Here is a 72089-nt window from a genome sequence, read left to right on the forward strand (position 1 = left end):
TAAAGCAAAATGTGGATCGGACGAGTCAAATAGAAACGGAGAGACAACAAAACAACAAATATGAGAGAGGTAAGAAAAAAGAGAACAAAAAGCAGAGCACACGCTGCCATGCGAAGACACAGTAGGAAACATGTTCGGAGAAAACACAACCTACAAAATAAGCAAACCCAATGTAAGATCTGAAGGAGGAGGGGTCCAGAGGGCGAAAAGCAGTTTGGCGGGGACGTGATGGGGAGGCCACCGAGCGCCCACTGGACGCGCAATAAAGAGCTCAGGCGAAGGGGATCAGAAGCAGGTGTCAACAAGGCGGGAGGAGGACAAGAAGGCCGTCCAAGGGAGCCAGATCATGTCATTCTTATATTCTTTACCCCGGGAGATCCTCCATTTGGTAGATAAAGTTGACCCTGGCTATCCACGCGTCAATGGGGGGGGGTCCCTGGGACTTCCAATAACGAGGAATGATAGCCTTAGCTGCCTGGATTAGGTGAATGAGTAAAGACCCCCTATAAGTGGTAATAGGGGAGTCAGTGTGATGAAGCAGGAGGGCGGCGGGAGAGGCTACAAAGTCGGGATCCGCTACTTCCCTTATCACCTTCACCACCGCGGACCAAAAGGGGCGGATATCTCTGCATTCCCACCACAAATGTAGGTAAGAACCAATGGAGACACCACACCTCCAGCATAGAGGGGAGACAAGGGGGAGAAAGTGATGTAGTTCGGATGTGACCTTCTTATACCAGCGCGATAAAAATTTGTAGGAGCACTCCTGTATCTTGCTAGAAATGCTGCCTCTATGGATGAGCAGTATCATCTCGTCCCAATCTGCGTCTGTAAAAGAAGAACGGTTTGGTTGTACACCGCTCTTCCAGCTGCAGGGAATAGAGGTGGGAGAGCAAGTGGGCTGGTTCCCTATCCAAGATACAAAGTCTCTCAAGGTTGCTTAACTCCCTTGTAACCTTGGGATCCAGAAGTAGGGTAGAAGCAAAGTGTTTAATTTGGTGGTGCCAGAAGGACGGGGGGTCTGCCGCATAAGATTGCGGATCGGCCGAAAGGTAGTGCCCTTCAGGATCTGGTGGATCCTGATTGGTCTAGAATGTGGTGGTGGGAACAGGAGGCGCAAACCTCCGCGGATAGTGGGATCAAGCAGGGTTGTGCGTAAGGGGGAACAAAGGGCCCGGAACGGAGGTCAGGAGATGGCGAGAGGCCACTCACCTCAGAACGCCTAGGGATGGTGGGGTGATTAGGAACCAACAACATCCTAAAGTTATTCGGTAGCCATGGGGCGACCGCAATATGATGGGTGAAAAATTAGTTCTCTAGGGGAATCCAAAGCTTGGGCGCATCAACGGACCACTCCACCAGTCGGCGGAGATGGGAATCCATCCAATACTATTCGATATTGGAGACCCCCAGTCCGCCCCTGTGTTTGGGCCTAGTCAGGTGGGAGAGTGAGAGTCTAGGGTTTCGATCGGCCCAAATATAATTTCGGAAAATCTTGTGACACTTTCGGAAATATGATTCGGGGAGGAAAATTGGTAAACACTGTAAGACGTACAGGAACCTAGGGAGGATGTTCATCTTGAGGACCCCTATGCGACCGAACCAGGAGATATGCGGAACGGTCCATCTGTGGAGGTCCGCAAGCACAGAAGAAAGTAGCGAATCAAAATTTAAAGACTGAAGTCGGGAAAGATCCGAAGGGATCCACAGTCCCAGGTATTTAATCGCGGAGTCTGCCCATTTAAAGGGAAAAGAGTGGGTTATAGCCGCTTTAATCGGATCTGGAACATTGAGCCCCAGAATTTCCGACTTTTGTAAATTAATTTTATAATTGGAAAGGCCCGCAGAAATGTCAAGTTCCCTAACTATATGTGAGAGGGAAATGTCCGGCTGGATGACCATGCAGAGCATGTCGTCTGCGTATATGGCGAGTTTGTGAGTATAGTTAGCTACTACTCTTCCAAAGATATTATCGTTCGCTCTAATGGCCTGCGCCAGGGGTTCCATAACCAATATGAATAGGAGTGGGGAAAGAGGGCAGCCCTGCCTCATGCCATTCCTAATGTCGAGACCATCGGAGAGGATACCATTCACTTTGACCCGTGCCGAGGGGTTGGCGTACAGGGCTCCGACTAAGTTGAGGAAGTGGCTCGGCAGGCCGATAGAGTCCAATACCTGGAACAGGAAGGGCCAGGAGACCCTATCAAACGCCTTTTTTTGGCGTCCATGGAGACTAGCGCATATGGTGTCTTGAGCTCACGAGCCTGGGTCAACAGGTTTAACACCCTGATGGTGTTTTCCCTGGCCTCCCTCCCGGGCACAAATCCCACCTGATCCCTGTGGATCAGCGACGGGATGTAGGATTGAAGGCGTAAGGCCATGACTTTCGCTAAGAGTTTGAGGTTGGAGTTAATGAGTTAAATGGGGCGATAATTGGCACAATGTTCGGCGTCCCGACCCGGTTTAGGAATTACTACAATGTGAGCTAAATTAGTATGGGGGTCCGGGATAGCATCGTCAGCTAAAGAGTTGAAAAGGGTGGTTAAGTGAGTGCCTAGGACCGTGAAGAAGCGGTCGTAGTAGCGGCTGGTGAGGCCGTCCGGGCCTGGGCTCTTACCCTTAGGGGTCAATGTGAGGGCTGCTTTTACCTCGTCACATTTAAAGCCGCTCTAGCAGCCTCCGTCAGGCGCTGGGGCAGGTATTTCGCTAAGTATGTGGTCAGGGATGCAGCGTGGTGTGGGTGTCGGTCCGACAGGTGGGTAAATTATAAAGGGAGCGATAGTACTCCCGAAAACACTGGGTGATCGCAGAAGACTCATATAACAGGGTACCTGAGTGGTGCCTAATTTTTGGGATGAACGCGGCGGCCTGTTTGGACCTCAAAGCCCTAGCTAGAAGCTTGCCCAGTCTATCGCCCAATTCGTAAAAAGCTTTTCGTGCCAGGAGGAAGGAGCGCTTCACCCTAGTATCCAGAAGGGAGGCCAGTTGTGTACGAAGAGACTGCAGGCGGGGTAGGATAGTCGGGTCTAAGGAAGCTTTGTGAGGCCACTCCAGTAGGGAAATCTGACTATGAAGCGACAGCACAGCGGCCAGTTTAGCTTTTTTCTGAACCGAGCCTAGTTTAATGAGATGTCCCCTGATCACGGCCTTATGTGCCTCCCATACTGTGGGAAAAGGGACCTCACCCGTGTTGTCTAAAAAATTATTTTTAAGATGTTCAGAAAGATCAGAGAGAGAGAGAGAGGTGGGATTATCAAGGAGATTCTCATTTAGTCTCCAGCTCCAAATCTTACTTCTGGACGGGGATAAGCACAACGTGAGGTGGACCGGAGCGTGGTCGCTGAACGAGCGAATGCCTATGTCTGAGGAGTGTAACTGTAGCAAGTGGTGGTGTGATAAGAATAGCACATCAATCTGGGAGTACCGGTTGTGTGGAGGAGAGAAAAAGGTGTAATCTTTCGTGTCTGGGTGCTGTGATCTCCACACGTCCACTAACTGATTGCCCTCCGTACCTTTCTAATGTGGCGGTAAGGTATATGGGAGAACTGGGAGGAGGTGTCCCTAAGAGGATCTAAAGTCATATTCAGGTCTCCCCCAAAGATAGCCAAACCCTCCTGAAATTCCCCAAAACGGGATAAAACACTCTCGTGGGGAATTTTAGGAGAAATAGTGATTGACCGCGATTGGGTGCATATACATTTCCCAGAGAGACCATTTGGTTGCCTATGTAACCTTTGAGGACATTGGCTCTACCCTCCGCGTCCCTCCAGATATCCAGCAGACGAAAGGGAAGCGACTTGTGCAAGAGGATCGCAACGCCCTTTGTTTTTGAGTCTGCGGAACTAGAGAAGTAGTTGTGGGAGTAGTGGTGATTAGTTAGTTTGAGTTCTTTCGAGGACTTATAATGCGTCTCTTGATGAAACACTATATGAGTTCGAAATGTGCGCAGTATGTGTAACAATGTAGATCGCTGTTGCGGTTTGTTCAAGCCTCTTACATTAAAAGAGGTGAGTTTAATGAGATCAAGTGTCATCCGTAAGGCATCTGGAGGAACATGACGGAGCAAACGGCAGAGCAGCGGCGCAGAAATAAAGAAAAATTAACATAACCTGGAAAACCAGAAACAACAAAAAACTAAAACTGTGGTCTGACGTGTGTGTGAAAAACACAGGAGACCTTGGATGCCAAGGCATCAAATAATGAGCCATTGGACCTAACGTTAGGTCATGAACCAAGGCTTCACCTCAGAGAAGAGACAAAGCAGCCCGGCTCTGGGGGGATATGTGTGTGAGAAACGAGCAATCAACAACAGATGTATTAACAAAAGGTGTATGGAAAATTGGCGAGTAAGCCAAAGGTGAGGACATGAAGAGCTGCTCGGTGCATCTGGTCCTCTAAGTGTTCTATGTGTAGAGGTGATAGCATGTAGCAGTGTGATGGGCTAGGGAGGAAACCTATAAGTCCTGCATTCCCGGTTAGGTGGGAGCAGTTGCAATCAAATTAAATTAAATTGAATTAACGGGAGAAGTAGAGTAGGGGAAGGCGCTACCCCCCAAAAGAAAGAAGGGATGTGATTGGTGAAGGCGTATATTCACACCTCATTGTGTGTGCGTGTATGGAATGTCTGTGAAGGGACGTGGCCGCACAGGGGTAGAAAAGGGTAAATGTAGATGTATGGAAATAAGTGCAGGAGAACATAAGCCCAGTGATAGGCAGGTGTAAAAACTTGGCCGGCCACACACCCCAGGGCCGGAGGACATCCCCAATGAGGCAGGTGCATAACAGAAAACAAATACCTGATAGCATACATATACGGCAGGTTTCAGGGTAAACATAAAGGAGGAACGCCCCTATTTTGGGTTTTTTTTTATTTCCATAATAGTTTTCAGGATGGTAATGGCAGCTACACATGGCAAACGAATGACAAACCCTACTGAAATTTCTGTACTTTTGCAATTCGGTTTCATCAGGAACAGACCTCATTATTGGAGATTCATTCGAATCATCATCAGTCATATTTTCGGTAATATTTATCATCATATATATTGTTAGGAGCCTCCTAAGCATCCTTCAAGTTCCACTTTTCGAGGATGAAGGAGAGGTTCTCTTATTGAGTGGATGTTTACTTTGAGCCATCCTCCAGGCCTTCTCCAGGTGTTTTGTGAATGCAGCAAAAGATAAGGGGTCCTAAGGTAATTGTACAAATGTATCCAGTCCACTCCTTGTTCTCCCAGCAGGGCCCAAAGCAACTACACCTTAATCCTGAATTTTTAACCACACAACCCGAAAAATTTACTCACTGCCACCATCAAGCACTAATAAAAATACCTAAGGAGGCTTCAGTGACCCCCTGAACTACTTAAACCATATCAAAACTCAAGTTAGTCAGAAAAGCTCTCGTGTCCACATCGCCTGAAGCTATGAATTTAAAATTAATCAAATAAAAAGTGGTCAAACTTCTTACATAATTATTGTAAAAGAAAACATAAAAAAGAGAATGCAACATAGTATAAAAATAAACAAGGATCAAACACAGAAAACTTACACTCTACATAGGAAAACAGTTTGAATCTCCTGGAATTTCCTTAACCCATTAAGGACAAAAGGTTGTCTTTAATTAAATCCATTAATGACAATGCATTGTGAGCCCGTACATGTACGTGCTTTGTCAGGAAGGGATTAATTTCCTTCTTACAAGGAACTTTAACATTTAGATATCAAAGTTCCTTGTCAAAAAGACATTCAGAAAATTCCAGGTCATTATAGAAATCACCTTTTTTGTCTCAAGAAGCCAGACCACCATTTTTGGTGACACATGCGAGGGGAGTGTGTAGCCCAGACACTTTAAAACACTAGTAATGAGTTAGGTCTGTCGACAAACTCTGCCTTGATATCTCAAAATCTCATGTTTGGTGATGCCGATACCTTGCATGTTAATAAGTCTGTGTTGGTTGTTACCCCATTAGAACCATTGTATAGGCCAGGGGTGTCCAAGTTTTTTCTGCAGTGGGCCACTTCATCAGAATTGTATACGTGCGCGGGCCGCACTCATTTTTCACTGTGACAAAAAATATGGCCTTTAATAAAATATGCAGATTAAAATAAAGTAAATAACACAAAACCTTTACTCTTCCTCTCACTGATTTCTGGGCCTAGAAAGTTTTGCGACTACAAATTCAGGATTCCCTAGATTTATTCTAGGGATGAACTAAAATGAAAATTCTGGACCAAAACATTCAGGGTTCACTTAGCCAAAACCGAAAATGACCCCCACCTTTAAAAATAATAATAGAAACTCACATTTTTAATAAAAGTAGGTAACACACAATTGGACAAAATTAGCAATATGACTTGGCAACCAGTAAATGCTGGCAACCCAGGCAACCAGTAAATGCTGGTACCTAGGCATGATGGGACTGTGCTCGCTGTGATTGCTGTTAGCAATCACACTCCTATCATGCCAAGTCAGCCAGTACATGCTGGTACAGGGTGGCTGTAAGTGATGTGCAGACCCCATACTGCTGGCAGCATCACTACACAAGGGGGGCAGCTAGCTAGGTTTCAGCATGTACTGGCTGACTTGGCATGATAGGAGTGTGATTGCTAACAGTAATCACAGTCCCATCATGCCTAGGTTCCAGCACTTACACATCCATCCAGTAAATACTGGAACCTAGGCATTATGGGACTGTGATTGCTGTTAGCAATCACACTCCTATCATGCCAAGTCAGCCAGTACATGCTGGTACAGGGTGGCTGTAAGTGCAGACCCCATACTGCTGGCAGCATCAACACACAAGGGGGGCAGCTGGCCAGGTTTCAGCATGTACTGGCTGACTTGGCATGATAGGTGTGTGATTGCTAACAGCAATCACAGTCCCATCATGCCTAGGTTCCAGCACTTACACATCCATGCTATCACACACACACACACACACTCATTAGTCATATAATCATTCATTCACAGATTCATTCCCTCAATCACACACACATTCAAACACCCTCCCCACCTCCTTACCTGCAAGCCAGCTCCTCGATGCCGCTTACAGACTTCAGCAGGGGGCGCGGCCTCCCTCTGCCTTCTCTGCTAAAGCACAGAGGAAGTAGGATGTCACGTGAACTCCGCTTCCTCTGTGTGCAGTCCAGAAGACCCTCCCACAAGTAAGTAGCAGGGCTTGAGGTGCGGCTCGCGTAAGATCGGTTGCCCTGGCTGCCGATCTTACGCGGGCCGCACCTCGAGGTCTCGCGGGCCGCATTTGGCCCGCGGGCCGCATGTTGGACGCCCCTGGTATAGGCACTGTGACACTGTACAGCCCCAGGGAAATGCGGCAATGATGTTTAAATTGTGTGTATGGTCCCTGGGGTGGAGCATTTGGAGAGCAGGGCAGGTCAATGCTCCAACTCAGTGTTGCAACAGACTGGCAGTCCTTAACACTGGCAGTTCAAGACTTGAATTAACCCCTTAAGGAGCAGGCTGTTTTTTGCCTTTTGTACCCTTTGGGACCAAGGCTGTTTTAACACTTTTGCAGTGCTCGTGTTTAGATGTAATTTTCTCCTCACTCATTTAGTGTACCCACACAAGTTAAATACTGTTTTTTTTCAGGACAAGAAGGGCTTGACCATTTTGATCATATCATCTAATTTCCCATTTTCTGACTCTTACCAAAAAAATATTTTACTCATCCAAAAAAGCTAATGAAAAAACTTGCTAAATAGATTCTACTATTTGTCCTGAGATTAGAAATACCCAATGTTTTTTGCTTTTTTCAGCAATAATTATTGTTATTGGGCAATTTTTTTTGGGCAATAAGTACAAGCAGCGTTTTGCTATTTTAAAACCCTTTTTTTTCCCCAAAGCTGGTCATTCTGCCCCATGTGCTATTTCGGGTATCTTTGAAGCCAGCTAATTCAGTTAACCCCATCAAACCATATATTTTTGAAAACTAGAAACTCCAGGGTATTTCAAATGCTAGTATTTTAACCCTTTCCATATATGAAATTCTACCACCTGCCTTTGCCAAAGTTTGTGGTAGAATTTTTTTTGTAATTTTTTAACACAAATTTATAGCTCCAGGTATACATCACTATCAAACAACACCCCAATGTGTGTTCAGCAACATCTCCCGAGTGCAGTGATACCACCCATGCATGGGTTTGTCTGGTGTTTGGGGTTAAAAGGCCAAATTTGGGAAGTGCACTTTTTTTCCCCATTTTGGTCAGTCTGTGCCTATGCCCTATCTTTGAGCCCGGCCACTCCAATTTACCCCACCAAACCATTCATTTTTTTAAAAATCAGACACCCCTTCTGTATATGAAATGCTTTTACTTTAACTCTTTCCATGTCAAGATTTTTGGGAAGATACAGTGCTAATTTTAGCACTTGCTCATAATAATACACTTTATTTTTTAATTTAATTTATTTTATTCTTTTTGGACTTTTTTACATTTTGCTAGAACTGGATGGTTCCTCTCTTGCATAATCCTGGGGTGAGTGTTCGGTGTGAGCTTATCTATTCATATAGCCAAAACCTCTCATTTATATTATGTTTATATATTTGTTGCCAACTTTATTAGGGTGAGAAGCGCAGTTTTTGGTTTTTCTCTTTAAGAGGGGCCCATTCTTATTGCTCAGACCCCATTTAACCCCCCTCCTGAAATGTTTCCTAACATTCTGGATAATGTCAGCACACAGAATATATTCATATTACAAGTTTACTATAAAAACCCAACCTTACTTCTAACATTTTAACTATGAAATGCCATGTCACCTGCAGTGATCCCAGTGCCTGGTCCCTAAAGAGTTCTATGGCACCCAGGATAAAATACCTAGCACCCTTTAAAGATATCTTGCTTGGATGCACTTCACTTTATGATGTTTCCCTTCTTTTCTGAAGCGTCATCTGGGAATGGTCTGAATAGATCTGAGGCCTGTGTTTATTCATGTAGGTAGGTTATTCATGTTTCTAACCTTTCTGAAATATTTTTTTCATGTGACAAAGAAAAATCATATAATGACATCACTTCTGCCTTCTATTTAAGGAATTTCAAAAAGACAGGAAAATAGACAGGAAAACAGTGTGCCCTGTCTAAGACATTTTCTTTCTTCTGGAGAATTTTTTTAAAAACAAGTCATATTAGGTGATCTGTTCAGCTAATTCTGATTATTTTGAGGGGCTGTGAGGGGGATCTAGTCATATTTGAACCAAATGCTTTTGTTCACATCTGCCTAAAACTTTTGCACAGTACTATATATATATATATATATATATATATATATATATATATATATATATATATATATATATATAATCTTGTGGCAGAGTGGCCCGGTTCTTGACAAGAAACTTCAAATACAAACATACCTTTTCCTTAGAGTCTAAGGGCCTCAGGCTTAACTGCCTATTCCCCTGTTGTCAGACTCCTAATGCCCCCAGAAGTTGACCTTTAAACAATGCAGCAAAGGTTACTTAAATTCACCTGAAAGGGCTGACTTCCATTTGTTAAACCTTTCATGCTGGGAACAGAGAGCACTCCAACCTGCTACTGACATAGAAAGCCTCTCTAACTTTGCCACAATGTATATATTACACATGTGTAAATGGGCCAAAAACTATTTGGACAAACTTAACGTTCATTCCTTATTCGCTTCAACCAAAATTTTTATTCAGGAACAAAATGTGTTACCCACATTCACTCAACTCCAACTCCAACTAAGGGCAATATGGAGATGCTTGTGGTGACTTCCTCTCTTTGATCCTCCAATCGCGAACTCACCGACTCACACCTTTACACATAATCAGCTAGCTCACTTTGTATCTTCCTCAGAGTGGCCAAGGATAGTAGCGAGGCAACCTACACAATTTGAGTCGCTGTGCCTTTCTGGGGAAGCCCCATGCAGGTTTACCTCCAAGATTAATTGTTTATTACTGGATATCAGGCCTTTCAGAAAACCTTACTATATGTTGCTATGGGAGAGGGATTCTGGGGTGGCCTTGACCGACCAGAAGCGGGGGAAAAGCAGAGCTACCACATTAAAACTTGCTGTCCACCAATATACAAGAAATCACATTCAAAATCTTAACCAGATGGTACAAGGTAGAGCCCTGTGCAGGACTGTTTTTTTAGTAGAGTAGAGTAGTAGAGTACTGGGCCTGGACAGGCAGACACTGTCACATCTTAGGCACATGCAGCCCCATGGAGCAGGACTGGATTTGCCCAGTATTATAGAAATCTAAAAAAAAAATGTTTTCCCCAGAGTAACGACCATCAAAGAGGTGCAGCAGTAGTAGTAGTAGTAGTAGAGTACTGGGCCTGAGCAGGCAGACACTGGCACATGGTAGGCACATGCAGCCCCGTGGAGCAGGACTGAATTTCCCAATGTTATAGAACTCTTTTTAAAAAAGGTTCCCCCAGAGTTAGCATGGACCATGATGCTTGGGTGGGGCTAATACAGATGCTCTGCATGGGTGCAAAGGATTGGAAATGGGACATCTGGCTGGCACTACTGCCACTGCTGCTGGGAATTCCTATTTCCAACTTCTGCATTTCTCCTTCTTTTAGCATCCCCCTTTTGTGATGCATGTCACTCACCCTACGGACAAGCATTTTTACAATTATTGTAAATTGTAAATGCAAACTTTCCATTAACCCTTGGGTCACATAGGGTGGCAAGCATATACTCCGTGGTGTCCATAATGGCTTGCATGCAACCTTTCAGCTCCTCTATCAGCCTACTGATCAGCTTTGCAACCTCCACTTGTAATCTTTCACCTGGAAGACCTCATTTTGTTCCAGCAAGTCATGCATGTGTTGTTCAAGGTAGGGGATGACCTGGCCCAAAGTAGCAGTGCTCTGGTTCAGTCACAGGTAGGAAATGCCAGAAAATGTGTACAGCACCTGCAAAATCCTGTATATGCGAGTGGAAAGAGGTAATGGCAATATAAGAGACACATAGGTCATTAGAGGAATGACGAGGGCAATTAGGGGTGCATTTGGATAACAGGGTAGAGATGTAGGGGGTAGAGAGTTGTACTCTCTCAGTCAGGGTCAGAATTTTGGATTTAATTCTTGAGTGTATGGGGAGCCAATGGAACGATTAGCACTGTGGAGCAGCAGATAAGGAACAGTGACAGAAAAAGATTAGTCTAGCTGTGGACGGGAGACAAGAATTGAGGAACACCAGCACACAGTGGTAGGGGAGATGAACAAGTTACAGTGAAGGAGACACACTAAAGGTATGGTGTAATTTTCCCAGCTGCCTTACCTCTGTCAACGGCGAAGAAATGTGAGCCCTGGTGGGCTCCTAAGCCTGAAAAGGTGAACTTGCCAATATGCAAGATGGCGGGCCCAACCTCACTCTGGAAACACACCCACAGTATGCAGGACATCATTTCCCTATGTTTCCACACTCAGGTTGCCCTAGGGGGCGCAGCCTGGCACCTACCTCCATACAGGGTATTAGCATTGCTATAGAGACACCGCAGCAACAAATCAATGAAATAGATCTTCTTCAGGCGTATGGTACCGACCCTGATGCTTATATATATAGCCACTTCTCCTTTCTTTCTTAGGTATCACTAATGCGGTTACTATATTTGTGCTTTGATCTTCAGCCTGTTTCCTCGACCTAGTACCTTAGCTGTCAGTCCTTACCTCTCCAACAATTTGACAACTTATGCTATTCCGTTTTGTACTACACCTTTGGATGTATTGCCTTTGTGGACCCATTCACTGCCTGCACAGTTGTTTCCATCTCCAACTGCTTGGAACAGTGTTTTTGTTTGCATGTGTGTGTGGCTACCTCCCCTACTTCTGGACTCCATCAGATGTGATAAGAGACTCTACCCTTACAAAGAGTCATAGAGGTAGGATTCGAGCTAGGAAAGAGCTCTATCATGGATGCCATGAGCATGAAACATTTGTAGAAGGAGTGGGTGGTAAACTGTGTCAAAGGCTGCTGAGAGGTCCAGGAGTATAATGTTTTAGCGGTGATGAGGTTGTTAGTAATTTTAGCGAGTGCAGTCTTGGTGGAATGCTGTAGACAGAAACCAGATTGGAGAAGGTCAAGCAGAGAGTTTGTGGAGAGAAACATAGTTACATTATTATAAGTCTATATAGTCAAGGGGGCAGGTGGAAGGATAAGAGGACCTCAGAAACTTCAGTAGGGATGACTAGACTGAAGCAGTTGAGGGTAGTCAAACAGAGAGAAGGGAACCATGTGGGAACTATGTGGCAAAGTCATCACAGAATTGGGAAGTAGGACCAGGAGGTCGAAAGATCACAGCTTTGAGTACAGATCTTGAGTACTGGCAGACATAGTTAATAAAACAGCCATGTCCCAGAAGCAATAGCTAATATGCTGATGCTATGCCATAGTTGTATCACACAACATCCAGTAAATTACAATTGAAACAATTACAAAACCTGTGACATGTTCCAGATATAGAAACATAGAAACATAGAAACATAGAAACATAGAAAGTGACGGCAGATAAGAGCCAGGAGGCCCATCCAGTCTGCCCAACCTCTGAGTGCTCTCCTTTAGTACTTGCCCTTATCCTATATCTAGCTTGGCATTATGCCTATCCCATGCTTGCTTAAATGACTTTACTGTATTAACATCTACCACTTCCACTGGGAGGCTATTCCATGCGTCCACTACCCTTTCCGTAAAGTAATATTTTCTGATGTTACCATTAAACCTTTGCCCCTCTTGTTTATGCTTGTGTCCTCTTGTTGCGGTTTTATTTCTTCTTTTAAATAAACTTTCTTCCTTTACTTTGTTGATTCCCTTTAAGTATTTAAATGTTTCTATCATATCCCCCCTGTCCCGTCTTTTTTCCAGGCTATATAGGTTAAGATCCTTTAACCTGTCCTGGTAAGGTTTATTTTGTAATCCATAAACCATTTTAGTAGCCCTTCTCTGCACTTTCTCCAACATATCTATATCCTTCTGGAGATATGGTCTCCAGTACTGTACACAATACTCCAAGTGAGGTCTCACCAGTGATCTGTACAGCGGCATGAGCACTTCCCTCTTCCTACTGCTAATACCTCTCCCTATACAACCAAGCATTCTGCTAGCATTACCTGCTGCTCTACTGCATTGTCTACCTACCTTTAAATCCTCAGAAATAATTACCCCTAAATCCCTTTCCTCACACGTTGAGGTTAGGACAGTACCAAATAGTCTATACTCTGCCCTTGGGTTTTTATGCCCCAGGTGCATTACTTTGCATTTATCCACGTTAAATGCCAATTGCCACAGCTCTGACCATTTTTCCAGCTTACCTAGATCGTTTGGCATTTGGCTTCTTCCTCCAGGAACATCAACCCTGTTGCAAATTTTTGTGTCGTCGGCAAATAAACATACCTTTCCATCAACACCATCTGCAATATCACTAATGAAAATATTAAAGAGAATGGGTCCAAGTACAGATCCCTGAGGTATCCCACTGGTAACAAGACCTTGTTCTGAATATACGCCATTGACTACAACCCTCTGTTTTCTGTCACTCAGCCACTCCTTAATCCATTCAACAACATTGGGATCTAAACCCAGAGATTGCAGTTTATTTATAAGTCTTCTATGTGGGACAGTGTCAAAGGCCTTACTGAAATCCAGATACGCAATGTCTACTGCACCACCTTGATCAATTACTTTAGTCACCCAATCAAAAAAATCAATAAGATTTGTTTGGCAAGATCTTCCTGAGGAAAACCCATGTTGTTTTTGATCTTGAAAGCCATGTGACTTCAGATGTTCAACAATCCTTTCCTTTAACATGGTTTCCATTAATTTTCCCACTACAGATGTAAGACTAACTGGCCTGTAGTTGCCCGACTCCTCCCTACTGCCTTTTTTGTGTATAGGCACAACATTCGCTACTTTCCAATCCCCAGGGACAACTCCCGTTACCAATGATTCGTTAAATATATCAGTTAACGGTTTTGCTAGTACACCCCCAAGCTCTTTTAATAACTTGGGGTGTATCCCATCAGGCCCCATCGACTTATTTGTCTTTACCTTAGACAACTGAAGTAAAACCTCCGCCTCGATAAACTCACATATTTCAAATGATTCAGTCTTTTTTTCCAACTGAGGTCCCATTCCATTATTCTCATCTGTAAAAACTGAACAGAAATATTCATTGAGGCAGTCAGCTAAACCTTTATCCTCTTCTACATATATGCCTTTTGTTTTTAGTCTAACTAATCCTTGTTTAACTTTCCTTTTCTCATTTATATATCTAAAAAATGTTTTATCTCCATTTTTTACTGATAGGGCAATTCGCTCTTCTGCCTGTGATTTGGCAGTTTTTATAACTTTCTTTGCCTCTTTCTGCCTAATTTTATAGATCTGTCTATCTTCCTCACTTTGGGTATTTTTGTATCTACTAAAGGCTAACTTCTTGTCTTTCACAATTTTGGCCACTTCTGCAGAGTACCACAGCGGTTTCCTTAATTTTTTACTCTTACTGACCAACCTAATACAAATTTCTGTTATCTTCGATAAAACAGCTTTTACAAAATCCCATTTCTCCTGAACACCATTTAAATTGTGCCAGTCTGATAATGACTCCTCTATACATTTTCTCATTTTAGAAAAGTCAGCTTTTCTAAAATCTAAAACTTTTGTTTTTGTGTGGTGTGACTCAGTCACTGTTCGTATATTAAACCACACAGACTGATGATCACTAGATCCCAAACTTTCACCTACAGAAATATCTGTTAACAAATCTGCATTTGTGAACACTAAATCCAATGTGACCTCCTTACGAGTTGGTTCCTCAACCACCTGTTTTAAAGACAATCCCAATAAGGAGTTTAGAATATCCGCACTCCTGGTACAACCAGCTACTTTCGTTTTCCAGTTCACATCAGGGAGATTAAAGTCACCCATGATTATAACATCCCCCTTCACTGTCATTTTAGCTATTTCCTCCACTAGTAGATTATCGAGTTCTTCTACTTGTCCTGGGGGTCTATAAATCACACCTATGCGATATCTGTGTAAGGATTATTGCTTCAGTTTTCTGTGTGCACTTTGCTCTTGCATATGATTGTAAGCTTGCAAGCAGGACTCTCTCCACCTAATGTCCGGTTTGTCTTAGTCTGTCAATTCTTGTCTTGTTATACCCATTGAATATATGTATTGTATTAAGAGCTGTGTAAATTGTTGGCGCTATATAAATAAAATATAATAATAATGATAGATGAGAGGTTCCTTTAAAGTTTTATGGTGTGGGGGGATTCTGCAGAATTTACCCATATGTAGATACATATGGATACATATGTAGATATATATGCCTCCTAGCTATTTGTTGTAAACTAATTTGAGCATGGCCCTCCTCACCTGTTGTTTCTGTCAATTTGTACTTTGTACATAATTTAAAAATATACAATACCACAATTTAGGTTGTTTCAACCTTCAATTCGGGAAAAGTGAAAATTCTTTTTTTCATTTACCATTTTTTCACCTGCTTTGAGAGTTGGGTTTGCATTGTTTCCCTGCTCGTCCCCTCATGGTTTCTGTGTGAAGACTGCCACCGCCATCATCTGCAACATCCCCCTGTGTGATCTGAGTCGCTGCCCCCTCCATTATCAGCCTTTTGAACCAGCAGGGAAATGCACAATGCTTTTATACCAATAAAGTGTAAGCTATTGCAATAGCACAACGGATGATACTAGCACTCTCTAAATTAGTGTAACATAATAAACATCACCACATTATTATTATTATACTTTATTTATAAAGCACCGACAGATTTCGCAGCGCTGTACAAAGATGAAAATGTTACAGATAACTACAAGTACAATACAGCAATTGACATACAGATATGTGTAACAGGTAATATCACCCACTGTAGCCAGTGTTCTTGACACTTTTTCCCATGACCCAGTGAAGTAACATCAGATACACTCATGACCCTATGTGTGTGTTTGCAGAAAATGGCTTTTGACTTAACAAACGGAGGTTTATACTCTCAAAAGCTTGTCCTTAAAATGCAATGTTAGTCCAATAAAAAGGTATTATTTTATATTGCAATGCTCATTTCTTTTGTTAAATTTACAGAAGAGGATGGGTAACTTTCGGCCCAACTTATAGAAGACTGTAATTACCGTATTTGTTCGATTATAAGACGACCCCCCAAAATCTGAATATTAACTTAGGAAAAAAAGAAAAAGCCTGAATATAAGACGGCCCTAAAGGAAAAAAGTTTTACCAGTAAATGTTAATTCATGTAAACTATTTTTTTTAATAAAAGCTATGATTGAGAAAAATATTTTTTTTTGTTTTTATTTCCTTGTATTTTCCAACCTGACCCCCAGTTACGCACATCTGCCCCCAGGCTTGCCACACCAATATGGCACTGTGGCCCATGATATGCCTTTTAACCCTCTATATGCCACTGTGCCCCATGGTATGCCTTTTGACCCCCTATGTGCCACTCTGCCTCCAGAAATGCCTTATACCCCTATATCCCATTCTGGCATTTAGGGGGTTAAAATGCATATTATGGGGCAGAGTGGTATATAGGGAGGTATAAGGCATTCCAGGGTGCAGAGTGGCATTAAGGGAGTTAAAAGGCATTATATAGAACACTCTGCCTCCAGAAATGCCTCATTCCCCTATATGCCACTCTGGCATTTAGGGGGTTAAAAGGCATATTATGGGGCAGAGTGGCATATAGGGGCATAAGGCATTCCAGAAATGCCCTATGCCCCCATTTAACACACTAACACACACACACTTACCGGTGCTTCCAATTTCCTGCTGTTTTGCCGGGGCAGCGGGTTGACGTCTCCTTCCGCTGCAGCCAGAAGGAGGTGGAGTTGGCAGCTCCGGTGCGGCGAACTCTGATCTCTGACAGTCGGGGAAGGTATGCGCGACGGACGCAGACAACCCACGGTGCTAGCCACACCTCCTTCCGGCTGCAGCGGACGTTGTCTACGCGGATCGCTGCCCCGGCAATACAGCAGGAAGCACCGGTAAGTGTGTGTATGGGGGGGGAGACAGGAGGATCCAGGTCCCCTGCAGCGGTGCGGGGGATCTGGATCTTAGTCTCATAATCAGACCTCTATTTGAGGTCTGATTAGAAGACGACCCCGATTAGAAGACGAGGAGTATTTTTCAGAGCATTTGCTCTGAAAAAAACCTCGTCTTATAATCGAGCAAATACGGTAATCAAAGGAATATGATCCTTATTTTATTTCATTACCTCACAAATGTTTTGTAAAAGTAAAAGGTAACATTTACAGATGGTTAAGAACATCCATGAATAGAGGATATAATTAGTGATATAATCGAGAGGAAAATGTGAGAAAATATTGACTCAGAAAAAAAGGGCAATCGTTGTTCTAATATTTCTGTTGTGGTAAGCTGTAATTTTCTTTAGATGCCATTAGTAGTACTTTTTGTTCAGCAACATCTCCTGAGTACAGGGATAACACCCATGCATTGGTTTGTCTGGTTGTTTAGGGGAAAAAAGTCCACTTTTGGGACATGTGCAACTAAGATTTTCAACTTGGAACTTTGACATGTTGTCATCCTGTACCTGTGTCCTATTTGGGACAAATTTGAAGCCAGCCAATTCAATTTACCCCAGGAATTATTTTTGAAGACTAGACACCCTAGGGTATTTCACAAATACATCTCATGATTTAATTCTACCATCGGCCTTTTCAGAATTTGCGCTTGTACGTTTTTTGCCCCCCCCCCCCGAAAAACAGCCAAACAACAATATGTGATACCGCAATGATAAGTTTGCCTGGTTGTTTGGGGGCTAAAGGAGCATGTTTGGGAGGTGCACATTTGTAGAATTTTGACATTTGGTCATCCTGTGCCCATGCCCAGTTTGGGACATCTATGAAGAGATAAAAATGCACAGGTTTGGCTGTGCTTCGCACTATTAAAAAATGCACACCTGACTAGCGTCACAGCAAAATGGCTAAATAAAAAAAACCTAAACCAATCCAACACTGTCAAATCCTTTCTACTAGTTTACACATGGACATGTACATTACCATATGGCCAAGTTAGAACAACACATTATGCCCACATGCCCCTTTCTTACCATTATGTCCTTTTTGTAACCTTATTAAAAAGCATTCTTGATTTAAATTACTTAGAAAAAGAACGGTGAAATAATAAATTAACCTAAATACAGCTGTCGGTAGGTTGTGAGCTCATTTCGATTTTTCCCCGTTGCCACACCCATGAATTATGTCTCGCTTTGGACGCCTGAAATATGTTTAGGTAAGGACACATCATCACTCCACGTCCATAAACGTTAAGTTACTTTGTTTAAATCCGGAGGGAAGGGCGACACGAAGGTATTAGCCGAATTTCAGTGTATTTAAAGTCTACTCCAGTATCTTATATTACAAGCTTTCAGCCTCCATCCCCGTCAGTTTGTGTTATTTTACCTGGGACAACCATTTCCCCGGATATGGGCGACCAAGAGCTTAACTATTGACGCTGTAATAATTGTGGTTTATCGTAACTAATCAGGATAATTCCGCGACGGTAACTCACTTTAGTCAAAATATATTTATTGCGGTAATAACCCGTCCTATGAACTAACGCAGTCGCAAGCAACACGACGCATTAAACCATTCTACCGTTTTACTGGTTAAGACTCACAAGGGCGCAAAATCTTGCATCGTTCTTGTGGCACTGATTGGTCAATGAATGCACCCATCTCTTCGCTACGCCCCACCTCCTTCAAAAGACCTTCCCATTTTGTGGGTGTGATCTACTGGCCACCACCCTAGTTCAAACGTCTGCAGCTGACCGGTATTAGTCGGTGCTCGGCATTATTTGAGGTGTCTGCGGTTTAGAGCACTTATACTTCCTTGCTCTGTACTAGCTGCATCTGCAGCGGTAGTCTATCTGCAGTGGGCGTCCTGTCTTCAGGTAGAGTTGTTACCTACCCTGTCTGCTTCCTCTTTATGTGGGTTATTCACTGGGCTTCTGTTTATTTAGAACTTTATGGGTCGGAATTCAGCGATACCGTCTTCTGCCGTGTGATCTGTTTTTGCGATGTCTCTTGCTTGTGGATAAATACGGTTTCCTCTTCCTTTTACGCTTTCTCTTGCGACTACCTTTTTAAAGTGCATTTCTACATGCGTGCATGTATGTTAGAACAAAAAAAAAACATTACTAAAATGTTGGCGTGCGTGGCTTTCAAGAGTTCTTTAAGTAGCGTGTTGTAGCTTGCTTCCGCGAGGACTGGCCACTCCTAGGAGTCGGTCTGTGACAAGGGAAGGTGTGTTAACGCAGGCGAATACTGCAAAGGAGAAACTAAGGGATGGTCTCTGGCGCTTGGTCGTATGTACGCTCTGTAACCTTTTTTCACAGTTCACGTCACAACGATATGTATACATTTTCAATAAAATAATCGTGTTACTCATATTTTACACTCTTGGTGTCTTTGCATCTCCTATCAGCTTTTTTATACGAGGCTTGTGTTTTTAATTGTTTTATGTTACATTGGTGCCGAGGGCACATTTACTAAGTCGAGCTCGTCATTGCCCTTGAAAATCTGTATTGTAGGAAGCGCTATGCTAAGACAATACAATATAATAACGAACAGTCTAACTTCAGTCTGTCCTTCAGGGGCTTGGTTTCCACCCTGTTCACCACTTCCTCTCTCTTCTCCCCCCCCCCCCCCGTAATATAATTCTCTTGCATAGCTTTCACAAGTGAGAGAATATGGCAACTAGCCATAGGTGTGAATGCCAATTTAGTGTCTGTGTCTGGGCACACTCCCTCTTCTCTTTTACCTTTTGTGTATGAAGTTGTAATGTCTTTACAAGAAACATGGGTATATTCTGTAAAACCTGTCATTCTAATTACTTTTGTATAGCTTATTATTATTATTATTATTATTATTATTATTTTTTGTGGAAACTTTCGTTTTCACCAATTTTTGTCATGTGTGTGTTTTTGTTTTCTTGGGTTTATTTAACCTTCTACTGTGTCTATATAATATGGGAAACCTATAGCCATATGCCTTTCTTACCTGTGTTAACCACTTCCTCAGTAAAGCTTCATGCTGGAACCACACCCAGTTCCCATCTAGAAAAAAAAACTTTAGCTAGTATTACACGCAATATTATTTGTAAACTAGTTAATAACAAATCGCATTTTCTGCGTATTAGAACCACTCCCCAAATTTATTTTCAATTTTACTATATATATGTATATTGTCTGGGGTTTTTTTGATCTTGTTATACAAAGACCTCCGTTATTTGTGTTGCATTTCACTGGTGTTTGTAGGTGAGCACGTTCTTAAAATAACAGATTTCTTTTTACTCTAAACAAACTGTCTTAGAGCTCTTCCAGATATTAGCTCGCTTTCATTTTAAAAACATAGCTCCTGTTTGGAAGACAGACTGGGGGGATGGTATCTGTAGAGGTATGTGTACTTGTATGTTCAGGGATGCTCTGTAATATTTAGCATGGCTTATAGGAGGTGCTTGGTTAGGAATTTCACTTCAGGGTATAGTAAAAGGAATTTAGAACGGGGGATCGTTTCATGTCTGCACTTGAGTCCCTGTAATTTTTTGCTGTGGTAGATACATTCTAAGCAAAACTTCTCTGTTCCATGCCATTTGAAGGTGTTTGTTTTAAAAAGACAAATATTTGAGAAATCACTGTATAACCAGTCTATGTAATTGCATAGTTTTGCAAAAGGTCTTGTAGCATCCTCAAATACGGATAAAGCATTTGTTTCTGATCTGCAAGGTAGTTACGCAACTAGCTTTAGAAGGATAACTGTTGGGGGGATGGAATCTCTCTATTCATTCCAGGTGGAGAGAATTTTTTTGGTCTGATTCATCCTGAGTAATGTGGCTGTAATCTGTGCCTTGTCATTGTTCAAAGTCCTATGGCAACTCTGGCCTAATTTTCCTTTGGAAGGTCATTAACACCTTTTTCCTATTAAAAGCTCTCTCTATTTTGGTGTAGCCAGGCCTATACAACATTTTTTTTTCTCTTCTTCTTCTCCCTCTCCCTCTCCCCCTCCTTGCTTGGGCTGATCAGTGTGATCAGCAAGCAGGGCTCCTTAAGTTCAATACACCAGTAAAAGGAATAAAGGGAGAGCCCAGGATGGTCTAGAAAGACCCAGTTGACAAACTCCCATCCTCAAGTGAGCTTCTAGTGGGTGTCAGCCGTGACAGTTACCAGAAGGTAATGACTTACCCGCTCTAGGGGGAATGTAAGGGTTAAAGTACATATGATGGCTGGAGTGCGTTTTATTTTTTTTACTGGTAAATGCTAATTGCAGGTAATCCATTTATTAAATTCCTTTTGTTTAATCTTCGCCTTAAGCAGATACTCCATCATATGTGTTTGAATGCATATGATGGCTGCATGATGCCATATGGATTTTAAAGTTACCCATTTTGTAAATGATGGGTGCTTCTATTAAATGCTGTGCTGAAGATGTTTGGATCTATTTGGCTCATCCTATCAGGTCCAGTACTGGCTCGGGCTAGAAATGTTAGTGGCGGTTTTTTTCAGACCCACATTCACATGTGTGGAAAGGTCTCCTATTGGTTCCAATGGGAGATTCTTCTTGCCACTGATTAGCTGCTTAAAGCGGCCATGCAATAACTTATAGATTAAAAAGGAATGTCATGAAGATATGTGAGGAATGCAGGATAATGTGGTCTTAATAAGAGATCAAACAGTGCCTAGTAAAGGCAAGGCATGTTTTACTGGAACAAATTATTTATACTTTAGGATCAGAATCTTGTTGTATATTCCCAAAAGCTTTATATTTGTTTTGTATTGAATATTTTTTTTGAAATATATGCCCAAATTGTGTTAGCCTGGTTTTGGGACTGCCTCAAGCCTATGATTTTGTTTCAAAATGTTACATATACCGTATTTGCTCGGTTATAAGACAACCCCCCCCCCAATCTGAATATTTAGGAAAAAAAGAGAAAAAGGTTTTACCAGTAAATGTTAATTGATGTAAACTATTTTTTTTAATAAAAGCTATGATTGAGAAAAATTATTTTGGTTTTATTTCCTTCTATTTTCCAACCTGCCCCCCCAGTTATGCACTTCTGCCCCAGAAATGCCTTATACCCCCTATATGCCACTGTGCCCCATGATATGCCTTTTGACCCCCTATGTGCCACTGGCATTAAGGGGGTTAAAGGCATATTATGGGGCAGAGTGGCATATAGGGAGTTAAAAAGGCATTTCTGGAGGCAGAGTGGCATTAAGGGGTTAAAAGGCATTTCATAGAACACTCTGCCTCCAGAAATGCCTTATGCCCCCCCCCCCCACTTACCGGTGCTTCTGACTCCCCTGTCATGCAGCCGGGGGAGCGTGTAGATGTCTACGCGATTCGCGTAGACAACTTCTGCTGCAGCCGGAAGGAGGTGTGGCTAGCAGTGGGGGTTGTCTGCGTCCATCGCGCAGACCTTCCCCGGCTGTCAAAGAATTCCCCATGCCGGTGCGGGGAACTCTGATCTCTGACAGCCGGGGAAGGTCTGCGCGATGGACACAGACAACCCCCGCTGCTAGCCACACCTCCTTCCGGCTGCAGCGGAAGTTGTCTACGCGCTGGGGACTCAGAAGCACCGGTAAGGGGGTAGTAACAGGAGGATCCAGGTCCCCTGCAGCTGTGGGGGATCTGGATCTTAGTCGTCTCATAGTCAGACCTATTTGAGGTCTGATTATAAGACGAGGAGTATTTTTCAGAGCAAATATGGTAGTTTTGAATGTAAAGAATACATGCCTCAGTAAGATATTAGTGACTGGTATGGTCTGTTGTGGACATTGCCAAAAAAGGCAATTCCAGCTACAGCTGGCTCTTATACAGATACAGGAAATCCTGTAACAGTTTACATGTGAGCAAGAGTCAAAGATATTTCATGTTTGTGTACAGCTTGTCCATCTGTTTCATGTCTGGTATTTGCACAATATAGCATGACTAACATGTGATTTCTTACCTCTAATATACAATAGTTTAGAAAAACGATATGGTCTTGTGGGTTTAACTCCTCCTCCTAATGCTTTTACCTCTGCATGCTTCAAAAAGCCACAGTTGGAAAGCTTTCTAATACTGCTCAGTTTGCAAGCTAAAACTATATGTTCCCCAGACAATGTATGGATTTCAGATTATTATTCATGCCGGGTTTTCCCATGCGCTGGCCTATTAAGGATTTTTCTCTTTTGCTACCGTTGAATCAGTATCTTGCTATGCCCTTGAGTCAATTTTGTCATTTACTATGTTGGTATGTTTTCTATTTCAGGTCTCTTTACCCTGACAAAACATGGCGCAAAAAGATGCGGACAAATATCTCTTCGTGGATCGGAACTATATCAATAACCCGTTGGCTCAAGCTGATTGGGCAGCCAAAAAACTAGTATGGGTTCCTTCAGAAAAGCATGGCTTTGAGGCAGCCAGCTTGAAGGAAGAAGTGGGAGATGAGGCCATAGTTGAACTAGCTGAAAATGGCAAGAAGGTAAAAGTCAATAAGGATGACATTCAGAAGATGAACCCACCAAAGTTCTCCAAAGTAGAAGATATGGCTGAGCTAACTTGTCTAAATGAGGCGTCTGTCCTGCACAATTTGAAAGAGCGCTACTACTCTGGTTTAATTTATGTAAGTAAAACAGCTGTGTGTTTCATATGAAGGGCAAAGGCCATCACAAATGGTAGCCAATGTACTTAGTCAACCTGCTTTGCACTGTGAATAAGCTGTAAAATATTTTAAAAATATGCCACAGTAATGGCTTGTATGCATAAATTGCATAGCTCAGATTTATCCTCTCTAAACCTTGCTATAATGGGTTAAATTGGAATTTTACAAACCAAGGTGCAATTCAAGATCTTCCTCAAGTTCAACATAACTATGACACTATGTCCTATTGATAGTTACGTGCCCCTTTTTTATTGTTTGTTTAATTACTTTTGTAGCTAGATGCTTGCCTTTTATGTAAGCCTGCATGCAGTGATAGTTTTAACAGTTGTAATTTCATATTTTTAATGTTTTGCTTTTAAGGACAAAGTCTGTCTTGCTGTTACTTTTGGCAAATGCCAAACACTAAGTTCTCTAGATTTTTAAACAATCTCCATGACAGCTGCTAATTGTCACGCAGTGAAACGTTTTAATTGATTTTACCTTCACTTCTGCATATTAATGTTCATTTTTTGTGAAAGTACTCTTTGTAACAATTTTAATTTTTGTTCCCTATCATTTGATTACAGACTTACTCTGGGCTTTTTTGCGTAGTTATAAATCCTTACAAGAATCTGCCTATTTATTCTGAAGATATAGTGGATATGTACAAAGGCAAAAAAAGACACGAGATGCCGCCTCATATTTATGCTATTACAGACACTGCTTACCGAAGTATGATGCAAGGTAGGTTGGCTGCAATACTTCTGTATGGCAAAAGTCACTTTCTCCAAGGATGTGATGGAATTGGTGAGCTGCATTCTTATCTGAATCGGAAGAAGAGTTAAAATGGTGCTGATTCATTTGATTATTTTTTTTTTTTGTTTCCCTCCCAACACTAAGAACTAAGTGCGTTTTTAAATAGTTACTGATGTTTTGCGTAGGCTTTGACAAGATCATCTTTATATGAAGCAGCACTTGCCTGCTGATATTTTGTCTTGTCTTAGCTAAAAATCTACAGTTTAATCTGTGGAACAAGTGTTTTTTTTGAATTTAGGTATGAAAAATGTATTAACATATATTTATATCCCAAACCCAGTGAAACAAGAAAATGACCTGTGTGTGTATACCATTGATTCCTTAAATACAATTGATGCGATTCCTCCATTTTGCCCATACGTGACATTAGTCATATTGATATGTGTTCCACTTGCTTAAAAATTGAAGCAAAGTGGAAGGAAAAACAAAACAAAGTGGTTTCTGTGATCTTTTAAAGGTGCTGAACTAAATGTCTGTTTTTTTTGTGTATCACGGTTATTTTTGCTTAAAGCAGATTGAAGGCTGTTACTGCTGCAAGGAAAATCTGCCTTTGTATTTCTGAGATCTGGCATCCAGGAAGTGGTGTGTTTAGAATGAGTCAGCCCCTCAGCTTGCATCATTCTCTTGCTGTTGAGCTTTCTTCCTTTTATGGAGCACGCAGTGAAGAGGGGAGGGCTAGAGATGGAATGAGTGATCTATAGCTGATAAGCTTTTTTTTTTTTTTTTTTTTTTTTTTTCTCCCCTCTCTCTCCTCGATTGCTTCAAAGAATTACACTATTGAGGAGAAATATACTGCTGTTTACAGGATAATTACCACACGTTTTTAATGATTACATTAAGATTTCAGGATAGAAAACAAATCTCTAATGTTGTAAAATATGCACTTGCTCTGAAAATCAATTATGCCAAAAGAAGTGCCAATTTATTATGCTTTATGCAGGTCCAGTTCAACCTTCAATGTATGGGCAAATTATGTTGGGTTTTAGGTACAATCGCATAAAGATGAATACATAAAAAAATGCAAGAGCTATGTAATGGCTAACCACCACCCTCTGTAATACCGTATTGGCTCGGATATAGGCCGCACCATAAAAGTTTGGTGTCTTTTTCTTTAAAAAAGCACCAAAAAAAACATGCTGCCACTCTGCCTCCCCCCCCCCCCCCGAGATATGCTGCCACTGTCCTCCCTCCCCGGGATATGCTGCCACTGTCCTCCTCCTCCCCTCCCCCCCCCCGACTTACCAGAGCAGACATGTCCCCCGCCAGCCCCGGGAAGTGCTGGAAGGGGAGGCTGTCTGAGTGTATCGGGGGAGTAGGATGCAGGTCCCCTGCACCGCTGCGGGGGATCTGTATCCTAACCCCGCTGCATGTCCCAGGCGTCGGGCGCTAGACCCCGAATATAGGCCGCACCCCCCACTCTAAAGACTTAAAGTGGGGGGGGAAGTGCGGCCTATATTCGAGCCAATACGGTATTTGTAAGAAGCAATCACCTGTACTACCTGGCATGCTTTTGATATCCCCTGTTATGATTCACCTATTTAAGTGTAGCTTATTTTATTTTCAGATCGAGAAGACCAGTCTGTTCTTTGCACGTAAGTATATTATACACGCGTGTTATCAAATTCCTCATTTAATGCATAACCTGCTACTAACCACGGTGATGTATCCATTGAGTGTATTCCTGCATGTGCAAAATTGCTCCGTTGCTAATCACTAACATTTTAGACACTTATAGTAATGTAACTGACATTCAAGTTAAGGAGGTAAATGTTTGATACGGAAATGCAGCACACCATGTAAAATGGCAGCAGACTATGAACAATGTAGCCTCTGAAAAAGTCTATCCCATTTCATCTCTTACATTTATAACTTATCTTTAAATGCCTACATGAAATAAAGCATTAAAAACCAATATCTGTTCCAGAGGAGAATCTGGAGCTGGCAAAACAGAAAACACGAAAAAGGTTATACAATACCTGGCTTACGTTGCATCTTCACACAAAACAAAAAAGGACCAGGTGTGTATACTGTGCATTATAATGCTAAAATCTCCTTAATTACAGTTGTATGGAAACTTTTTACAGGAAAGTACTTAAATATGTAAATATAAAGATAGTTGTGCATTTTATTTATTTTTTTCCCTCTTTGCCCTTAAATCCTGTTATCTGCATTAAGAAATTTTCCTCTAGCATTCTCTCACTCTCAATACCTTTTTACGTTTAGAAAGCTATACAGACTATTGAGTGATCAAACTGCTAAAATGTCAAATTTACAAGACTAAAACTGGCATTGGCAACACGCATACAATTGCTGGTCTGCGTTTGTTCTTTGGGGAGCAAGCGGCAGTGGATACGTTTGTGGCGTTCAATGAAAAAAGAGGGTGTAATATTACATCCTCTGCCTTGAATGTTAGCTTGCTGAAATTGATTATGTCCTTAAGGGGTTAAACCTACCCAGCAGTCAAGAAATTTTCTTTTAAGACCCAACCCCAAGACCTAGGAGAACTAATGCAGTAATGTCTTCAATTTACTGGTCAAAGTAAAATGTTTCCCTCTTGAGTACCATTTGAATGTGATTTTTCAGTCCATAGAATGTTAATGCTGTGCCTGACCTGTGGACTTGTCTTTCTGCTGTTTAGGGTGAGCTTGAAAGGCAGTTACTACAAGCTAACCCAATTCTTGAGGCCTTTGGAAATGCCAAAACAGTTAAAAATGATAACTCGTCAAGATTTGTAAGTAATGTTGTGCTTTTGTTGTATGGCCTACGTTTTTGTTCTGTATTATTCCATTTGAATTAAACCAACTTTTTAGTGTCAATCTATATTTAATGGAGCCAGGTAATGTCCCTTTTGTCCCTGTTAATTTTATTGCATGCATAATTTTTTTTGGAGTTGGAAAAGGAGACTGAAATTAATGAATTCATGCATCTTATAAAATAGTTACTGTATTCTCTGTGCAGAGCCTTAACCCCCCCTATACCTGTTGCTAATTCAGAGATCCAGAAACCTGACCCACCTGCATTATCTTTTCATGCTTGTTCTAAGGAGGGAGAGGTCATGGCTATTGTAATTTGAAAAGACAACATTCTAAAGAAGAAAAAGAAATATGCTTAAGATTAACTTCATTCAATCTCTAGCTGTATTTCCCCAAAGTGGAACAATACTTTATTTTTTATTAGCAATGGCATCTCTGACTGGTTCACATGTTCCATTTCCCATGGCTTTTATTTGGGTTCCATTAGTTCAGTGACCAATGATCAAAGTTAAGACAATGCTACATTATTTCTCTGCTTTACAGGCACTAATGGATTGTCTTTCTTCTTGCAGGGCAAATTTATTCGGATTAATTTTGATGTCAATGGCTACATTGTTGGTGCCAATATAGAAACTTGTATCCTTTTTTGTTTTTAGATTATCTGTAATTTTTTTTCCTGACAAAATACTGGCACTATCTAAAGGAGTTGGAATAAGCTATATTAAGGGTGTCCAACCTGTGGTCTTCCAGCTGCTGCAGGTCTAAATCTCTCATACTCCTTAGTCAGCCCCTTAGCTGAAAGAGCATTATGGGAGATGTCCTCCTGCAGTAGCTGGAGGGCTGCAGGTTGGACACCCTTGAGCTATAGGTTTGGTGTTTGACCAGTCTGGAAGAACCTTCTTGTTTTCAGTGAACACTGTGGAATTAAAAGTTGAATGAAAGTGGAAATAACTGTCTAGTGAGTAAACTCTGCTGTAAGTGTCAAGTCATGTGTAACTCTTGAAGTGGCTCTGTGAGTTTTCACAAATACAACACTTTAATGTAATCCATGTTTTGTGTGTTTTTTTTTTTTTTTTTTTTAGTCATAAGTTAGCTTACATAGTAGATGTCTTTAAATATGTATATATTACTATAGTGAGGGAGGTAGTCGTGCCAGAAAGGTGAGAACTTCAGGACTGGAAATTGATCAGTTAGTGCTAACCTTGCCACAGGCTGCCACTAATACACCACCCTTGTTACAAATGGCATAACAGAACTTTATACACCTGCAGGCATTGGCTTCTATCTGTGTGATCCTATTTTTATAAAGTGCAAGCACATTTTGGAATGCCAATATTTGACAATCTTAGTGCTCAATAGTTTCTCTGTATCTTAAATTGAAAGAATAAATAGAAATGTATGTGTGTGCACATGTGGCAGGGTCACAGTGGAAATCCCCGAGCAGGATTTATTTTTTTTTTTTAATTGTACATCAAGTATATTTCTTATGCCTGTGTGGGTTTTTCCTTTCCAATTTCTAGCTGGAGGCACCATTTATTTTACTGTTGAGTTTCTGCAATTTTGGTACTATCTTAAGCCATGTTCCTGTAGTAAGGGGGATCTTCCTGTTATAAGATACTGACATTGTACAAGTTTTACCTTTACTTCTTGCAAGACCTTTTGGAGAAATCGCGTGCTATTCGCCAGGCGAAAGAGGAACGAACGTTCCATGTATTCTACTACCTTTTATCCGGGTCTGGTGAACACTTAAAAAGTGAGTTGTGAAATGTTTGGTTATAGAATGCTCGTTAAATGTATTCCTTAAGGCATTAACAAAACTGTATAAGACTTTTGCTGTGTGTGTATGTATACTTTTTTTTTTTTTTTTTTTTTTTATTATAGGTGACCTCTTGTTGGAAGCCTACAACAAGTATCGATTCCTTTCCAATGGACATGTCACTATCCCAGGGCAGCAGGACAAGGATCTTTTCCAAGAAACTATGGAGGCAATGAAGATCATGGGCATCCCAGATGAAGAACAACTTGGTATTTACTTCTGAATGCTTTAGTTTTTATTTGTAAAATAGCTTATTGCTCACCTGCGTTTCTGTATACTGTATATTGGACTTCTGCCGTAATGGAAGCAATGCACAGGAGAAGCCAGTCGGCCTTGCGTACCCAGAATGTAGTTCTGCACTTGTGAATGTAGTTCTGCACTCATGCTCAGGTTTCAAGGGAACTTTACATCAATGTGACATTTTATATAGGTGTGTAATATACACCTTTTCTGCAATATTGTGTTATGAGGTTTTACAGCACTAGCAAAATTGCACAGATTTTGGAATCTAATATCGAGTGAGTGGGTCTGCAGTTCTGTCATGTAGAAAATCTAGTGTAATTGTTCTGTGTGACCCTTCCTCCTAAACCAATGCTTTTGTGGGGTTTCTTCTGAAGGTATACCTCCATTTCAGTTTGATGTTTGTTTGCAGGTCTTTTAAAAGTAGTTTCGGGTGTTCTGCAATTGGGCAACATTGCATTCAAGAAGGAGCGCAACACGGATCAAGCATCTATGCCAGATAACACAGGTAAAAATTGGTTAGAGCTTTTGTTTTGAATTAGAGTTTAGAGATGTTGGCCTTATGTAGAAAAAAAAATGTTGAAGAAAAATGCATTAACACTTGTCCTAAGGTTATTGTAGAAGAAGAGACTAACATGTACTAACTGCAACAAGACCATTTTCGACACTTCTACAATGTCCTTCAACCATATTTTCCTTTCTCATTTAGTGTGCCCATACATATTATATATTATTCAGGACAAGTAGGGCTTTCATTTTGAATCATAATTTAAGTAATCCAGAATTGTAGTATGAAAAGGCCTAGTGTGTCTTGCATTTGGCCACGCTTCATATGCCTTTTATTTTCTTGGATGGCTAAATTGTAAAATGTTGAGAATTTTTGTTTCTGAAGAGTAGACCATTCAGCTTAATATTTTCGAGTATACATGAAACTACAAAACACCTGGATTGTGGCATATGTTTGGGAAAGCTACAGGCCACAATTGGAACATAAGCATTTTTAAAAACTTGTTGGGCACTTTTTCCTCTCTCCCCCTTTTCGGAGTGATCGGTAGCAGGGAAATGCATGGTAAGAGTGAGGGCATCCCTGACAGAGGTTCAGGCATATAAATCTATGGAATGTGACAGTGCATGTTTTGAAGTACCCATATTTAAATACACATTGTTTGATCCTGGTTAGATGGGGAATACCAGGCTGTCAGTTGACAGCCTGATCTCCCGTACACTGGCTGGGATTTAGCCCTGCCAATGCACAAGCATCCAGATGTAAGATCTCAGACGTCCACTGCAAACTTGGGATGTACTATAACTAGGGCTGCAACTAACGATTATTTTAATAATCGATTAGTTGGCCGATTATTTTTTCGATTAATCGATTAATCGGATAAAAAAAAACAATATGCAAATTTTTCGTTTATTTAAAATAATTTAATGAACTGGATGTTAAAAAACAACTTAAAATTTACATTAACATTCTTATTTTGTTATGATGTAATAAAAAACAATATTTTCAAAGTACAAGAACCCAAACACAATATTTATGAAACAAAATAACCCCAAACATTCTGAAAAGAGGTGGACTATTACTGTTCAAGAAACTTTGCCCCAGCCCTGGCACTTTGCACCCAGCACTTTGCACCCAGCACTTTGCACCCAGCACTTTGCCCCAGCCCTGGCACTTTGCACCCAGCCCTGGCACTTTGCACCCAGCACTTTGCCCCAGCCCTGGCACTTTGCACCCAGCACTTTGCCCCAGCCCTGGCACTTTGCACCCAGCACTTTGCCCCAGCCCTGGCACTTTGCACCCAGCAAGCACTTTGTACACAGCACTCAGCACTTTGCACCAGCACTTTGCACTTTGCACCCAGCCCTGGCACTTTGCAGCCAGCCCTGGCACTTTGTACCCAGCACTGGCACTTTGCACCCAGCACTTTGCACTGTGCCCCTGCACCCAGTCTCCAACTCTGCCCTGCACCCAGCCCTGCCCCCACATTCTGCCCTGCCCCCACACTCACACTCTGCCCTGCACCCACTCTGCCCTGCACCCACACTCACACCCTGCCCTGCATCCCCACCCCCACTCTGCCCTGCACCCAGTCTCCCACTCTGCCCTGCACCCACACTCACACCCTGCATCCCCACCCCCACTCTGCCCTGCACCCAGTCTCCTGCCCTGCACCCCCCACCCCCACTCTGCCCTGCACCCCCACCCACACTCACACCCTGCATCCCCTGAAACCCCACCCCCACCCCACCGTGGACCCCCACCCCCGCGAACCGCTCTGTGCGAATGGCTCCATTCGCACAGAGCGGTTCGCTCTGTGCGAATGGAGCCACTTGCACAGAGCGAACCGCTCTGTGCGAATGGAGCCACTCGCACAGAGCGAACCGCTCTGTGCGAATGGAGCCACTCGCACAGAGCGAACCGCTCTGTGCGAATGGAGCCACTCGCACAGAGCGAACCGCTCTGTGCGAATGGAGCCACTCGCACAGAGCGAACCGCTCTGTGCGAATGGAGCCACTCGCACAGAGCGAACCGCTCTGTGCGAATGGAGCCACTCGCACAGAGCGAACCGCTCTGTGCGAATGGAGCCACTCGCACAGAGCGAACCGCTCTGTGCGAATGGAGCCACTCGCACAGAGCGAACCGCTCTGTGCGAATGGAGCCACTCGCACAGAGCGAACCGCTCTGTGCGAATGGAGCCACTCGCACAGAGCGAACCGCTCTGTGCGAATGGAGCCACTCGCACAGAGCGAACCGCTCTGTGCGAATGGAGCCACTCGCACAGAGCGAACCGCTCTGTGCGAATGGAGCCACTCGCACAGAGCGAACCGCTCTGTGCGAATGGAGCCACTCGCACAGAGCGAACCGCTCTGTGCGAATGGAGCCACTCGCACAGAGCGAACCGCTCTGTGCGAATGGAGCCACTCGCACAGAGCGAACCGCTCTGTGCGAATGGAGCCACTCGCACAGAGCGAACCGCTCTGTGCGAATGGAGCCACTCGCACAGAGCGAACCGCTCTGTGCGAATGGAGCCACTCGCACAGAGCGAACCGCTCTGTGCGAATGGAGCCACTCGCACAGAGCGAACCGCTCTGTGCGAATGGAGCCACTCGCACAGAGCGAACCGCTCTGTGCGAATGGAGCCACTCGCACAGAGCGAACCGCTCTGTGCGAATGGAGCCACTCGCACAGAGCGAACCGCTCTGTGCGAATGGAGCCACTCGCACAGAGCGAACCGCTCTGTGCGAATGGAGCCACTCGCACAGAGCGAACCGCTCTGTGCGAATGGAGCCACTCGCACAGAGCGAACCGCTCTGTGCGAATGGAGCCACTCGCACAGAGCGAACCGCTCTGTGCGAATGGAGCCACTCGCACAGAGCGAACCGCTCTGTGCGAATGGAGCCACTCGCACAGAGCGAACCGCTCTGTGCGAATGGAGCCACTCGCACAGAGCGAACCGCTCTGTGCGAATGGAGCCACTCGCACAGAGCGAACCGCTCTGTGCGAATGGAGCCACTCGCACAGAGCGAACCGCTCTGTGCGAATGGAGCCACTCGCACAGAGCGAACCGCTCTGTGCGAATGGAGCCACTCGCACAGAGCGAACCGCTCTGTGCGAATGGAGCCACTCGCACAGAGCGAACCGCTCTGTGCGAGTGGCTCTGTGCGATCTGTGCACATAGACATGAAGAATACTTACCTCCGGAACGCGTCACATCCGTCACGTAGCTAGAAGGCGGAGACTGCAGAGCGTGTAGCAGAAGCGGGGAACGCTCGCGGAGGTAAGTAAAAGGAGCCGAGTGCTCAAACAACGAATCGATCACTCGATTAATTGATAACGGAAATCGTCGACAACGATTTCCGTTATCGATTATCGATTTTATCGATTCGTTGTTTCAGCACTAACTATAACCTTCATTGTCTCAAAGGGGTTAAAGAGGCCGGTATCTGATAGTGCTGCTTATTTATACTACTATTTAGATTTAGATCTATGATCTCTTAACAGAAACCCTAAGTGTCATTTCTGTAGTGTCTTAGAAATGGTTAGCAAATTGCCAATTTCCTAGAACCTAAATATTGCATATTGTGGATAAGTGTGTAAAATGCACAGAATTGTGAGTCTTGTCAATGAATAGGTGCTATAGATTATAAGCTTGTTTGAGCAGGGCCCTCACCTGTTGTCTCCAAGTCAATTTGTTATGTTACATACTACTTGTTGTGTCCTGTCTACCCATTGTACAGCGCTACAGAATTTGATGGCGCTATATAAAACAAATAAATATAGCAAAGGGTTTAATATGCATTGGAAGTCAGTATTCCTATCTGGTCTTTATAAAGATGTACAAATAACCTTTGAATTTGCATTTTGAACACGATCTCCATTTTATTTCTGCTGTAGCTGCCCAGAAAGTTTGCCATCTTCTTGGTGTGAACGTCAATGACTTCACCAGAGCCATCCTCCTACCTAGAATTAAAGTTGGCCGTGATTATGTGCAGAAAGCTCAGACCAAAGAACAGGTAAAAAGCGATAGTGTTTGTGGCTTTTGTTGCGTCCTGACAGAACTTTATAGTTATCTTCTTAATGATTTTCCATTTGCAGGCAGATTTTGCTATTGAGGCTCTAGCTAAAGCCACTTACGAGAGGATGTTCCGTTGGTTGGTAATGCGCATTAACAAGGCGTTGGACAAGACAAAACGGCAAGGGGCTTCTTTCATTGGGATCCTTGATATTGCTGGCTTTGAAATCTTTGAGGTAAATGCCAGTCTTATCTTAACATAGCTACATAATTGCTATTCTAAGCCTTGTTTGCAAAAATGTAATGCACTCCAACACTGTGATGACATCTGGATCAACTTGGCCAAACATCGCATTACTAGGCAGTTTATGTTCTTCAACACGTATATTAAATTATTTAGGTATGCTAAGTCTTTAAATCTATACATGTTTTAGTGTTACCAGATTCACTGATTTGAGTGCTGGTTCTTTCATTCTTTAGTTGAATTCATTTGAGCAGCTTTGCATAAACTACACCAATGAAAAACTGCAGCAGCTCTTCAACCACACAATGTTCATCCTCGAGCAAGAAGAGTATCAGCGTGAAGGAATCGAATGGAACTTTATTGACTTTGGCCTGGATCTTCAACCATGCATTGACTTAATAGAGAAGCCTGTGAGTTTTTGTTGCAAACACTTTGTGGGTTAGAACTCCTGTTAGAACATGGTGTAGTTCATAATGTCTGTTTCTTTAGGCTGGTCCACCTGGTATTCTCGCACTACTAGATGAAGAATGCTGGTTCCCGAAGGCTACAGATAAAAGTTTTGTAGAGAAAGTTGTACAAGAACAGGGCACACACTCAAAATTCCAGAAACCAAAGCAGCTGAAGGATAAAGCAGATTTCTGTGTAATGCATTATGCTGGCAAGGTATGTTTAAACAAAGTGCAATCAAACTGAACAAACATTAAGGTAATAATAATTTTTTAAATGTTTGTATTTCCCTCCTTCTCTGTAGGTGGATTACAAGGCAGACGAATGGCTCATGAAAAATATGGATCCCCTTAATGACAATGTTGCTACACTTTTAAATCAGTCATCTGACAAATTTGTGTCAGATTTGTGGAAAGATGGTAAGAATTTAGACTTGATGATTTTGTTTTTCATCAATGTATGAAGACTGGCAAATTACCAAAATGATGTTGCAAACCACCATCGCTAGTTTTGCACCAAACACCATCTGTACCATACTCGAGACAAAACCTCTCCTTCCTGTTAGCTCTACAGATATCTCAACTGTCCATCTAGCGATGATTTGAAACGCTCAGGTATTGTAGTGCATGGTGTGTCCATTCACATGCCTGAATTTTGTTCTGACACTGCTTAAATAGCTTCACTTTACCACTCCTAGGATAAGACTACTTTACAGCTAGTGCAGTATGGGTCGTACTTGCCGCCAACAAATGTGCCTTTGGTGCTGACCCAGGGCAGCTCCCCTGCTGCCCGCTCCCTCCTGTCTTCCCTTCATGTTTGTGTGTTGCCCTGTGCAGGAATGTTTTAATGTTCACGTCGCATGGTTTTGTATTCTACATAGGAACTGGCTATTTACCAGTTTTGCCTTTTTGTAACCATTCAGTACTACAAAAGTACAACTTACCTGTCTGTAGGCCTTAGCACAGTGTGTGCATGCAGATGATTCAATTAGATCGATGGCTTTTGAGTGGACTTGTTTCAAAGAACTGTCTGCAATATTGTTTAACTGTTCTGTTTACAGCATATGCATAGCCTCATAAGCACACATGTTGGGCTCAGCTGAAACTGTATGTACAACAGACTAGGAGGGCAGGCTTTTATTTTAAACTGTATGTATTATGTAACGTTAGAAAATCCTCATCTTCAACGCATATCAAAGACTAATTTTTCACTCTTTAGTGGATCGCATTGTTGGCTTGGATCAGGTTGCTGGTATGTCTGATACAGCACTCCCTGGAGCATTCAAGACCAGAAAAGGAATGTTTCGGACAGTAGGTCAACTTTACAAAGAACAACTTTCAAAGCTGATGGCAACCCTCAGGAACACAAACCCTAACTTTGTGCGCTGCATTATTCCTAATCATGAGAAAAAGGTATGATTGGCAACGTAAAGCATTGCTAAATTAAAAACTTGCTTATTCGTATTTGGAGAACATTATCAGAAAATACTAAGGGACCTCTATGTATAGCTCAGAGAAGGGAAGTGATTTCCATACATGAATGGATTTAACATGCTATTGGGGTTGGGTTATTTCAAAGGAGGGGACATATAACAAGGTCATAATCTAAAACGTCTGTACAGCAGAAGTTGTAGACTACTTCTGTAAGTGAATTTATGCATGGGATTGGTATAAAGCTATCCTGAATTAGACTTTGTGTCTGAGCCTTTACATCAGGAAATTTTATTTTTTAAACCTTTTTATTTTTTATTTTAGTCTGGTAAGCTAGATGCCCATTTAGTGCTTGAACAGCTGCGCTGCAATGGTGTGCTGGAAGGAATCCGTATCTGCAGACAAGGCTTTCCAAACAGAGTTGTCTTTCAAGAGTTCAGGCAAAGGTAAATGTTGCTGTGGCCTGGACACAAAGATGCGGAAGAGTGGATACATGTAATTTGAACGGAGTTCAAGTTAAATGGGATTCTGTGCCTGTTGAACTAAAAGTATTTGCTTCCTCTCAAAGGTACGAAATTCTCACGCCCAATTCGATCCCTAAAGCCTTTATGGATGGAAAACAAGCATGTGTTCTTATGGTAAGCACATACTATCTGTGAGTACTTCATTCATGCGTTATTAGTTTTACTACACATTTGCATAGTTTTGGTTACCATAGCAGAAAATGGAAGAGGAGCTCTGTGGCCTGGTACAGTTCGAGCCAGACTTTTGGAGAGTCCTGATGAGAACCAAAGTATTCGTGTCTGGGCTTGTTTGCACTCCTTTACTCTTGGGATGCTTTATGTTAGCGACACTTTGGCCAGATATACAGCAGCTGAACAGAATGAATCCTTTTTATTTAGATCAGAGCTTTGGAGCTCGATTCCAACCTCTATCGTATTGGGCAAAGCAAAGTGTTCTTTAGAGCTGGTGTCTTGGCTCATCTAGAGGAAGAAAGAGATCTGAAGATTACAGATGTCATAATAAGCTTCCAGGCCTGGTGCAGAGGTTATATTGCCAGAAAGTAAGTGTGTGTGTGTGTGCTCCTATCCTCTCCCCACCCCTGAATTCAAATACATCATAGACATTTTTATATTTTTCAGAGCCTTTGCCAAAAGACAACAGCAGCTTACTGCTATGAAGGTGATTCAAAGGAACTGTGCAGCATACTTGAAACTTAGAAATTGGCAGTGGTGGAGGCTCTTTACAAAGGTGAGACTATAACTGTAAAGCTTGGAGCGCTTGTATTTCAAATCTTTAATACATTATGTATTTAATCTTACTAAACCTTTACGTAAGCATAACTCCCAAACACATTTTTAAGTAACAAGAAGGAACAATCACAGGAAATGCTTTTGCTCTTCAGGTTAAGCCTTTACTCCAAGCAAACAGATTTGATGAAGAGTTGCAATCAAAGGAGGTTGAACTTCAGAAGGTGAAAGAACTCTTCACTTTTTCAGAACAAAAACTTACAGAGATGGAGCATAATCAAATACAGGTGCGTGATGAACTTTGCATATGAATATTCTTGGTAAAAGCTGATACACAAGCTTTTTTGTGAATTTATAGTTCTGACTATGTAAATTGAATGCATGTTTATGAAATGGCAAGCTATTTGTTACAGCTTCAGCAAGAGAAAATGCAGCTCCAGGAACAGCTGCAGGCAGAGACAGAGCTCTGTGCTGAAGCAGAGGAAATGAGGGCCCGTCTTGCGGCAAAGAAGCAGGAGCTAGAGGAGATCTTACACGACTTAGAATCCAGGGTAGAAGAAGAAGAGGAACGTTGCCAAATACTGCAGACTGAAAAGAAGAAAATGCAGCAGAATATTGGGGTATGTCCATACTGATGCAGAAGAAAAATCTTAAAACGTGTGAAATCTGATTGGGGGGGTGGTTTGCTGCATATGTAGAACAATTTATATGTATACCCCCCCCACACACACACTGCCTGTATGTAGAAGGTGCGAGGATTTGTTTTGTGACACTCTGACAACTGGAATAAGGGGTAACTTAGTATCACCATAAAGGATCTGCAGTGAAAGTCATCCAGAATATCGTGTAACTGACCACAATGGCAGCCTTCAATCTGCAGATAAATATTGCGATCAAAGATTTTCATTTTAGAACTCATGATTTGCATGAACTCTTAAACTCCTGTTCTGTAGCCATTTTTACCATATGTTAAGTAGATTCTCCATGTTTTGCAACACATTTAATATCGTTGCAGGAACTAGAAGAACAACTTGAAGAGGAGGAAGCGGCCAGACAAAAGCTTCAGCTGGAAAAAGTCACTCTGGATGCTAAGCTAAAGAAAATTGAAGAAGATGTCCTTGTCCTAGAGGATCAGAATGCAAAGTTTATCAAGGTGTGATTTCTGGAAGTTTTTTTTTGTTTTTGTGATGTATGGCGAGTTAAATAGATGACAAATGGGTTTTTGTCAGGTAATATGTAAACTCTTCCTACAATTAATCCTATTCTGTGTAGGAGAAGAAACTCCTTGAAGATCGCATTGCAGAATTCACCACAAATCTTGCTGAGGAGGAAGAGAAGTCGAAGAGTCTTGCCAAACTCAAGAACAAACATGAGACAATGATCTCTGACTTGGAAGGTATGTTCTGGATGCAATACAGGATGGAAGAATGCATGCTGTCTTTTTGCTGCATAAAATGTGTATGCAAATATTATGCATGCACACTGCTGTGTGCATAGTGTCTGTTTCTACATGGATACATTCTATATATCACTTTGTGGACAATCCACGTTATAGATATTTTGTTCCACCTGTAGAGCGTCTGCGCCGGGAGGAGAAGCAGCGTCAGGAGCTTGAGAAGACACGGCGAAAATTGGAAGGAGATTCCACAGACTTGCACGATCAGATAGCTGAACTGCAAGCCCAAGTTGCTGAGCTGAAGTTGCAGCTTGCCAAAAAGGAGGAAGAACTGCAGGCTGCACTAGCAAGGTATATTTATCAAGCCTACAAGTGGTACACAGGAAGTGAGGATCGCCATTTCTATATAACCTCTTAAGCCGAGAATGGTGTGTAATGCTTGGATGCAAGAACATTCAGCATTTTTTCCATCTGTTAACCCTAATTTTAACTTTAGTGTAGCTACACATGCTTTTCATGGTAAATGAAACTTTCTTTTGAAACTTTATGCATAGAACACAGTAGGCTTGCATCAATGCTGGAGGATACTGCCAAGTAATAAAATCATTACATAGGGGGTGGATAAAATGCATATTGGCCCAGATTGGAAGAAAATGTATGTATCCGAGCCAGCAGGGAGAAGTGTTCGTCCAAACAGCACACAAATTAGCTTGGGTGTGTGAAATGCATATTGTCGTTCCGCAGCATCCCCCAATGTGTCGGCTAAATGGTGACAACACAAACTTTAAAGGGGCCAGCTATTGTTTGAATTCATGTTTATATGGTGACTGGTGTGTCCCTTTTTTTTAAAGGCAAAAATTCAGTACAAAACCTACAAATTCAGTTGGCCAAAGTTCCCTTCCCAGGCCAGATCTCTGATGCTGCATGTATGCAACCCAAATTAACATCTGTAACAAGTAGATATAATGGCTTTAGTTAACACTACCTCTCCAGTAAGAAATCAAGAATGAAGTTTTATATTATCGGCTGTGTGCCATCTCTTGGAACTGCGTAGGGCTTTATTTTTTTTTTTTTTTTTATTAAACCTTTTTTTTGCTTACATTGTGAATACTCTTTGCATAAACTTGTAGAGTGGAGGAAGAGGCTGCCCATAAAAATATGGCTTTGAAGAAAATCCGTGAGCTAGAGTCCCAGATTGGTGAGCTGCAGGAGGACCTTGAAGCTGAACGAGCTGCGCGTAATAAGGCAGAAAAACAAAAGCGTGATCTTGGGGAGGAACTTGAAGCTCTGAAGACTGAGCTGGAGGATACTTTAGACTCTACTGCTGCGCAGCAGGAGCTTAGGTACACTTTGAGAAACTCCCGATTATTTTGTAATGTTACTTATTGGGAGGATTGTTTTAAAATGGTGCCACTTCTCTCTCCCCCACCCCAGAACAAAACGCGAGCAGGAGGTTACACATCTGAAGAAGACCCTAGATGAAGAAGCTCGTGCACATGAAGTCCAAATACAGGAGCTGAGACAAAAACATTCACAAGCTGCAGAAGAATTATCAGAACAGCTGGAGCAGACCAAACGGGTATGAGGCTAGGGTGGGGAGTAAAGTATTGGTCCATAGAGGCTACCTGTTTCAAGATTTATATATTTTTTTCTTAATGGCCAGGGATTTTACGCTCAAGTGTCTTTAAACTGTAATGTGATGAGATTCTGGGAATGTTTTACATTAACGTTTTCAGTGGTGTTATGACTGATAACTGTAGAGAATACCCATACTTTAGAGCATTCCATGCTATTCACGAATCTTGGCCCCTGCTGCCGTTATGTCTGAAAGTCCTTCATGGTGTCTTAATCTTGCATATGTTGCACTAAATAGCAAAATGTAATATTTGGGAGGCGTGACCAACAAACTTAAGATGTACAGATGTGAAGAATGCAACTTTTTGTTCTAGCTGAAAGCTAACTTAGAGAAGGCCAAACAGTCTTTGGAGAGTGAACGGAACGAGTTGGCAAATGAAGTGAAGACTCTTCTTCAGAGCAAAGGTGACTCTGAGCACAAAAGAAAGAAGATGGAGTCTCAGCTTCAGGAACTGCAAGTCAAGGTGACAGAGGGAGACAGAGCTCGCGTTGAGCTGACTGAAAAAGCAAACAGACTTCAGGTAATAGTTACTTGCATACACACTGAAACACAAGGATATGGGGAACTGTTCCTTTGAATAACCTTTTTTACTGCTTTAGGTTGAATTGGACAATGTTACTGCTCTCCTTTCCCAAGCTGACAGCAAATCCATAAAGCTTGCCAAGGACTTCTCAACTTTAGAGTCACAGCTTCAGGATACTCAGGTAAGGATCCCACCGGTTTAATATTTTCCCTTTTTATAAGGCTATTTAGAGGAAAAACCTGATAGTTATAAGGGGAAAGTGATAAAAAGCAACTTGGTACAAAATCGAAAACACGAGTCTTACAGATGGCTGTAATCCACAGAGCAGACCCAGTCCAAAGGAGGGTCTAGATCAATCTGTCATGGGTGGGGGAGCTTTTAGCTCTTTGCTTTGTCCAACCTTAGCTTCTCGTGCAGTAAGAGCTTGGTGCTGTATGATGTTTAGTTAAGATATTTCTCAAAGTATAGCCATATTGGCCTATGAGAAAATGGTCTTCAGCCAAAGATTGTGAGAAATATGTGAATATATAACTTTTTGTATGGTATGTAATGCATCTTTATTATGTATTAGGAACTTCTGCAAGAAGAGACTCGTCAGAAGCTGAGCCTTAGTACTAAACTTAAGCAAATGGATGATGATAAAAATGGCTTTCTGGAGCAGCTTGAGGAAGAGGAGGAGTCTAAGAAGAATTTATTAAAACAGATAAATACACTGCAAACTCAGGTATGAGTGCATATTATCCCCTTAAGGACAATGGGCAGTTCCTAAACCCATTGAAAACAATGCATTTTGAGCCCGTACATGTATGGGCTTTGTCATTAAGGGGGTTAAAGCAGGCCTCTGAACTAGGGTAACAATCGGTTCCAGTGTGTCCACACTTCCCTAGTTTTAATCTGGGATGGTGTGAACACCACATTTTAAGATTGACAAAGCTTCACTCAAGCTCCCTGACCAAGTGCCCATGACTAGAGAGGGCTTTTTTGGATATCTTAACTTTATAAATATGTATTTGTTAATATAATTCCAAAAGTGGCTAAGGGGTTTATAAAAGGGGCATGGAGGAATAGTGTCCATCTACCACCAGTGCTTTCGGTTTGCTTATGTCGGTGTGAGATGATGCAGCCTCAGTAGTGTGGATAAATTGCTAGAGCATCATGAGAAGTGCAGGAGACTTCAAGGACTCTGGGCGGAAGAGAATATGCAGGCGGTTACTGTGTTTGAAGTTGACAACTTCGAAGTGGGGTTCTTCCACTTGAGGACAAACTGACCAAAGGGAAAAGCTAATTCACCCAGTATTTCAATCTCTAAGGTGGGGTGTCCTGAACATGGCTTTTCTGGACCCCTGCCAGAACCACATGCTTTCAAGGGTTTGGCTTTATAACCTGGATTTGCCAACAGTGTTCATCAATGACTAACATGACCTTGAATTTTGTCTTTTTCAAAACCTATATTTCCTCCTGCCAATGTTTTCTGCCGTTTAGGTCTAAATAAAGTTCTGGTTGTCCCATATTTAGCTATTCTGGACATGACCGCACAGCCACAAATAATCCTCCCTCATAGACTTATCAAAATGTTGTCTGCTCTTTCGTCCTAATCAGAAAGGTTTGATTTTACTGCCTGACTCTTGAAACCCACATGCTTAAGAGCAGACTATTCTTGGCACTCTTGTCGCTTTGCTACACATAGGAGAACCATTTAATGTTCCAGGTACAATTATCGGTGAGTGTCTAACCCAGCTGGTGTGTTCAGTCGTGGGTGGCCTGGAGTTTGTTCTGTCACCAAGGTCCGTTAACTTCTACAGTGAGGATTTGCTAAGGGCATGAAATAGCCGTTCTTGAAGCCTCAGGTTTTGACCCTGTGTCCTCCCCACGCATCAGCTGGCTTTCCCATATCCATTTGACAACATTGAGATTCATACTTGTTAGCCATTTTTTAATTGAATGTGGCTCAGTGTTTCAATTAAACTTCATCATTCTGAGGTCTGGCAGGCATCTAAATGCCATTCTTTGAAGAAATTAAAGGGTATTTTTCATTAAATCCTTTTCTCAATCACTAGTAACTTGTGCTCCATCCAGTGATCACAGAATATGACCACTTTACTGGCACTGACTATGAGCATATAAGAAAAGGTGATAAGCAAGAAATCAATTTATTGTGCCCAATCACTCAATTTAATAAGTGAATATATTTGATTCTAAAAACTGATATGGACTGTAAACATTGTCCACTATTTATATGTATGTACTCTCAGATGACAGATATGAAGAAGAAGATGGAGGAGAGCATTGGTTCACTGGAGAGTGTGGAAGAATTGAAGAAGAAGCTACAGAAAGATTTAGAAGCAGCAAATCAACGCTTTGAGGAAAAGGCAGCAGCCTATGACAAGCTGGAGAAAACAAAGACCAGGCTTCAGCAGGAGTTGGATGACCTTGCTGTGGATCTTGACCATCAGAGGCAGACTGTTTCCAACCTGGAGAAAAAGCAGAAGAAATTTGATCAGGTGTGGGGTTTCTCCTTTTGAAATTGGGGTGCAATGTACTGCTGCTGCTTTAGCGTCACTCATATTTTGCGCCTGTTTTTTTAAATATGCCATTTTTGTCAGTCTTGTAAAGTTGTAGAAGTTGTTTTTTTTTATTTTTTTTTTTTTTTTTTTTCCTCATATACCCAAGCTTCTCAATGCCTTCATATGTGTATATGCTTTTGTGTTAAAAAATTTTTTTGGGTTTCATTTTAGCTTCTTTTAGAGGAGAAAAATATATCTGCGAAGTATGCAGAAGAGCGTGATCGTGCAGAAGCAGAGGCTCGTGAAAAAGAGACTAAGGCATTGGCCTTGACCCGCTCCCTTGAAGAGGCACTTGAGTTTAAGGCAGAGTTAGAAAGACTCAATAAGCAGTTGCGCACAGAGATGGAAGACTTGGTCAGCTCAAAGGATGATGTTGGCAAGAGTGTAAGATTATACATGTTTCTTTTGAAATGTAACTAATCCAAAAATCAATCATGTACACTTACACTATGGTGGGGGCTTCTTTTTTTTTTTTGAGGGGGGTTTAATGTCCACAATTATGTAGTGTATTTACTGCCATAAGACATCAAGAAAACAGCAGTGCTAAATATAAAATGTGTACTCTGACACATGATCAAAGAACCCCCTTTGTTGTATAAATTGGAAGAGGGCGGCAAGGAACTTAAGCAATTGTTACTTGTACATCTATCTTTTGAAAAGTGACTCATTTCAGCTGTTTTGCTGAAGTCCCAGAGCATCTAACAAAACTGCCTTCAGCTGGCCATCTCGGCAGGAAACTTTAAAACGTGCTTTTTTTTTTTTTTCTTTTTTTTTTTTTTTTTTTTCTTTTGTATAAGTATAACTTTAAAAGGATCTTTTCTGTCAAATTAGGTACATGAGCTTGAAAAGTCTAAGCGTGCTTTAGAGCAACAAGTAGAAGAAATGAAAACCCAGCTTGAAGAACTTGAAGATGAGCTGCAAGCCACAGAGGATGCCAAGCTCAGGCTGGAAGTAAACTTACAGGCTATGAAAGCTCAATTTGAGAGAGACCTCCAGGGGCGTGATGAGCAGAGTGAGGATAAAAAGAAGCAGCTGGTCAGGCAGGTAAGATGGTAATTGTGTGTGTGTGTGTGTGTGTATATATGTGTGTGTGTGTATTTGCTCTATAATGGTGTGTTTTTTTTTTTGTTAGGTGAAAGAGATGGAAGCAGAACTTGAAGATGAAAGAAAGCAGCGTTCCATTGCTGTGGCTGCGAGAAAGAAGCTGGAGATGGATCTAAAGGATTTTGAAGGACAAATAGACACTGCAAATAAGAACAAAGAGGAGGCAATCAAGCAGCTGCGCAAACTTCAGGTACTAGAGCTGATGCATGTGTTAGCTGTAGCATTATGCTTTCAGGTGATTCCTAAACAACGCCATCATATTCAGCTGCGATGTACAATGGGGATGCTAGCTCTTGTATCAGCACACTAGATATTTGTAATGAAATTCTTGCATGTACTGTTAAATGTCCAGTTGGCGGAGGAAGATGGATGCGTCAAACCCTACATTAAAGAAAATGAGTGCTAGTGAACCCTGCAAATATGACAAGGGGGGGGTACCTGGCACCGTTTGGACTCTCCTTTCACCATCCCAAGGTTAAGGAAGGGCTCCACACTGTACTGAATGACCTCCAGTAGCACTACACTATTGGAAACACGCATCCAGCAGCATGCTATGGGATGCCTAGTTTTGTCACCAGTAATTACCAATGAAGAAAGATATTTTGCCCTAAAATAAACTGGTAAATGTCTGATGCAGTCCTTTTATGTGGTATATAAACTATATGCATACCCTACATATTCTCCAATCCCCATTAGTACATTTTCTGCACAAAAATAAACTCAACCTTGCAGTATGGTAGGTGAGCATGAGCATCAATCTCTGCCTCTGCTAAGATGTCAATCTCACTCAAACTGTGGCTGCTGACAAGTTAAAATGTGCACCTGGATATCTAATGCTTGTCCCTTGCCATTGTAAATGCTGATTGGCCAGAGTGGGGGAAAAAGGAAACTCCCACAGGTTTAGACCCACCAATCACACTCAAAACCATCGGATTGCTTTTTTCCTTTCTACTGATCAGTGAAACGTACTAGAGGACTGCATTGGGAGGCGTTCCCACTGGACCTGCCAAAAAACTTGCAGGCGGTCTTGCTGGGGCTGCGGGCGGTCAGGCACTGTACCTGCGGGTCCAGGTAATCCTGCGCAGTCCAGCAAGGCTGCCTTCTCACTGCTCCCTTACAATGTTTCCTATCTTGCTCCACCCAGGAACAAAACAGATTCACGTGACTTACATCACTTCATGTGACTCTGCCTTGTTCCTGGGCAGAGCAAGAGAAGAGACGCTGTGAGGGAACAGCTCGAGGGCAGCCTTGTGGGACTGCGTGGGAAATCGGTTAAGGAGGCGGGCGGGATTGGCCACAAATGTGGTGGGAGCGGAACACCCACATTGCGGGAGCGGGATTAAAAAAAGCTGTCCCGCGCAGGGCTCTAATACGTACCCTCCTACACACAGTCCGTTCCCAGTTTGCCTCAAAGTAGCACCAAAATGGCTTGTAATGGCGGCTACATCTGGCAACAAATCCTAACAACATTTCATCACTTCTGCAATTTTCTTTTTTTTTGGCATCCTCGACAGAGCACTCATTTTGAGAGCCTCTGAATGTCAATATTTCTCAAAAAATATGCATATTTTGAGCAGCTGCTTCTGTGTAAGACAGGATTTAAAGCCACTGAAATGGTCATCTATGGTCTCTATAAATGGATACAAATTCTCTAGCTCGGTACTATAAAACCAAATTAGATATTGTATATTATAAAACAAAATTTCCCCCTAATAGGGTCAGTTGAAGGATTATCAGCGAGAACTTGAAGACACTAGAGCTTCCAGGGATGACATCTTAACTCAGGCTAAGGAAAATGAAAAGAAATTTAAGAGTATGGAAGCAGAGGTGATCCACTTGCATGAGGTAACATCAGACTGGTCAATTTTTGTTCTATAATTTTTCTACTCATAATGGACTTTCCACAAGGTATATATTTGCAGAATTAATGCATATTTATTTTTCTCAGGAACTTGCTGCTGCTGAGCGTGCGAAGCGCCAAGCTCAGCAGGAAAGAGATGAACTTGCTGATGAAATTGCAAACAGTAGTGGCAAGGGGTGAGTGTGTGGTTTGGGGCTGTAGTTTGTGTACATCGACGGCTGACATAGCAGATCAGAATAAACGTTCAACTTTAAAGGTATTGACCTTTTTGCTACCAGTTTTGATTGGCTTACTAGCTTTAATTAAAGGTTCTACTTTTTTTTTTTGTTTTGTTTTTTAAAGTGCTCTGGCTCTTGAAGAGAAACGGCGCCTGGAATCCCGGATTGCGCAGCTAGAGGAAGAGCTTGAGGAGGAACAGGGCAACACAGAACTGGTTAATGACCGGCTTAGGAAAGCAACTCTTCAGGTACTTGAAAACAAAAGTTATGTTTTTCTGAAAGTATTAAATTGAATGGTACATGTAAACTGTTTCACATGAAATGAATAGTAAAATTCTCCTTGAGCATTAAATATAGTGGCCTATGCAGTAATATTGATTAGCATTGACAAACCTTGTTTGCCAATTGTTGGTCAAGTAATATGCTTGGGGCGACTTCCTTTGCTCAAAGCACTGATTCAGGACGATGTTCGTGAAGTCTGCTCCTGCATAGATTTCACTAGTCTATATCAGCGTGAGTGATTAAGGCAATATTTTCCACAGACAGTATGATTAGAAGTTGAAACACGGCTAATATGCAGCACACTTAAAATATTTTAATGCGAACCCAGGTCAAGCAGACATGGCTTTTTTTTTTTTGGTTCAACCTTCTAAAGTATCTAATTTCTAAATACATACCCAAATAAGGAATATCAGTGTAACGATTGCTTTTAGTCCAGATATTTTGCAGTTTACCACTTACCTTTTATTTTAGATTGACCAGCTGAATGCTGACTTGAATGCAGAGCGTAGCAGTGCTCAAAAGAATGAAAATGCACGCCAACAAATGGATCGCCAAAATAAAGAATTGAAGACAAAGCTACAAGAGCTGGAAGGGACTGTCAAGTCAAAGTTCAAGGCTTCAATCGCAGCTCTTGAATCTAAGATCTCACAACTGGAAGAACAGCTTGATTCAGAGACTAAGTAGGTTTAAAAAAAATTTGTTTGGCTTCTCCTGTAGTTGTACAACATTGTAAACACACTCCCCACACTAAACTCTTATCAAGGAAAACGGGGGTTTCATCTTCCTACGTTTATTTTAAACTTTAAAACATTATCTTTCTCTTGTATATGAAAAACATCCCAGGAGCAAAATTAACAAACTACGGGATAATCCTATCAGAGAGACTATAGTACCTGAAATAATCTGAACTAGGAGTTAATGGTAATGGAGATAGATACTTGAGACAATCCCAACTTTTCAAGGATTAGGTGCATAGTTACGTGGCCCCACCTGTGAAAAAGAATGAACTGCTTATTCAGTCTAAAGTGCCTTTTTTTTTTTTAATGGAGTACATTTGCATGCATGATTTGATGAGTGATGTGGCTGAAAATAGGAGTGCTCGTTGTTCTTTGCTCAATCAAATGTTACTGTTTTCCAACTGTAAAAAATAAAAAGAAGCTAATATATGTTGCATTACCACGGCATATTGCTTGAAAGTTTGTACCTTCACATTCACAACCCAATTGTTCTTTAAACAGAGAGCGTCAAAATGCCAGCAAGCAGGTGCGTCGAACAGAAAAAAGACTAAAAGATGTCCTAATGCAGGTAGAAGATGAACGACGCAATGCTGAGCAGTATAAAGAGCAGGTGATCAGAGTCCTCCCCATTTACTGTGTGAAATACGATCTTTTCACTTATTTAGTATTTAACTTTTTTTTTTTTTCCCTGAAAAGGCTGAGAAGAGTAATGTCCGTATGAAACAGCTCAAGAGACAGGTGGAGGAAGCAGAGGAAGAGGCCCAACGTGCTAATGCTATGAGACGCAAGCTGCAGCGTGAGCTTGAAGATGCGACTGAGACTGCTGATGCTATGAACCGTGAAGTGAATACCCTTAAGAGCAAGCTCAGGTGTGTGTCTGTATAATGTAAAGGTTTCTTCAAATAAAAAAAGTAATTGAATCCAGCACTGATGGTCATTATATAAGGCCTACCCTGCTTGCTGGAGGAACTATTATTTTGTTATAATGTATTGTTAAGCTGGTATGTTTAGAATTTGTGCACATAATTCCTATGTAAAACGCTGATTTATAAATGTGATTGGTATTTGGAAGAAACATGAATTTGGGTAGATGTATTCTACAGGAAACTTGCTATGTGAAGTTTTTTTTTTTCCCTTTGGGTTTGATATATTTCATATACACTACAAGATTTACTCTATATCCCATCAAGAATTAGACGCAAAAAGCACAATTGTGGTAGACTATAAAAATATATACACGTACAGAGTGTCTACAACAGCTTTGATCTGTTTGAAGTGCTAATATCTTCACATTAAAACCTTTTAAAATCATTTATACATATCTTTGTATGTTTCTACATATTTTAACACAGGCGGGGTGATGTGCCATTTGTCACAAGACGTGTTGCAAGAAAGGGGATTGATGAGGCTTCTGATGAAGACTTGGATGGAAAAGCAGATTCTGGTGATGGCAAATCAACAGATTAGTGTGCAACTACTTTTTCACCATTAAGTCATCAAGATACTGCAAACATCTAAAGGACAACTTTTGTTTCCTATCTCAAATGTTCCACTGCCTCTTCCCCAAAAGCACCAGAGCCATTAATTGATCAGATGTGGTTCCGTATACAGGAATTAAATGTCTAGTGGATGTTTCTCTAAAATGTTAAAGGCAATATGATCTTGCACTTTCTATAGTGATATGATTGAATGACAGCTGTTTTATAGCATTGTCATATTCTAGTACCCCCTCCCAAAAGCAGTCCACACATGGGACAAAAATACCTACTAATGACCTTTTGTCAATGTGTTTGTCCTTATGTTTTTCAGCCACTTGTCATTTATTTTTTTTTTTGTGTACTCAAACTATGTAAGGGACAAACTAAATGAAAATGTAACTGGATAAGTAGCTGTACTGCACCAAATATATGAACTGCTACTCTGCTCGTGCACACATTGTAATGACTATTTTTGAAATAAATTGTCACTTTATATTTTTTACCACTTTATAACTGTCCTGGACATTCAAACCAAAGAGGGCCTGGCTAAAAGTAAAGACTTTACTGGAGTTTAATTCTGCCTAACACTTGACTGCTAAGTGCCTTTTATCCTGCAGCCTGTAAGTTAGGGCTTCTTCAGTTTGCTTCAAAATAAACTTGGTCAGTGCTGCAAAAAATGTCTGTTACTTTGTTTTGATACTGAATACTGGTGGTTAAACTTTAATGCATACTATGGCTGCATGGCTTTTTATTTTTTATTTGTGTTCTCAAATTTGCACATGTATGGGAGAATTCTGCATACTTCCCCCAATATGAATTTGTCCCTCCTCCCCGGTAAATGGCTTGCAGGAGCTGAACACATCTCCCTGCACATGGTATCTTTGCCTTACAATGGGACTACTTTCATTTCACTGATTGAAGCTGCCAGTCAGCGGCAAAGTCTCCCCATGGAGGGAGGGCAACAGCACTGCTTATTTATTTCTGTTTTGGACGAATGCTTTTGTAATTTTAGGAAGCATTACATCCTGTAAAACATCATAAAGATGACCAAGAATGTGTGGGTTTTTGCACTGGTAGGGACATTTCCTGCCCATACGCAACAATAGTTCAGGCTGCCATTAGACGTACTAGAGTCCTTACTGTCAACAGGACTGATCTGATGCAACTCTGCTCAACAGAAGTGCTGCTTAAATCAGAATATGCTTATAGAAGTTCAGGCATTCCCTGCTGGCAGTGTCACTATGGCCAATCCAGGCTCTCCTGAGCCACCCTTGCAGTTTTATAACCACCAGTTGTTTGCTGCAGGCACATAAGGATCTCACCCAAGACCATTCCTCAGTCTTCCCCAATCTGGAATATATTGGCATGGTGGACACGCATTGCCCATCCTATGGCAGCCTGTTCTCTTCCAGTCCAGTAGACGGTCCTGTCAATGGACACTAACCTTCAGGGCTTGGCAGTCCTTTCATCCTCTCTCATTGCAAGGGGGTGCCCAAGCAAACAGAAGATCTGCCTATAAATATTCTGGAGCTCCAGCCTATATTAACAGAAAACCTGCTCATTAAGAGACTATGAGGTCCCCTGACAATGCCATATTAGTGCCTTAAATCAACCACCAGGGATGCACAAGAATCTGACACCCAGAAAATGTTTTGTATCTGGTATAAGATTGGCCCCTAGCAAATGGTCTCTACACATAGGGGCAGGCCTGGACTGGCCATCGGGCACACCGGGCGTTTGCCCGGTGGGCCGGGCCGTGGCAGGTCCGGGTTGACTTAAGGGCTGATGGAGCTGCAGCCTATGCGGCCTCTATGGCTGCATTAACGCAGGGCATAAGGGGCACCTGCCCCTTAAACCCGCCGCAACTGCGACTGGGTCCGCCACTCTAAGGTGCCGGGAAGCCCCTACCAGGGCCGGCCTTACCGGTGTGCGGCCGCACAGGGTTTAAATTAAAACATTGGGGGCTGTTTTTGTTAAAGTTTTTAACCCCTTAAGGACAATAGGGGTTATTACTCGTAGTATATTGTGGGACAATGGCTATTTTAACATTTTTCGGTGTTCCTGTTTAGCTGTGATTTTCTTCTTTCTCATTTCATGCTCCCACACATATTATATATTGTTTTTTTCAGGACAAACAGGGCTTTCTTTAGATACCATTAATTTTATCATATCATCTAATTTACTATAAAAAAAATGATAAAATATGGGGATTTTTTGTTAAAAAATTACTTTTTCTCACTTTTTAAACAAAAAACTTTTACTCATCTGCAAAAACGAATGAAAAAACCTGCTAAATAGATTCTACTATTTGTCCTGAGTTTAGAAATACCCAATGTTTTTATGTTTTTTTGCTTTTTTCTACACATTATGGGGCAATAAGTACAGGTAGAGTTTTGCTATTTCAAAGCCATTTTTTCCAAATCTGGTAATTCTTCCCCCCATGTGCCATTTTGGGTATCTTTGAAGCCGGCCAAAAAAAAATAATATTGCACTTGAAATGAGATAAAATATTTACGTTTTTTTTTTTTCTTTTTTTTTTTTTTTTTTTTCCTCACTCTATTAATTAGGGACACAAATAAATAATTACACTTACATTTACACATAATACGGTATAATACGACACATTTTTTTATATATAAGATTTTTTTTTTGTTAGTACACAGGACCTTAGATTTTAAAGAATCTTACATTTTCACTAAAAGGACGTAGTTTCCTTGGTTTCTCTTTTGTTACTCTTTTTAATAGGGATTACAATTCTCACTTACAATTACACTCTACATGCCACACATATTATACATTTACTTATATAAGAGATTAGATCTCTTTCACATTTATAATTACACCTCTATTTTTCGTTTTCTTTTTTTTTTTTTTTTTTTTTTTTTTTTTTATTAAGAATTTTTTACACACTAATGGATTGATATGACTCTCACTACTATTTACACTATCACTAAGAATGACACAAGATCCAGGTAGGAATGTAAATTCCGAATATTAACCTGGAATTACACTTATTGTTATTATTTTTTTTTTTTTTTTTTTTTTTAATACGTAAATTTGTATATATATAACAAAGATAACAAATTTAAAATTTGCTTGTGAGATTGGTATTTGATGAAATGTCTCGTTCTTTATAAAAATGGAATTTAAAATCTATGCTATAAATGATGTAATAAGTAGCAATGTATATAGCATGTATATAGAAAATAATGAAAAGAAAGGGGAAAAGGAAAGGCAAGAGGATAGAGAATTTTTTTTTTTTTTTTTGATTGTAAAAATACATAAATTTGCATGCATATAACAAAGATAATAAATCTAAAATTTAGTTGTGAGATTGCGATACTCTACCCAAATATAAAATTTGACGAAATGTCTCTTTCTTTATAAAAATGGAATCAAAAATCTATGATATAAATGATGTAATAAGTAGCAATGTACATAGCATGTTTATAGATAACAATGAAAAGAAAGGGGAAAAAGAAAGACAAGAGGGTAGAGGTTTTTTTTTTTTTTTTTTTTTTATCTTTTTTATTTTTTCTCTCTCGCTTGCCCGCGAACTTGATTTATAAACCCCTAGTATTGATAACCACAGATGGATTTGATTCCTAAGTGGTTCAGTGTTATGAGGTCCAGGATAAAGGGAAGGACCTACTGGATTTATTCTATGTATGTACAGCACGAAGTGAAGGAGCAGTACTACATAGTGTATGTCCTTTTGTGTTTAAATAATTTTCCATATTACATTATATGTATATGGATATTATGTTTTATTTTCTTCTGTATATGTAAGCTTTACTTTTTTTTACTTTATGTGTGGAATGTGATTAATAATTTTCTATGCCTTAGCCGGGTTTATATGATGTTGAAAATAAGATTTAAAGTTAGATGGTACGTTTTTTATCATTAAACGTACAAGGATTAAACAGTCCTCAAAAGCGATTTACATTAGTTAATTTATTAAAAAAAGAAAAAATAGATATCTGTCTACTTCAAGAGACTCATTGGCTCAATTCAATGGATAATCAAATTAAAAATAAATTTATAACTAAAGTTCTATCTGCCTCAATGTTAGGGAAAAAGAAAAGAGGCGTAGCCATGATATTTACTAATAAAATAAAAGTTGATATACTATATCAAGAAATGGACCCAGAGGCCAGATTTATAATAGTAATTTGTAAAATACAAAATGACATACATACTATAGTTAATTTATACGCACCAAATATTAATTCAATAAAGTTTATAGAAAATTTATTCAACAAGGTTGAACGATTTGCTAAGGGAAGATTGATAATGGCGGGAGATTTCAATTGCATACCAGATGTTATAATGGATAAGATGTTAAAAAGAGGTGAATTGCCTGGGAAAGAAATAATTAGATCTGCCAGATTGCTGACAAATTTTATTAAAAAAAACAAACTTTTTGATATTTGGAGAGTCTTTAATCCCTGTGTTAAGGAATATACACATTTTTCAGCCCCGCATGTGTCATATGCAAGAATAGATCTAATTATGGGAAATAAACTTTTTGTGGATCGAGTTAAGAAAGTGTTAATTAAAAATATAATATGGTCTGATCACAACGCTAATATTTGGGAAACTTATTCAAAAACTAACCAAAACACACATAGGGAATGGAGACTGAACCTTAATTTACTGAAACAAAAAACACATTTAGAAAACTTAGAAATTAATACTAATTTATATTTCCAAGAAAATGATAACGAAAATGTATCTCGGTCTACATTGTGGTGTGCATACAAGAGTGTAATAAGAGGCCATTTAATTAAATTAGGTAGCATAGAAAACAGAAAAAGAGGCTCGGACCTTTCTACATTATATATAAATTTATACGAAATAGATAGGATAAACAAAAAATCTCCAACCAAAATTAGATCTAATAAAATAATTTTAATTAAAAAAAGAATAAATGAGTTGGAAACAGATAAAATAAACAAAAATTTAGAAAGATTAAAACAGTATTGGTATCACAAAAATAATAGAGTCGATAAAATACTAACTGATAGACTTAAAAAAAAACAAGTAAAAGACCGAATATATAAAATAGTGGAAAATAATAAGGTATACATGACTCCAGAAGGAATCGGAAGCATATTTAATAAATATTACGCATCTCTTTACAATCTAAAAAACGATATATCTCCAGACGAAATTAAACTTTTCTTTTCTGATATACCTATTCCTAAGATATCTATAGAACAACTAAAGGAATTAAATAGACCAATTGAGGAAAAAGAAGTGATAAAGGCAATTGAAAATCTTAAAAATCAGAAAAGCCCAGGTCCTGACGGGTTTTCTGGAGAATTCTATAAAATATTTAAAAAGAATATAACTAAAGCCCTAACAGCAATGTTTAATGAAATAAGTAGGAAGGGAGAAGCTCCGGAAGAGCTTTTAAGGGCAAATATATTACCAATCCTTAAACCTAAGAAAAACTCTGAAGAGATAAGGAACTACAGACCCATTTCTCTTATTAATGAGGATATTAAAATTTACGCGACAACATTAGCAAATCGGTTGAAGCAAGTAATATCGGAGATAATTCATATAGATCAAATAGGCTTTATTCCGGATAGACAAACATATAATAATTTTAGAAGAATTATTGATATACTTGATGTAACAAATATACAAAAAAAATCACTTTGTCTTCTGGCGTTAGACGCCGAGAAAGCCTTCGACCGGGTAAACTGGGACTTTATGTTTTATGCTATTAGGGCTTTCGGAATTGATGGCTTATTTACCTCAGCAATTAAATCTTTATATTCCAATTCTACGGCGAGGACAATTGGCCAAAATATTAAAGCAGATTGGTTCCACTTGGCAAATGGAACTCGACAGGGTTGCCCCCTCTCCCCTCTACTATACATAATGACCATGGAGATTTTAGCAATATCTATACGTAAAAATGATGAGATAAAAGGCTTTCACTTTTTACAGGAAGAATTTAAAATATGCTTATATGCAGACGATATTCTGATAACTATAGAAGATCCTGAGAAATCGATCAGAGCCTTGATGGAAACGATTAAGAAATACTCAAATATTTCAAATTATAAGTTGAATATAGAAAAATCGGAAATTCTTCCAATAAATATACCACTTCATTCTAAACAAGTAATACAACAAGAATTTAAATTTAGCTGGAAACAGCAAGACCTGAACTATTTGGGGTTAAAAATAACATCAAAAGTAGAAGATATAATTGAAAGGAATTTTTTGCCTCTATTAAAAGAAACAAATTACCTTTTGAAAGAATGGCGAAACACAGAACTATCCTGGATAGGTAGAATAAATGTGATTAACGCATACATTCTCCCAAAATGGATCTATTTTTTTAGACATATCCCATTAAAAATACCAAGCTCCTGGATTTATATGCTACAAACTAGTTTTAATAAATTTATTAATAATGGAAGAAAAATGAGAATTAGTATAAAAAATTTGGCAAGAAAAATAAATAGAGGTGGATTGAATTATCCTAGAGCCAAAAGTGTATATGATGCATGTATGCTACTACATATATATAATTTACAATGTCGAATAAATACCAACCAACCATGGTTTAAAATAGAAAGATCTATGGTTAAGATTAACTTACCCACAAGTATGTGGCAATATCAGACAAAACTAGAGGTAAAATATATAAATAATACTATAATAAAAGATACTCTGCAAGAATGGAAAAAGATTAAGAAAAAATTGAATTTAATTAATAAGGTTTTAGATAATACAAAATTGGATACCATAGAGCTTATTATTTCTAATATAAATTTAAGTATTTGGAAAAATGCGGGAATTGAAGAATTAAAAGAAATTCTATCTAAAGATAACATAAAATCGTTCGATCAAATACATAGGGAGTTTAATATACCTAGCTCAGAAATATTCACTTATCTGAGAATAAAATCCTTTATATTACAAGCTAGATATAAAGAGGATGAGGAACTTCATTGTAAACTCCAAAATGTGTTTAATAAACAAGAAATAAAAAAAGCACTCTCTAAATCATTTGAAATAATCAATAAAATGGACGAGAGTCCAATAACACCAATTATAACAAAATGGAATAGAGATACAACGAAACAAATCACAGAAATAGATTGGTATAAAGCAATAAATAATACTTATAATTTAATACATTCCATAACAATTAGAGAGAATTATTTTAAATTAATTAATCAATGGTATCTAACTCCGACAAAAATAAAATCTATGTTTCCAAGTTCTTTAGACAGATGCTGGCGGTGTAATCAGGAACGGGGAGACTATAAACATATATGGTGGACGTGTATAAAAGTAAGGCCACTTTGGAGGTATGCCTTTGAACTCCTAGAAAAAATAGGCAATATTAAGATTAATAAAACTTTAGAAATGGCTTCACTTCATATATTCCCACCGGGATTATCATTAAAAATAAAAATAATAATTATTCATATACTGGCAGCTACGAAAGTAGTGATAGCAAGAAATTGGAAAGAAAGTAAACCATTTTTATATCTACAATTGAGAAATCAAGTGTTATTCCAATTACAGATGGAGAAAGGCTTGCAATGGAGTAGTCCACAACAGAAAAGAAAAACAACTATATACGAGGACTGGATTATTAAACTAAATAATATAAGAGTAATATAAGCATCAACACATATACCCGGCTCTTTCTTTTTTTTTTTTTTTTTTTTTTTTTTTTTTCTTCTTTTTTTTTTTTTTTTTTTTTTTAAGATATTATACGATGTATTATATAACTTACATCTAAAGATGATATTTAAATATCTTAACTGTTATTTTTTCTTTATCTTTTGTTGTACTCGTCTATTAAATGTTTAATTTGTGTGTATGTACTATGAAAATAACAAAAATAAAAATTTAAAGAAATACCCAATGCTATTTCAAAACCTTTTTTTCCAAATCTGGTAATTCTTCCCCCCATGTGCCATTTTGGGTATCTTTGAAGCCGGCCAATGCAATTTACCCCATCAAGTCATATATTTTTAAAAACTAGACACCCCAAGGTATTTCACATGCTGGTAATTTAACCCTTTCCATGCACTAATTTTACCACCAGCCTTTGTGAAACTTTATGGTAGTAAATTTTTTTGTATTTTTTTCCACACACGTTGTACTTCAGGTATAAAATTATCGCTCCTGGTATATGTCCGTGTCAAACAACACCCCAATATGTGTTCAGTAACATCTCCTGAGCGCAGTGATACCCCACATGCATGGGTTTGTTGGGTTATTTGGGAGGTAAAAGGCCGCCTTTGTGAGGTGTGTATTTTTTGGCCATTTAGACATCTGATCCTACTGCCCCCATGTCCCATATTTGGGACACCTTTGAACCCGGCCAATTCAATTTATCCCATCCACTCATGCATTTTTTAATACGAGACACCCTATGGGCATTTGTAATGCCAATATTTTAACTCTTTCCATGCTGGAATTTTTGTAAAGATAAAGAATTTTAGGACTTGCTTATTAATTTTTTTTTTTTTTTTTTGGTGACAGTGGGGATTTTTATATGTTACCATATTATTTTTATTTTTTTAAACATTTTTTAAAAAATTTTTAAATTTTTTTTTTATTATTTTTTTTTACTAATCACTCATTAGTGAGCTGGGCTCCATTGACCTTGCATGGTTGGATGCAGTACCTGCATTCAACCTGCAGGAGGAGCTCGAGAGTTCACAAGAGGGTCTGGATAGACCCTCTGAACTCAGATCTATTGTTAATGCCATCCTGTGAATGACGGCAACGTCATTCACAGGATGGCACTTGTGGTTGCTCTTCGGAGCAATCACAAGGTGATCGGGGGTCGGGGGCTAGTGTTGCTGATATGCCTCGATATCGAGGCATGTCAGTAACACCATTTATGCTTAGGAAGCGATTCAGATCGCTTCCTAAGCTGTTTTAGCCGGGCGCCGCCGCGATCTTTCATGATCGGTGCGGCGGCGGCCATTTTTCTTCCGGGGAGGGCTGCCGAGGGCTGCCGTCCCCGGATCCACGGTCAGCCTCACTTGGGAGGCTTCCGTGGATGCTGCAAAGCCGCCGATCGCGGCGATGCAGCTGTTTAACGGCAGCCCGTACATGTACGGGCATTGTCGTTAACCCGTTGCACGGCAACCCCGTACATGTACGTGGATTGTCGTTAAGGGGTTAAGTAAAAAAAAAAAAAAAAAAAACCCGATGTTTTAATTTAAGCCGTGTGCGGCTGCAGACCCCTAAGGCCGGTTCTGGTGGGGGCTTCCCAGCCCGTTAGACTGGCGGACCTGGTCGCAGTTGCGGCGGGCTTAAGGGTCCCTACGTTAATGCAGCCGCATAGGCCCAGTCAGTCCGGTCCTGACTGGGCCTATTTTAAGGTAGGGGCCTGGAGCTGCAGCTCCATCAGTCCCTAAGTCAATCCGGCCCTGCCGCGGGCCCGGTCGCAGTTGCTGCTTGCTCCGGCAACAAGGTAAGTAGGGTGAGGGAGGGGGCTGCAGTGAGAAGGGGCAGATAGGGGTTAGATAGTGAGAAATGTGCAGAGGGGATAGATGCCTGCAGAGGTAGTTTTATCAGAGTCTGTACAGACGTTTAAACTGCAACTGGATGGATACCTGGAAAAACAATATTCGGGGATATAATCTTTAATTATGGGGAAACAGCTTATTGATCCAAGGAGAAATGTGACTGCCATTTTGGGGTCAAGAAGGAATTTTTTTCCCTGGTTAGTGCAAAATTGGAAAGAGCGAAACCGGGTTTTTTTGCCTTCTTTTGGATCAACAGCAACAAATTAAGATATATGAAAGGCTGAACTTGATGGACGCATGTCTTTTTTCAGCCTATATAACTATGTAACTATGGTACATAAAGGGCAGGCTTTAACAATAAATAAATTAAATAAAAATGGGCTGCTCAGGCTTAAATGCCCGGGCCTATTTTTTGTCCCAGTCCGGGCCTGCATAGGGGTATGCTCATGTTCTGTATAATTTGTGGGGTGTACTGGAGGTAGTTATGATGGTCTACCCACAAAGTTCTGGAGCAAAGTCTGTGAGCCCAGAAGTTATTTTCCTGGCGTATAGTGGCAGTACCGTTTGGGCTTGCTCTCTTCCGGGGACAAACACTGTAAAAGATTGAAGGGTTAAGCTCCACCCCCCCCTTACCCTATAAACGCATGTGCCGGCCAGAGGGGGTCCTGCAGTCCGTTCGCTTCCCGGGTGGGGGCTCGGCTGGTTCTCGTCGGCACCGCGTTACAGACTGATTCTGTAGCGGTGATTTGAGCAGGCAGGGGAGGAGCATGGGCAGTACAGTGGAACGCACTCCCGGCTAGCTATGCGTTCCACTGATGATCCGGCCGTGCTACAGCGCATGCGCAGTTCGGATCATCCGATTTTGTCGTCAAATTCAAAATTTGCCTGCCTATAAATGCTATGCAAACCTGTCTGACCACAAGAGTGTCAGGACAGGTTTTGCCGTGTTGTCTGACCCCCACGCGGTTTTTGGTGATCTTCATATTGATACACCAAAAAATATGTTAACCCCTTCATCTCCAGAGAAGGATAAAATGCCTTCTGCTCCTCCCAAAAAGACTTCATGCAAGTCTAAACATTTGGCTTGCCTTGAATGTAACACTCCTCTCCCAGACGGCTACAGGAGGAAGACGTGCCAGCAGTGTTTAGCAGATATCCTGGCAAAGGAGAAACAGAAGGATATGCAGTCCTTATGCTTCCTAAGGTTGATGTCCAGATCGCTCAGTTGTCTAAGAAAACTACGTTGCCGATTGGAGAGGTTTCCGGCTTAAAAGATACCATGGACAAAAGAACAGAGACTGCTAATAGACGAATCTTCCAAGCAGCAGGGCTTCAAAGCAAAGCAGCATCAGCTGGAGCAGTGGTAGAGAGAGCTCAAGGCTTATGGCTCCAGAAATTGGAAGACCACGTTCTGGAGGATGCAGATAAGGATCTTTCTCAAGTTCTAAAAAATTTGAAGCTTTCTAATGAATTTGGTCAAGCTATCTGCCCGTAATATGGGGCTTTCAACAGTTGCCAGGAGAGCAGTTTGGCTTAGATCCTGAAACGCTGATTCTGCATCAAAATCTTCACTGTGTGATTTACCGTTTGAGAGAAAAAAGCTTTTTGGTTCTCCTCTGGAAGAACTTTTGAAACAAACGTCGGACACCAAGAAAGCACTGCCTCAAGATGTTAAGCCTAAATGGAACCGCAGGTATCCCTACAATAGGCAGAGATATTTCAGACCATAAGTCTTCCTTTCGGAAAGAAAATAAAGACACCAGATTTCACCCTAAAGCGGCTAGACAAGATAGGGCGAGACGGTTCTGACAAAGTAGGAGGTCGCCTTCAGATGTTTCAGGAAAGATGGTTGCAGACTACCAGCAACCCATGGATCCGTCAGATTATATCGGAAGGCTACACCATAATATTTTGCAGACCTCCACACAATTGTTTCCTAGTCTCCTCTTACCCATCAGTGGACAAGAATACAGCGTTAATCAGGGCAGCATCAAAACTCCTCAAGCAGGAAGTTATAGAAAACATTCCAAAGATTCAGCTGTTTCAGGGAGTTTACTCTCGCTTGTTCCTGGGTGGCACTTTTCGTCCCGTACTGGATCTGAAGTCCGTCAACCAATATATTCCATATCAACACTTCCATATGGAAACCATCTCTTCAGTTACTCAAATGATTCAGAGAGGGGATTATATGGCTTCCCTAGACCTCCAGGATGCTTACCTGCACGTGCCTATAGCGGTAAAGTCAAGAAGATTTCTAAGATTTGCAGTGAATACAAGCAAAGGTTTACATCACTTTCAATTCAAGGCGCTACCCTTCGGCCTATCAACCGCTCCAAGAGTCTTCACCAAGATTCTCACTCCTTTGGCGGCAGAACTGAGATTGAGAGGAATAGCTGTGGTTCCATATCTGGACGACTGGCTGATAATAGCTTCATCCACTGCACAACTTTTAATAGATCTTCAAGTGACGATCACTCTGCTCAGAGACCACGGCTGGCTTCTGAATGTGGCCAAGTCACACTTAAATCCAACCACAGAGATCAAGTTTCTGGTGTTTCGTGTAGACTCAAGATCTCTACGTCTTTTTCTTCCAAAAGACAAAGCCAAACGCATTCGGCTAAGTGTCGTCGATCTACAAGCATACCCCCTCTGCTCTATCAGAAGGGTAATGAGCATTTTGGGACTTATGACTTCCACCATGCTGGCGGTAGCCTGGACACAGGCAAGAATGAGGCCTCTACAATGGCACGTTCTGTCCCACTGGTCAAGAAACGACGAGGACCTAGACAAGGATATTCTGATATCTCAGGAAGTACTTCGGCAACTAATTTCCAATCTCACACAGCACAAGGGAAGTGGTCAACACAGGAAGCACGTCTGTCCTCGAACTAAAGGGAACTAAATGCCGTCTTCAATGCTCTAGTATTCTTCTGTGGAAGTTGAATTTTGCTGATTCTGGATGTCAGCACAATTATCTCTACCTCATTGCTTATTCTGCTGATAGCAGATAAGATAACACTACAATCACCTGTCTACCTCATTTCTTAGTTTACTTATGTCTTGTTTGTGTCTCGGAAGAATGTGTACATATGGTATGTTTTCGTATGTTTTCTTTGCTCTAAGTGCCTTGTTGCAAAAGAATCAGAGTCCGCCACGACAAAGGACAAGTTGTCCCTTTCTTGACCTTCTGTAAGTAAAGATTGCACATGTCTGGGGGGGGCTATTTTTTCTTCACCTCTTTAAACCGTGTGTGTCAGCAAATCAAAGTAAATATACCAACAGATGGCTAGACAATATGCTAATAACTGTTTGCGCTTCTTTGCCTATATATTGTTAGAAAATTAAGGAAGGGAGGAGAAGTCTGCGAACTGGACTCTCCCCTGTGCGCACTTGAATAAAGAAGCTCTTGCTTACTCAACTCATTGAACTGGTGTCGTCAGATTTCTTGCCGACATTCACACTTCTAACCATGGATATTGGGCAACCCGGTAAAGATTCAATCAGACAACGCCACAACAGTGGCCTATATAAACAGACAAGGAGGTACGAGAGTAACCAGTCTCCAAACTTTATGCACCAAAATCATGCTATGGGCACAAGAAAATCTAGAAGCTATCTTTGCGGTTCACATCAGAGGTCAGAACAATGTACTAGCAGACGATCTCAGCAGAAACAGATGTTCTCAAGCAGAATGGTCCCTTCATTCGACTATTTTTCAGAAGTTGGTGGCAATAGTAGGCATGCAAGTGGATCTCATGGCGACAAGACTGAATCGGAAAGTCCCTCTTTTTGCCTCTCTGTACAGAATGGATTACCCTCCTTTCCTAGATGGATTGGAGATCAAGTGGCAATTCAACCTGGCGTACATCTTTCCTCCGGTGTCGATGATTCATCGAGTCTTGCTCAAGGTCAAGATGGAGAAGGCAAGAGTGCTGGCAGTTCTCCCGTTTTGGCCCAACCGGAGCTGGTTTTCAGACCTTTGCCAGCTTTCGGTAACTTATTGGGAACTTCCGTTGTCATCGGACATTTTGGAGATGAAAGGAATTCCACTCCACACCCTCCAAATGTTCAGACTGACGGCTTGGCTGCTGCAAGGCTGATCCTGAAAAATCAAGGTATAGACCCTATAATGACTAATCTCCTCTTGGGTTCAGTAAGATCTACATCAACAATTTATCTAAGAACCTGGAGGAAATTTCTGGAATGGTGTCAGTCTCAAGACCTGCAGACTTCTCCTCCATCCATTCCGGTCATTTTGTGCTTTTTACATGGGGGATTTACAGCGGGCCTCAAGGTATCAACACTTGATCTCAGTCATTTCCTGCTACTCGATCTGGCGTCAGATCGCTTAATTCGGAGATTTTTTAAGGCCATCATGATTAAGAGACCTCCGGTTAGATCGTTTTTTCCACCATGGGATCTTACCGTGGTACTCAAGGCTCTGTGTTTGTCTCCGTTTGAGCCTCTCCAAGAGGTTTTGCTAAAATTCCTCTCCCTAAAGACAGCATTTTTAGTAGCTATCACATCAGCACGGCGGATTGGGGAACTCCAGGCTCTCTCAGCCTCAAAAGATTTTCTCATCTTTCATCAAGACAAGGTGGTAATGTATCCCAGACCGTCATTCCTGCCGAAAGTGTTATCTCAGGTTAATATTAACCAACCTATAGTCCTGCCAACTTTTTATCCAGATCCCACGACACCAGAAGAAAGCAACTGGCACTCTCTGGATGTTTAGAGAGCTCTTACCATATATTTGGAGCGTACCGCTTCCTTTCGTTCATCTGACCATCTGTTCCTTCAGTTCCATGGAAGATCTTCAGGTCAAGCTTTGTCAAAATCTACGCTGTCCAGATGGCTCACAGATATCATCCGGCTGGCATATGACTCCTGTGGTGCCACGATTCCTCCTCAGATTACGGCTCATTCCACAAGAGCCGTCTCGGTTTCCTGGGCCTCCAGGTCTTCGGTCTCTCCTGAGGAGATTTGTAAAGCAGCAACATGGTCCTCATGGGACGTCTGGAGAGCGGTCACAATAAAGAAGAAAAAGTTCGCTAGATGGTCTCTAGACCCTCTAGAGTACTCTGGCTCCACTTGCAGGTTGGAAAGAGTTAAAATACTGGCATATTAAATGCCCATGGGGTGTCTACTTTTAAAAAAAAATGTATGATTTGATGGGGTAAATTGAATTGGCCGGGTTCAACAATGTCCCAATTAACACGGGGGGAAGGATGGCCACACATCTAATCTCCAATTAGAAAAATGTACACGTAACAAATGTGGCCTTTTAGTTCCCCCAAAAAATGACAAACCCATGCATGTGGGGTATCACTGTACTCAGGAGATGTTGCTGAACACATATTGGGGTGTTGTGTGACAGCAGCATATACCAGGAGCTGTAAATTCATACATAACATAGGTGTGTGGGGGAAAAATACACACAAAAGAATACTACTGCAAACTTTGAAAAAATTCTGGTAGTAGATATGGTGCATGGAAAGAGTTAAAATACTAGCATTTGAAATACCCTGGGGTGTCTAGTTTTCAAAAATATATGGGTTTCTTGGGCACATTGAAATGGCCCGGCTCAAAGATGTACCAAATAGGACATGGGCAGTTGATCGCCAAATGCCAAAGTTCAACATTGAAAATGCGCATGCCCCAAATGTGGCCCTTTTGCCCCCAAACAGCCAGGCAAAATTCATGTGAGGTATTGCTGTACTCAGGAGATGTTGCTAAACACATATTGGGGTGTTTTATGATAGTGACATATACCAGAACCTTTTAATTTATACCTGAAGTAAATTGTGTGTGAAAAAACAAATGCCAAAAAAATTACTACCATAAAGTTGGACAAAGGCTGATGGTAGAATTAGTGCTTGGAAAGGGTTAAAATACTAGGATTTGGAATACCCTGGGCTGTCTAGTTTTCAAAAATATATGACTTGATGGTGTAAATTGCATTGGTCGGCTTCAGATAAGATACCCGAAATGGCACATGGGGGGAAGAATTACCAGATTTGGAAAAAATGGCTTTGAAATAGCAAAACGCTACCTGTACTTATTGCCCCATAATGTGTAGAAAAAAGCAAAAAAACATAAAAACATTGGGTATTTCTAAACTCAGGACAAATAGTAGAATCTATTTAGCAGGTTTTTTCATTATCTTTTATAGATGAGTAAAAGATTTTCCAACTAAAAGTTAGAAAGAGTCATTGTTTTCCAATTTTTTCACCATGTTTTATACTTTTTTTAATAGTAAATAATATGATACAATCAAAACAATGGCATCTAAAGAAAGCCCTTCTTGTCCTGAAAAAAAAATCTAATGTGTGTGGGTTCAGTAAACAGGAAAGAAGAAAATTACAGCTAAACACGAGCAGCGCAGAAATGTTAAAACGGCCATTGTCACGAAGGGGTTAAACAATAAGCATGTTTTTTTTCTCCTGTAATTGTAATACATGCCAATATGTTACTGGTCCTTTTTTTTTTTTTTTTTTTTTTTTTTATTATTGCAAAATATAGTATAAGAGTAAAAATACAGATATCAAGAATATAGTATAAGAGTACAGATATCAAAAATATTATAATATTACATGTAAACTGATAAATCTAAAATTTATCGATACACTTCACAACTTATCTGTAGATCGATTCTAGTATCATAACAATTACGACGGTTTAGTATGCCGGGATATTCAGCAATTTATCCCCTAAGCATACCACATTAAGAAAAAAAGACAACAAAAGAAGGAAGCAAAGAAGAAGGACATCAACATTCATACGACCACACACGCACCTAGATGTATGAGCTCCTAACTAATATTTATTATTAATTTGAACTACCATGGTTGATTGGAAATTTATCAGTCCAGGGCCTCCAAATTGTATTAAATTTTTGTGTTCTCTGTGCATGAAAATATCCATACTCCATTAAACATTGGTACTTTATTTGTTTAAGCACGTTCTCTATGTTTATTGTTGATGTTTGTAGCCATTTTCTTGCTATACTTATCTTCATGGCCAAAAGGCACTGAACTACTAAAGTTCTTTGGTTAAAAGAGATGTTAGCTAAATCCAAATGTAAAAGTGCTTTGTCCGGAGTCGGACTGATGGTTACTTTAACAAGGTCCGAAATTAAAGCGAACAAATCTCGCCATGATTGAGTGATTTTATTACAGTCCCACCAAATATGTCTAAACGTGCCTTGAACTAGATTACATCTCCAACACATGGGAGATGACGTTCGATTAATTTTAGCAATTCTCACCGGAATTAAATACCAACGAAGCATTATTTTGTAATGGAGTTCTGACATATTTAAACAGTGAGTAACTCTGTTTATTTCCAGCAAGCTTTTTATCCATTGACTTTTCTCTATTTGAATATCTAAGTCTTGTTGTCAGGAAGTCAAGGCTTTAACATGTAATGGGGACTCAATTTCTTCCACAGTCATGTAACATCTCTTCAATCCTTTCAACAGTATTTCTCGGGAGAACAAATCTTTAATATGTATACTTAAGTTTCCTATATGTAGATGCTTAGATAAATAATGCTAAATCCTAAGTAAGTTATAGAATTCAGTGTTATTAAGATTAAAATCCTCATAGATTTGATTAAAGCATTTCATATTATTTCCACTTACAATGCAGAGGATGGACCCAGTATCTGTGTGTCCTACGAGAAATAGGCTGAAAACAAACAGTTTCACACAAAAAAAAGTCCTGGACTGGTTCATATTGAATTTTACACCATTTGGAACAAACATGCCATTACAAACAAACATACGCGACTGGATCCTGCGTGCCAAAAGCAACAGCAAACAATTTGCACCATCATTTGGGGCCAATCTTCCCAGAGGAGCAGACATTCGGAATAAAGCATGCCTTACAAACCACAGAAAAGAGACAAAAGGGTCTACCAAGTAAATGACATCAGGAGAGGGCAGATACTTGCCATTTATCCTAATCCCTTTTAGCTGGGTGAAACTTCTAACTTGTAAAGGCTGGAAAAACTGCCTAAGGTCAAAAAAAGCAATTTCCATAGAAAGGCTAAAACGCCAGAAAAAACTGCAGAAAAAACGCCAAAACGCAGGAGAATGCAGTGGCAGTTTTCTTGGCAGTTTTCATCAAGAAAAAAACGCCGGACAAAAACCCAAGTGGAAACCTAGCCTAAAGGGGTTAAATCTTTCCATGCACCCATTTTGCCACCAGCCTGTGGCAACGTTTGTGGTGGGTTTTTTCTCTTTTTTTTTTTTTTAACACTCATTGTGCCTCAGGTAAGAATTTACCCAGGTCGAAACATTGATATGACCTAATATAATAAACATTTTTGTACTTTAATATGAAGTCTAACAAGTGCATCTATTTCCTTCATGAATATATATATTATACATACACTCACTGGCCACTTCATTAGGTACACCTTGCTAGTCCTGGGTTGGACCTCTTTTTTGCCTTTAGAACTGGCTTTATTCTTCATGGCATACTTTCTACAAGGTACTGGAAACATTCTTCAGATTTTGGTCCATATGGACATGATGGCATCACACAGTTGCTGCAGCTTTGCCGGCTGATTATCTCCCATTCTACCACATCCCAAAGGTGCTCTATTGGAATGAGATATGGTGACTGGAGGCCATTGGAGTACAGTGAACGCATTGTCATATTCAAGAAGCAATCAGCGATCATCTGAAGGACTTCTTTATGCTGCGGTTCGCACTTTGTATTCGTGCGGATGCTCCATTGTAAGTGGTTTGAATTTCTTTAGTACACACACATCTCTTTATTTTTATGAGTTTGAATGTTCTAAACTATATATATCCCCCACCCCCCGTATGAGCCTCAGATAAGCCTGGGTCCCAGGAAGGTGAGTAACACAAACGCGTTGGTGACATGGAACCCAGTTGCAAAGAAAATCAGACCTGCGAGGATGATTACACACCACCGGAGATCTAGAGTGAGAATAGAACCCTTTGGGAGTAGTCATGAGCATGGATAGTGCATAGCAGTGTGTGTCAGGATACACAAGAGCCAAAGTTCCGGGTCCCAGAGGTCTGGGTAAACGGTAAACACAATTAAGGTGCACAATGCAGGAGCAATGGAGGCACAGAATCACTGAGCACCGGCATGATGTCTATTTATAGGGGCTGTAAGTACAGCAGCTAGAGCCTCTGCCTTGTTCATTATCTCTGGTCAGGGGATAATGCACCTAAACACTGCTTATACAGTACCCCTTTCTTGGGTAAGGAGCTATTTGGGAAGGAATTGGAAGTGCTGCTGGAAAAGACTACATGAGACAAAATGTCTTACCTAAAAGAAGACCTTTGCACCGCTTCCGTCCAAACCCGTTTAAAGCAACTATCAAGATCCTCTGCCAGGTTTCGCCACAGACACTATTTTTTCAAGACAGAGGGAAACTTGCTTCTCAGAACCAGGAGGGATTCTCTATGCAAAAAGCATGACACCACACATTCCCTGTAGGAGGTAGACTGAAGGACTTCCTCCAAGAATGGGTCCCTGTTACTTCAGACAGGTGGTGTTTAGGGATCTACTCCAGAGAGTACGATTTGGAGCTCACCATTGCTGCCACTCCTGAACCGCTTTATTAACTACCTGAAATTTAAGATGGAATTTGTCAAATCTACTCTGGACCTCCTCTCTCAGGAGGACTTTTTGGTAATGCTAGTGTTACTCCTTCAGTACCGGAAAGGTGCGGACGGACGTCTGCTCGCACCCGCCAGTCTCAGAAATTTATACTTACCAGGGCACGGTCCTCCTCTGGTCCTGCTGACATCATAGGGGGCGCAGCTAGGCGGGCAGGAGGCTTGCTGCAGTGATGTCACCTGAGGGGCGGAGCTTTGGGAAGGCAGTGGATTTAAAAACCAGGAAGTGCTCTCTCTAGTTACCCTGTTGTGGTCTTCGTGCTTCAGTATTGCTGTGAGTTTGTTTCCTGTGATTTTGACCATTTGCTTGCCTGACTTCCCTTCTGGTTATCAATTTTGTACCTCTGCCTGTGATATCCGGTTATTTATTTGGCTCGTCTGACTACCCGCTTTGGTTTTGATCCCCGGCTTGTACGACTACCTGATTTGTGTACCGACCTGGCTATCCTGACCATCCTGTTTGTGTTAACCTCGGCATTGCTGAGTTCATCTGTGAATCCTATTCTACGCTGACTTCTACACCTTGCATTCTCAACTCATATCTACTATCTACAGCTAGATCTAAAGGATGCTTACCTTTACGTTCCTATAAGAAGGGACTCTCTGACATTTCTAAAGGGGGCTGTAGCTACACCCGATGGGATCATACATCTGCAATTCCAGGCTCTTCCCTTTGGTCTCTCTTCTGCCCCAGGAGTTTTTACAAAACTACTGTCAGAAATGACTGCCTTCCTCAGAAAGGAAGGTATAAAGATTGTTCAATACTTAAGACGACTGGGAACTGGTAGCATGCTCTGCAGACATCCGTACTCTACAGATCCAGAGAACAGTGTCTTCTACAAGATCTAGGATTGACCATCAGCTTTCAGAAATCCTGTCTTCAGCCATCCACAACAGTGTACTTCTTGGGGCTCCGTATAAACATGATCTACCAGAGAACAGTGTCTCTTCTACAGAATCTAGGATAGACAATCAGCTTTCAGAAATCCTGTCTTTAGCCATCCAGAACAGCATTCTTCCTGGGCCTCCGGATAAACAAGATCTACCAGATGACTTTTCTCCAGGAGGACAAGATTAAGAGGTTGATCAGACTCTCCTTATATGATCTACGTAGTTGCAGATGCAGTCTCAGACTTCGTATCAATCTCCTGGAACTTCTCTCAGTCTACAGAGCTCTACGTTCCTGGCAGGACAGACTTCACTGGAAGGCTGTAAAAATACTCTCGGACAATCACACAGTTGTGGCCTACCTCAACAGACAAAGAGGTACAAGAAGTATGCAGCTGGGGAGATAACATCACTGTGGATTTCCTCAGTAGAGTTCCTGTGTTACAAGGGGAATGGAGTCTGTCTATCATCCTTCCTGCTGATCACCAAGGTATGGGGTATGCCGGATATAGACCTCATGGCTTCCTATATCAACAAAAAGATCTCTTTTTCTCCCTTTCAGACAAAGGTCATCCCCAGGCTTGGCTGTATCTAAGAATTCTATAGCCTGGTGATGGCTATACAAGGCTACGAGGCTGTTGGAAAAAAACCTCCCCAGGGACTTAAGTCTCACTCCACTAAGGCTGTCTTGACATCTTGGGCAGAGGCAGCAGTGGTTTTGATGGAACAGATCTGCAGAGCCCGCATACCTTGTGTCATGGAGACCCGTACTTGGATTGAGTAGCTCCGCTCAGATCTTCCTTGCCGCTGAAAGCTTAATTGCTTTCAAAGGCTTGACCCTTCATATTCACCCAAGCACTAGCCGAGTGTAGGTAAAACAGAACTCTCTTTATTGAAGACAGCACATATATTTATACACAGGACATGATATGATATAATCAACCACCAGACAGCCCAGCGCCTCCATGCAATTCTATGGCCAGTAATGCCCACCTGACAAAGAGTCACCATTTCGGGATGATCCAGAGGGAGCGGCGTCAAACCCGGGATACCAATGGAGAGCATCAGCATAAAAAAAACAGGATCTCAAACGAGCTACCTCTCTGTAACCACCACCGAGTGTTGCCCACCCCAAGCTTAATGTAACATCAAAAGAGCGACACGGTGGGGCAAAGGGCATCCGTAGCAACGCTGTTCCATTTTTCGACGGGCATCGCCGCAGTTCCTAGGTCCCGGTCAGGCGCATTGAGCATTTGCTGGCTTGTAGAGCCCCCATAGCCAGCTAGTTTCTGGGAGTCTGGTTCTGGCAGACCAGATGGGATTTCTCGGTCACCCTGTGCCCCCTAATAAGCACAGCATTACTTAGACATAAGAGGGAACTGGGCAGGCAGGAGTCTCCCCAAGAATCCACCAGTGCCTCCCAAACTCAAACATACCCCCATGAGTTCTCTGCCTTAGAGGGTTAGCATGACACCTTCATCAAGCATTACTGCCTGGATAGACTGAGCTATCTCCTATGTCTGCTACCAGGAAGTGACAAGGGAAAAAAATGCTCAGGTAAGAATTTACTGTTTTCTTAGTCCACATCTTCCCATAAAGGTTACCTGGGATCCCGGCCAGACCCCACCATAAAATCAGTTGGGCAAGAAGAGTATCCAAGCAGGGCATCTTCAAAGTATGCCAGATGTCCGGTCCTGGATGCTATAAATTCCTACAAGGAAACAGGCACAGAAAGGACTCAGCACTGAGCATCTTCAGAGTTATGATTTGAGAAATATGGTTACATTTCCATAACAGAATCCTCGCATCAAGATGTTCTGTATGCTGACAGTGTGACCTCCAAAATGCTAGGGTTAAACAGGCCCTGAAATATGTCAGGGCACTGGTATGTGGCTGCACAACCCTAGATACCCACCCGGGTGAGTGCAGTCGCCCTGCACCAGGCACTGTCCAACTCCGCTACTGCACCGTAACTCCTGAACACAATCTTTGGGCACTCTGGGTCATTACAGCCGTCTGTATGGACCCAGTCCCTGACATAGCAGCGGATGTTGTCCAGAACAAAACAAAGTGATATCCTGCAGGCACCCTGGAGCAGGCAGGAGGCATAGCACTATAATCATGTGCAGGATACTGCAGGCTGGGAGTAGGGAAGCTAAGCAGAGTACAAGAGAAACATAGCAAGCAAGGGGACAGAGCAAGGAGCATAACAGACAAGGTATACATAAATACAGGACTAGCCTAGGACAGAGATACTAAACAAACTAAACATGAAATCTAAACACATATCAGAGAGACATACCTGTAGCCTGCAGACTGAGTCAAACAAAACGGGTGGAGCACACCTTATAAAGGAAACAGATCTGAAGCAAAGAGCAGAACTAGAATCCAGGAATCAGAGGTTCAGGACAGAACATACGGAAATCCAGAAATGGACCACAGCAAGACAGGGAAATAAAAGACATGCAGCTCTGCAGCCTGGATGGGGCCTGACAGTCACCTAGCTATCAGGTATAAAGGGGGTGTTTAGCACCTGTACACTTGTAAGAGGGACGTGATCACCCCAAAGTTATTAACAAAAAAAGGTACCATAACACCAGAACATGATGTAGTAGAATTTCAGGCAGGAGTTTGCTGCCAGGGTTTACGGCCCAGCTCATTAAAAGTGTCTGGGTTATACACTCCCTCTCCATTTTACACCAAATGAGCATATCCCAGAAACAAAGGAATTAGATTCCTAAAAGAATAGAAATCTGGGAGAAACCTGGGAGGAATTTCTATTATTGAACATTTTTGACAGGAGATTTGTTACATCTGGTTATTTAACTTTTGTTTTATGTACGTTTTCTGTGCACTTCCCTCTTTCTACTGCCAATACCTCTCCCTACACAACCAAATTCTGCTAGCATTTCCTGCTGCTTTATTGCATTGTCTACCTACCTTTAAATCCTCTGAAATAATTACTCCTTGATCCCTTTCCTCACATGTTGAGGTTAGGACAGTATCAAATATTCTATACTCTGCCCTTGAGTTTTTATGCCCTAGAAGCATT

At 41.2% G+C, this 72089-nt stretch overlaps 1 protein-coding gene across 1 annotated transcript; it reads left to right on the top strand.

The window, feature by feature from the left end:
- Nucleotides 1-18778: 18778 nt before the first annotated feature.
- Nucleotides 18779-49477, top strand: MYH9 (myosin heavy chain 9). The gene is made up of 41 exons (XM_053469043.1): nucleotides 18779-18919; nucleotides 23278-23631; nucleotides 24237-24393; nucleotides 26030-26057; nucleotides 26390-26483; nucleotides 27104-27196; nucleotides 27791-27854; nucleotides 28873-28971; nucleotides 29100-29243; nucleotides 29687-29782; nucleotides 33677-33795; nucleotides 33878-34030; nucleotides 34275-34448; nucleotides 34528-34701; nucleotides 34790-34904; nucleotides 35704-35897; nucleotides 36240-36361; nucleotides 36484-36553; nucleotides 36818-36978; nucleotides 37058-37166; nucleotides 37321-37452; nucleotides 37579-37785; nucleotides 38181-38318; nucleotides 38438-38561; nucleotides 38741-38912; nucleotides 39692-39904; nucleotides 39996-40140; nucleotides 40511-40717; nucleotides 40797-40901; nucleotides 41292-41444; nucleotides 42973-43221; nucleotides 43456-43668; nucleotides 44116-44328; nucleotides 44417-44578; nucleotides 46105-46233; nucleotides 46337-46425; nucleotides 46592-46715; nucleotides 47221-47429; nucleotides 47988-48096; nucleotides 48183-48355; nucleotides 48839-49477. Exons 2-41 carry the CDS (start codon nucleotides 23299-23301, stop codon nucleotides 48951-48953), a joined length of 5880 nt encoding a protein of 1959 aa, XP_053325018.1. The 5' UTR covers nucleotides 18779-18919; nucleotides 23278-23298; the 3' UTR covers nucleotides 48954-49477.
- Nucleotides 49478-72089: the final 22612 nt, after the last annotated feature.

This window comes from Spea bombifrons, chromosome 6 (genome assembly GCF_027358695.1).
Source record: "Spea bombifrons isolate aSpeBom1 chromosome 6, aSpeBom1.2.pri, whole genome shotgun sequence".
Taxonomy (NCBI): Eukaryota; Metazoa; Chordata; class Amphibia; order Anura; family Pelobatidae; genus Spea; species Spea bombifrons.

What these genes read in the sequence shown, in the direction of transcription:
- MYH9 (XM_053469043.1), top strand. Translation starts at nt 23,299, where the DNA reads ATGGCGCAAAAAGATGCGGACAAATATCTCTTCGTGGATCGGAACTAT. An exon ending in GTCAGATTTGTGGAAAGATG is followed by an intron (nt 34,905 to 35,703) that starts GTAAGAATTTAG and finishes TTCACTCTTTAG; the next exon opens with TGGATCGCATTGTTGGCTTG. An exon ending in AGAATGCAAAGTTTATCAAG is followed by an intron (nt 38,319 to 38,437) that starts GTGTGATTTCTG and finishes TATTCTGTGTAG; the next exon opens with GAGAAGAAACTCCTTGAAGA.